At 48.1% G+C, this 72,089-nt stretch overlaps 1 protein-coding gene and 2 non-coding genes across 3 annotated transcripts in view; 2 read left to right on the forward strand and 1 right to left on the reverse strand.

The window, feature by feature from the left end:
* Nucleotides 1-20,947: 20,947 nt before the first annotated feature.
* On the reverse strand, nucleotides 20,948-21,019 carry Trnar-ucu (transfer RNA arginine (anticodon UCU)). The gene has a single exon. It is a non-coding gene; the product is annotated as a tRNA-Arg (tRNA).
* Nucleotides 21,020-21,454: 435 nt separating this feature from the next.
* Nucleotides 21,455-21,526, forward strand: Trnar-ucu (transfer RNA arginine (anticodon UCU)). The gene has a single exon. It is a non-coding gene; the product is annotated as a tRNA-Arg (tRNA).
* Nucleotides 21,527-71,404: 49,878 nt separating this feature from the next.
* LOC144155405 (uncharacterized) overlaps nucleotides 71,405-72,089 on the forward strand; it is a 1,499-nt gene continuing 814 nt past the window's right edge. The window contains exons 1-2 of the mRNA XM_077686809.1: nucleotides 71,405-71,622; nucleotides 71,655-72,089. The exon at nucleotides 71,655-72,089 is cut by the window's right edge and continues 814 nt beyond it. Coding sequence (XP_077542935.1) covers nucleotides 71,405-71,622; nucleotides 71,655-72,089 — 653 coding nt within the window. The remainder of the gene's footprint in view (nucleotides 71,623-71,654) is intronic.

Genomic DNA, 72,089 nt, shown 5'->3' on the forward strand with positions numbered 1-72,089 from the left:
CTATAGACAACGGGTACGATACAATGGAACCCTAATTCGAATGCATTGGTAAGGTGACCAAAAATCCACTACCCGCTAAGGCAAGAAGCTGAGCGCCCCCAAAAGATCATGAAAAGCTGATTCTAAATCTGTAGCAGGGTGGCGAGTTGGGCTAGTTGGTGTACTTGCATCTTGGGGAACAGTACGAACTAACAGGGCAGCGCTTGTTCTTTTCACTTCTTTCTTATTTGTGTCCCTGTTAGTTCGCGCTGCTCCCCAAGATGATTCTAAATCCTCGTATATTTCTGATTCCTGGGCGGAATTTCTACCTTCATTGTAACCACTGCTTGTCTATGCGTCTCCAAAAGTGGTGTCATAATGTCTATATACGTACGCTGCACGTTGACTTCGCTCGGAAAAGAAGGTGCACGAGCGCTAACGCCCTCTCGAATAACAAAGCCCGTCTTGTCTGCTATACCTTCGCAGAAGAATAAAGAAGGTGCTTCCTCTGAGGGAGAAAAAAAAACGCTTAACAAGGTTGTCGACTTCTTGATTTAATTAACAGCGCCTTTCACTATACGCATTCACGGTATCTCCTTAACCAATACAATAAAATCTTTCAAAGGGTCACACGCGTTTTTCTGTTGGAGAGAAAGCGTTAAAGCGCTCTGCCAGAATGCGCAAGACAAGTGGATTAGCGCGGACTTACACTGACAAGCTCTGTTAAGGATACAGATATCCTGCTTAAATTGGTTTGCGCCCTCTTCACACCAGCGCTGCTTCTTGTTTGAAATGTGGTCATTACTTCTTCTGCGGCAGGGCAGTGACGAGGCTGCTGAGGTTGCCTTTAAACAATGGTTTACTGACACTTGAAGCACCTTCCCCACGATAAGTATTTTTGTCTGCTGCGATCTGAAATTGGAAGACGAGAGATCGACTGGAAGCCCCTGAAGCATCAATTAAAGCTTTTACAACCCAACCGTCTGCTATTATATATACAGTCACGCGACACAGAATTATGGGCTCATGGTCGCCTTGTAAATAATGAAAATGGATGGCGCGTCATTCCCCGCCATGGTTCGCGTCGCCTCCGTCCTAAACACCGCCATGCAACAATATAGTGAACTGACGCTACTGCGGGGCACCTAACAGCGTCGTCTCCTCCTGTCCTCAGCACGGGCATCTGACGGGCATCTGAGGTGATGCATAAAAACAAGCGAGATTGCATGGGAACTCTGTTTGCATTGTCACCTGTCCAATTCGTTGGGAAAACTCACACAGTGTTCCGAAAAGGTGCGCTGCAGTACGCGCATGCATCCCTATTCCTTCCTCTATCAAGCTTTTTAGAGCTCCTGTGGTTTCGCGGCGTCCCTCGCCGTCGTTCCTCGTTTTAACCGAGAGAATGAGGAGAACACCGAAGATAAACAGAGGAGGGACGAGGATTAAGAGAGAACGGCGAAAGTGTGAGGAGGAAGCCGGTATGCCGCGGGTGTCGGGAGAGACGTGCTATGCGGCGGCGACCCGCTACGAGATAACGCCAGAGTACCGCGAGGCGTCCTGCGTTCGCCGATGGCGCGATCACTTCCTGAGACGAAGCAAGTGCTTCGTGTGGCGCTGCAGCTGAACGAGCTGCCCGAGCAGAGGCTCAGCGCAGCCGACGCCAAAATCCAGAGGAAGCGCCGCCGAAGCAGCAGCTATGCGCCGTCTCCGAGAAGGATCTGCAGTTCACGCTGCGCTTCAATTCTGCATTAGGGAGTATCGTAATCGTCAGCCATTTTTTTACAGCGAAGCTGTGTATGGCTAAGGCTTCATGTATTTTCTCGTTTGTCAACTTAAATTTTGGCTGACGACTACGGTACTCTTAAATTTGAAATTTGAGCGCAGCGCGAACTGTAGTTGCTGCGTCTCAGGAAGTGATCGCGTCATCATCGAACGCACGACGGCACGCGCGTCGCCAACGCCGAGCATGTTGTCAATCGTGTTTGAACCTCCCGCGGAAATGTCACATGGTTGTGATGAGCCACGCAGCGAAGAGGACGCCGAAGGACCGATGTACGTGCAGCACAGAGTGCGTGCTGGGTCTTTGAGCTTTTTGTGAACTTGAAAGAAAAAGCTTCTTGCTTTCATTAATGCCTGGTTTGGAGCCTCGGGCGCCAATAGACACTGAGGTGCGGTTTCCCCCACACGTGTCTAGCGCGGCCTCGGCATACCGCCCTCCCCCTTCCACTTTCGCCATACTTACCTCCTATGCTTTCCTGCTCGCTCTATCTCGACTGTTATCGGTGTGCTCTTCATTCGCACGGTTACAACGAGTACGAAGGGGATGCGAAACCACAGGAGCGAACGCTTAAGAGCTGCGCTCTAAAGAAAGCGCCCTCTCTTTGAGGACCAAGACGCCATTATTATTAGACACCCCTGGCTCCCTCGCTTCTTCGGGGCTGTAGGGGTTCAGTTTAATGTTCCAAGTGATAAATGGTTTTGATGGTACCCGCGGAGCTATAGCATGCACCAGGATTTTCGTTTTCCTTACGGAAGCAGCTCCGGACTTCGGATCGAGCGCGGCCCACTTCCCGGCCACTAGTGGCGAGCAGCTGATGACTCTAGCCTCTGCGGGAGTATCAGGAGCGTTAAAATAAACGATTTCTCGCACTTATGAAACTACACGAACATGATGAGGTAATCCTAGTTAGGGGCGGACGCAGGCGAGAGTTCCGTGGATTTTTGTTGCGCTTGTGGAAAAACGTTTTGCGATAAAGCCAACTTTATCGCGAACGATCAGCAGAAAATGGCTGGAAGTCTTGTTTTTTTTTTTCAAAGCTTTCCCAGAAATAATTGTAAAGTAATTGGTCACTGAGACGACATACGATATCATTAAGGTGGGCTGCACTTCCTAATGGAAATGAGGTAGTTCGCAGTAAAGTCGCAAACATTGTGTAAATCTCGTCAGCTGTCAACCCTTGGGCTTCTTCGAGTGGGAAACGGACAGCCCCATATTTGTCTGCAATATGGTACAGTTGTCTTCTAAGTGCCATTACGTAATCACAAAGCCACAATCTCTTGCGTTACCAAGTGATGAGAAAATAAATACGTGTACATTATCTAACCATGTGTGGGATGTGTATTTTATACAACCTCTCTGGTCGTACCCATTCACAGAGTGGAAAGGTTCCTTATTTTTAGGGTGGCCCATGTTCATAAAACAAGCACGAGTGACTGTGATGGGCCATTGCATCCCTACTGCAGGGATATTCGTTCTACGCTTATGTTGTAAATGAAGCCGCAATTGTTACGACTAGAAACGGGTTTGTGCTGCAAGGATAAACTATATTTACGCTAAACCGGTACCCACATGCAATACTGAAGTCTAAAAATGCGAAAATATGATGTATGCGCGTCTCTGCCGCGGATCGAGGTGATCAGCTGTTTTCGTTCCTGCCACACGTTACGGCGAGGCAAGCAGAACCGCGTTCCTCAAGACCTTTTTACTGCGAAGCATTATACACGGTGGTACGACGATAATTGGAACACATTAAAATTTTTTCCTGAGCGAATCACTGCTCGATTGGCGCTCAAACTTCGCATGAAGGTCGCATTTTGGGGTCTATTTTGTTTGACACCGGGAATAACGACGGTACGTACCTGTTTACTCCGAAAATAAATGGAATAGATTTTCGCCCATCAGAAAATGGTGGCCTATTTCGGACGTGCGAGCCAGTGCAAGCTGATCGTGGAACGACGGCGCCAACATATGCAGAGCGAAATGGACGATGAGGATTCATGGTAGAAAGGAGCCAGATGAAGCAGACGATCAGAAAATCTTTTTAGACCCTAAAGTTTATGATGATCACAAATAGTTATATAACAGCTGCTGCCAATCATAATAAAATATCCCCACGGTTTATCGTTGCCAATAAACGTTGGATTTTGTTTCCTCACCTGCTCTCACATTTTCTGATCGTCTGCTACCTCATTTGGCTCGTTCCTACCGTGGAAGTTTGAGCGAAATGAGGTAGCAGACGATCAGAAAACTTCTTTCACATTTTCTGATCGTCTGCTGCCCCATTTGGCTCCTTCCTGCCGTGGAAGGAGCGTGAATCCCCATCGTCCGTTTCACTCTGCATACCCCTGGTGGCGCCGTTGTTCCACGATCAGCTTCCACTGGCTCACGCGTTCAAATCGGCCGTCATTTTCCAATAGGCGGAAATTGTTTTTATTTCTTTTCAGAATAAACACGTAAGTACCATCTTTGTTCCCGGTGTCAAACAACACAGACCACCAAATGAGACCTTCGTGGGAAGTTTGAGCGCGAACAGAGCGGCTGTTCGCGCTCATTATCATCGTATCATCGTAACACCCTGTATGTCTAACCCACCAGTTTTCACTCTGGGCCGCTCCGGGGCTCCTCTTTGACACCGGCGACCCTTCTTTCACAACTTTTATCCCCCCTCACCACCACAGATGCCTTTTTCACAAGTTGCAGAAGCGGGTAAAAAGGGCGGTAGCGCCGTTAGCAGATGACTGCGGAGAATCAACTCAAGCGCGAATGAGGGTAAAAAACGACCGAAAGCCGCCACCGAACATATAGCCGCCGCCGTTGCCGCCTCAAATTCCTCCTCGTCGAGTAGCTGCCAAGATCAACTTGCCCGGTTGGGAAGCAGGCGTGGGCCCATGAAAGGCTTTCTAGCTACATTTTTACCCGTGTATTTCACGCCTAAATACGCTCCCATCACCAGGTACTGGTCTTATGTGTGCACGGGTTGAGGGTTAAAGGATGGGGCGTACCTGCACACTGGGCTTCACGCCGCTCCCGATGACATGCCTGTTGTGCTGTTCAGAGATTTAAACGTGGACGTCCCGTGGCTCAATGCGCCCTGTGAGCTATCCTCCGTAATTGAGCTGTTTGGGTCTTAGTTGGTGCGTTACACATGCGGTATGATGACTACGACGGAGAAGGGAAACGGACAGCCACATGTTTCTCCGCTGGATTGAAGCTCGAGGCCTTCCTGGTTTTAACTCCCTATGAAACGGTAGTGTGTTGTTCACTTGGAGGAAGAAGACCGGGAATTGAAGAAGCCTCGGCCCGAACAGGAGAGCGAATGGGCGCGAAAATATCGGATATCAGCTGCCGCCGCTTTTGCCGCTTCAAGTTCCAGCTCGTCGAGTATCTGCGAATCCTTCCTGATGAAGAGCAATTTGCCCACTTGGAACGGCCGACGGAAGGTAACACTACTTGTTCAGCTTAAATTGTTTTCAGAGCGACATTTTCGACGGTCTTTCACTTCTAGGCACCCGCACATAACCGGTTGCCGGTTCATGCGTGCATGGTTTGGGAGTAGAGAGAGGGGCGGAGGGGGGGGGGGTACACGCGCAGCTATGGGTGTGATGCCCTCACTGATGGCATGTCCTTTGGGTTAAAGGGAGGCTTTAACAAGGACGTCATGACGGCCCACTGCGACCTGTCCGGTGTACTCAGTGGTCGAGCGGATCGGCTTGGTGTGTTACACAAATCTTAAGGTACGTAGGATGCGGGAGGGAAATCGACACCTCTTTGTTTGTCCGCTAGAATAAAGCTCGGGTCCTTCCAAGTTTCATTCAGCTAATTGGCTAGGAAGTAAGTTCAAACACAAATCACAAGCAAGCGTATATTGTTTCATGCACTCCGCGGACTCCGTTCAGCTTTTTCAGAGTGGAAGGGCAATGATTTTTGCTTTGGTGTTCGAACTCCCACCGGGAATCGAGCCCACGACCGGCTTCCGATCACGGAAATTTTTTTCTCGACTTGGATTTATGTATTTCTGTATCACACAAAAATAGCAACTGCCTCATTCGTCGCTATAAAGCACCTTCAAGTAGACGAATAGCACTAGCAATCAAGACTGCATCTTTGATGTGTGTTCTTACGGAATCCCTCCATCCATATATATCTGTTGAGCAGAATACCTTACGAGGGTTCCGGCTCCAGCAGTCCGGAAATGCCATTGGCTTATCCCGACGTCCGACCCCGTTTTATGTGGCAAGCCACTGGGAAAGGAAAGGCGCTCTGCGTAGCCCGCGGCTGTCGAGTGGAGGCGCTAGTTGACCGCCTGTGACTTTCTCGAATACAAACCCCCGCTGAAGTAGAGAGAAAATTCGCTCCCAGGATTGCTCAGTTGTGAGTGGCACCGGTGCGCACATGTTATGCGGAGGTCGTGGGATCGCTTCCCGCTTACGATCAGGGCGATTTTTTCTCGATATTCATTTATGTGTTCCTGTGTCACACACAAAAAAAAACAACTGCCTCATTCGGCGCTATGAAACACCTTCAACTAGCCGAATAGCACTGGCAATCAGAACTGCATCTTTGATGTATGTTCTTGCGGAATCCCTTGTTCCATATATTGCTGTACAGCATATATATATAAATATATATATATATATATATATATATATATATATATATATATATATATATATATATATATATATATATATATATATATATATATATATATATATATATATGTGTGTGTGTGTGTGTGTGTGTCGCGTAGAGCCTACGTTTTGCTTGATACATCTTCTTGCCCCGCCCACACCTGACATGTATTTAAACCCAACTGATCTGCACTATTTGTATTTTTGAAAAAGACCGGCCCTGGTCGAAACGTTATAATTAATATTGTTATGTTTTTCAATGTGACTTAACATTAACCGTATAGCCAGGAACCTTTTCTCTTATTTATATATATATATATATATACAGTCGAACACGGATATATCGAACTCCAAAGGGATCGCGAAATAGTTCGATATATGAAAAATTCGATATAAAAAATACGGGCTCTGAGACCTCACCTGTGGCGGACGACCACTTACCGATGACAAGAATGACAACTAATTCCGCAGTAACGACGCAACAGGATGCTTTATTTGCGTGAAAAGAAATCGCTGACCTTGGCCTGCTTCTTCGTCGTGTACATGAAATTATGGTCTAGATATTCTCGAGGCTATCCAGGTGTGACAGCCCAGTTCCTCCCATGTCGCCGCAACTACGTAGAATCAAGCTGAACGCAGCCGCCAGTTCACCGGCGGAGTACGATCGTGTAGCCGCATCCTCGTCCGGGCGATCTGCGACGCTCGAGCTATCAGCCTGGGTTCCTGCAACCGCAGCTACGATATCCTCGTCACCGACGCTCGCAACAGCCTAAACATTGCTGTCAGCGTTCACGAAGTCGCAGGCAGACAGTCCGGCTGGAAGAGCAGCCGGGAAAAGGGACGACAGCTCGCGAAACGGGTCGACCATGTCCTATTCGTCGTCGTAGCCGTCTTCGCAAGCTTCCGAATGTTCGGCCGTCACGAAGCCTGCCTTCCGGAAGCAGTTGGCCACGCTCTGCTTTACGCTGTTCCAGGAACCCGTAATCATGTGTATGGCCCCCAGCTGGTCAACTTTAAGCTCGGTGCCCACGCGGAGGTTCATGAAAAGCCTATCGAGGAGTCGCCTCCTGTACCCAACCTTGAACGACGCTCGAGCGGCTGCAGCCTGGCTGTTGTGTTCGGAGGCAGAAACTTGAGCTCGATGTTGTCGAGCTCGCAGGTGGTTTGGTTGGCCGAGCAGTTATCCATGAGAAGGCAAGCGTGACGCTCCGACGCCCCGGCTTCTGTCCCTGTTGGGTTTCGGTGAAGGTACTAAAGGCACTAAGCGACCGCGGAAATCGGGGATGCAGCGACTGCCGAAGAGCACCTTCCAGCTCGTGCGGTGTTCGATATACCCTATGTCGGGAAAAATACCGTTCGATATAAACGTACGAATTCCTATATCTTTACACAGAATTTTCAAGGGGATAATTCTTGAGTTTGATATAGACAATAATTCGATATACCCGTGTTCGATATATCCGTGTTCGACTGTATACATATATATATATTTTGATATAAATATTTTGATATATATATATTTTGATATATATATGTTGTGACTTCCTCGCTGCTAGCAGACGACACTGATCATCATCATTTCATGGTGCTTTTCACGAGCTGTCGCATGCTCGCGTGGCTGCGCCGGCTCGCGTTCTTCTTCTTCTAGTTTTTCTAGTCTTCTTCTAGTCGCTCCCCTTCCTGAGCATCGCGCCGCAGCTGGAGGATCCAAAGGTCCAACATATATATATATATATATATATATATATATATATATATATATACCGGTCTTTTTCAATGATACCTATTTTGAAGGTATCTTTGAAAAAGACCGGTCCCCGGTCGAAACGTTACCATAAATGTTATGTTTTTTCAGTTTGACTTCTCTATCGCGTATACATACATACATACATACATTTATATATATATATATATATATATATATATATATATATATATATATATATATATATATATATATATTCCCATTCCGATTCACTACATGCATAGCGAGGGCCTCTGTCCTGGCAGTCTTCGTGCCATAGGTAGCTTAATTTCTATAGGTGGAAAATGTCAGCTGACATTTTCCATAGGTGGAAAACGTCAGCATTTACAAGTGCTTGGGAGTCACTTTAAGCAACGATTTAACATGGCGCGTGCATATTTCCAACATCATTCCATCAGAAAACAGATCTCTTGGTTTCTTAAAACGACACCTACGACACCTCTTTGAGCAGTGGAAGTAAACCTGCACGACGTTTGCATGCCAGGAATGCCTGCATGCCAGGCCTGCATGCCAGGAATGCCTGAGCCAAATATTAAACGTGCACGTGAAGCGGTAGGCGCGCAAATCGCTATGAAAAAGACGGCAAAACCAACGGCGCTCCGTTCAATTTTCCTCATTATGCACCCCTGGCATGGCCTAAACGACGTCATTGAGGCCATGGCTGCCTATTGGCTGTCTTTGGTGAGCTTCGCGGCTTATTTCTCGCATTTCCTGTGACGATCTGCCGTTGTTGGCGCTGTGTACCAACCTCTTCTATGCCTGAGGCTGTACGCACAGTTTTTACGTTTCTTTTGTGTTTTGAGTGTGCGTGGAGTTTGAGTGACGAACTTAATACTCCCCTTTCAGCCAGATCACATGACAACAAATGTTTATTGCTTCAAAAACGCCCTACAAGCCTGAGCGCTTGCTTGCGAGCAGGCAGCCGTGCCGGCTTTTTTGCGGCACCAAACCGGAACTTGAACCCTCCACGTTTCGGAGAAAAGGTAAAAACTTGCCTGCCTGTCATATATCGAAGGCCGCCGGAGAGGACCCCGCGAGCCGCCCCCTTCTCCAGGAGAGAGCGCGCAGCTTTCGTGGCGTTGCCCACGGTCGAGTTTAGGGGAACAATTATGCGCGATTTCTCATGGAGCGTAGTTTCTGTGATAGTGAACGCATTTTCATAATTCTTGATGGAGGAGACTGCTCGGACAATAGAATTTACCTTAAAATACATTCTGAGCTGGCGATGGTAAGTGTTGCAGGGTCCATTGAAGATGTTTCAACGCTTGTCGACCCCTCTTGACATGTTGTAGACACTCCAGTCACGGCCCGGGGGTTAAAAAGAAGGTCCCCTTCACCCCGAGTAGTCCGAGGGGCGCTGGCTACCACCCCCAAGCACAGGAAACAAAATTCCTTAACATAAATACCCGAGAAAGTGGAGGGGAAAATAGCCCCGCCTGTAGCGTAGTGGTCATCGCACCAGACGCGTAGTCTGGGGGTGGTTGGTTCGGATCGCACCTGGCAGGCATTTTTTCTCCACTTTCTTTCTGTCTTTCCAAATTCTTCATCTGTTCCAATAACCTACCACGTTCCCCCTTTGCTTTTCGAGGTTTTCTTTACTGCCAACCCTTATTTCTGTATGTATGTTAATATATATATGTATATATACGATAGAGAAGTCAATCGTACAGCTAACCTCATAGCCAGGAACCTTTTCTCTTAACTATATATATATATATATATATATATCAGGGTGTCGAACCGAAAAAAATACCGGTTCGGTTACGGTTCGGGTTCGGGTGAAATAATTTCGTTCCGGTTCAGTTCCGGTTCGACAAAATCACGTACCGAACCGGTTCACGAACCGGTTCGGGAGCTTGAACCGGTTCGCGAACCGGTTCGACGAGTTGAATTATCACTGAAATTAGAAAAAAACATTTACTAGTTTAAAACGACCGTCAAGTCAAAACACAAACAAAAATTCAAAATTCTGCTGTTCCCCAAGGGCAGTGGCGCAATTGCAAAGCAAACTTTAAACAATCACGAGATATTAGAAAAACAAATGAAGTGGCGACGATTTACCACCTTCTTTCTCGCTCACATTATGTTGTCCCAGCGACTATTCATAAAGCCACCGCCAAGACATATGACGGTGGGATATATTTTCTGTCCTTTCCTTTTTTGTTGAAATCGCAATCGTCGCTATGCAATCACCCATCACGCTAACCTTGAAGCTTGAAATTTAGTCCTGCGTACTGGCGCGTTCAAATACCAGCGCTTAATACCAATAGCGCACATTTTTTTTATATTTGTAACAAAACAGAAAAATCCTACAACAGGCACATAAATACTACCAATGAATTAGAATATTTGGTCACCCTGAATAATTTGTTAGCTGTCACCTTATCGAATGTGTTAGCCACACTTTTGTTAAAAGTAAGCTTTAGTTAATGCTCAGTCACTGCATTATTGCTCTGACCACTGCAATTCCTTTTGCGATACCGAAAGTGTGCATTACAATCAGTATGTCATCGTACCGCCTGAACCCCTACCATCGTTCCGTGTGCTACATTGCGGAATCTTACAACAGATAATGCGGTTACAAAATGAAAGGGAAATTTGTCACGCGGAGCATGAGATGGGACTTTTTGGGTAGACGCTCTTTAATTCGTCCACAGCAGTACTCCCCTCCGGAACGAGTCGCAGTAGAAGCAATGTAGCGAGTTGGGCAAACGGCTTAGCAAACGGATTAGCCACTGAGCAGCTCCTGCGGTCACACTTGTCAAGTATTAATAATTTGCAGGTGTCGGACCTTTTAAACAAATTATGAAATGCAAAAAGTTTGCACACATCGGGTGTGAGCTTTCGCTGTTGCGCAGTGGAGCACTCCTGCAGCCTGATTGCTCCAATGAAGTCGCAACTAGGGAAGGGCAAAGTCGTTTTATATCCCCTGCAAGCTGCCGAGAATGACATTTCGTTTGGTCAGCTTGCACTACGCTCGCGCCTCCAGCAGCAACAGACCATTGCTACAATGGTGCTAATTCATTTCCCCTGTTGTTACATAGAGCGTGATAGTGTTCAATTGTCGGGAGGGGAAAGTACCCGAGCAAGTACGAAGTTGATGGTACGTGAAAGAAAAAAAGGCCTGAATTACATTTACTGTGCAATATCAACAACAGAGGGTCGAACCATTTCGGCATGAACCGGTAACCGTTATTTTTTTTTCGGTTCAGTTCCGGTTCGGGTTCAGCGCGCTCAAAAAATAACGGTTCGGGTTCGGGTTCAGTTCCGGCAAAAATATCGGTTCAGTTCCGGTTTACGGTTCGGTTCGGTTCCGGTTCGACACCCTGATATATATATATATCTATATATATTTGAGAAAATAGTAGACGCACGATTAAAAACAAAAACAGTGGTTTACTGACGTTTCGACTGCGGGACCAGTCTTCATCTTGAGTAACCCTGTGTCACACACAAAATGAAGACTGGTTACTCAAGATGAAGACTGGTCACGCAGTCGAAACGTCAGTAAACCACTGTTTTTGTTTTTAATCGTGCGTCTACCATTTTCTCAAGTATTTTGTCTGGCTCCTCGAGAAGTTTTCTTTTACTCCTTGCTATATATATATATATATTACCCCCTCCCGTTTTCTGCGTATTTGTGCTTGTCATTGCTGGATTTTTATACTGCATGGGTCAGGCCCACCATTATGTTGTATTTTATCAAATGGAGTGCCGCACGAATATTTTTATTTGAATATGTTACTTGATTTTGATCGTTTCTGCCGTCACGTGATCTTGCAACAGACGCCTTTTATGATTCCTGACCACGACCGCCAATGTTATTCAGAGGAAGGCTGGTCCCTCGGCCGAAACGTTATACTACTCCTTTTCGACGTGTGTCTGCCGGCGTCCAAGAAACATTTATTCTTGCAATTGTTTGTATATATATATATATATATATATATATATATATATATATATATATATATATATATATATATATATATATATATATATATATATATATATATATATATAGTGGAAGAAGTCGGCTGACACGTTTCCCGTTTTTTGTTGCCAACAGTTTCGGCGTTAGCAACTACTTCTTCAGGGCTATATATATATTATCAGAAAACATTTGACTCGGTCGAAACCTCAGCAGTCATTCAGGCATTACGGAACCAGGGTGTAGACGAGCATTATGTAAGAATATTAGAGGATATTTACAATGGGTCCACAGCTACTATCGTCCTCCATAAGGAGAGCAGTAAAATACCTATACGGAAGGGCGTCAGACAAGGAGACACCATCTCTCCAATGTTATTCACAGCATGTTTACAAGACCCAGCTTCATTTCTCCCGAGAGGACAGCAACGCCCTTATCCTCGCAAGTGGATGGGCTGCACAAATGTCGGAGTGGCAGGACCCTCACCGTAGGCATCCACCACTGCAGGGTATTGACCCGCACTGTAACCTCCCCTTTCCACGCGGCATCAATAAGCGGTGTGAAGGAGTGTTGCACCGACTGCGTCTCAATGTAGCATTTACTCGGAGTTTTAAGTTCAAGATAGGTTGGGATGATTCCCCCCTGTGCCGGACTTGCGCTGTGCGTGAGATAAATCACTTGCTGTGCGTCGGCCCTCGATTTGCTGCTGCGCGAAAAACTGCAGCGAGCTCCCTCTCTCGTGTACGCCATGGAGGCAGTCTGGAACTTCGTCATTTTTTTGAGCCCTGGGCCAATAGTTCTGACCGTACCTTAGGTACAAAATTTCTACTCCAGTTCCTACGAGACACGGAACTAGACAAATTTCCCTAGATCACAGACACAGCAAGTGTGCCAGGATATCTACTCTTTCGCACTGTGGCGTTCATCTATTTATTTTTCTTGTGGTGGTCTCACTGTGGCGTTCATCTATTTATTTTTCTTGGGCTGGTGTTGTTACTCTTTTTTTCGCGTCGTTTACTTTTCCTTTTGTTTCATCGTTTCCATTAACGATTTTCTTTTCAATTGTATTTTTATGCCCAACTCTGCTGGCAGCATTCCCTTGTTATTTTTATTTGTTTAATGTTTCTTGTTTGTCTTCTTCCTGATGTACCCCTAATGTATAATATTCACCACTTATCAACGTAGTCACCCCCCATCTAGTGTAGCAAGCCTTGTCGCTTCCAGGGCTGACCTCACCAGTTCACATTAAAGAGCATTCTCTCTCTCTCTCTCTCTAGAAGTATTCAGAACATTGGATTGGGAACAGGTGGGAGTAAGGGAATGGAGAATACTTCAGTAACCTCACATTTGCTGATGACGTTGCCTTTCTAAGTAACTCGGGGGATGAATTGCAAAGCATGCTTACCGCACTGGATAAACAGAGGAGAACCGTGGGCGTGAAAATTAACATGCAGAAAAACTACAGTAATGATGAATAACCTCGGGGCAGCACAGCGGTCTGAGATGGGTGGCGAGGCAGTGGAAGTGGTACGCGAATACATCTACATACGCCGAGTTGGGGCCCTGGATCCCGACCATGAGGCAGAGATAATTAGAAGGATAAGAATGGTGTGGAGTGCATTCGCCAGGCATTCTCAGATAATGAATGGCAGCCTACCACTGTCCCTGAAGAAAAAAGTGTATGACAGCTGCATCTTACCTGTACTCACGTGCGGGGCAGAAACTTGGAGGCTCATTAAGAGGGTTCAACTTCAATTGAGGATGACTCAGCGAGCAATGGAACGGAAGATGATAGGTGTAACATTAAGGGACAAGAAGAGAGCGGAGTGGGTCAGGGAACAAACGCGTGTTAAGGACATCCTAATAGAAATTAGGACATCTTAACGATGGTGGGGGGGGGTGGTGAAACGTTTATTCAAGTGAAATACGTTCGCACTTGAGCGCCGAGAAGCCCTCAGTCTAGGGCTCCTGCGGCGGCTGCGGTCCTGCGTGACCGGTTTACCAACTGTCGCTGGTCCTCAGGGTCCGAACTACAAAGCGCGGTCTCCCACTTCTCAGGGTGGGGGTGCGAATAATGGGGGCTGCTGGTGTGTTTTGGCAAGCCCACGTGGTGTGGTACAGTGTTGTATGCTCGCTGCAGTGTGGACATGTTGGTGGGTATATTGTAGGGTGTATGATGTGCAGCAAGCTAAGTGGGGGGGGGGGGGGGGTATGTGTTTGTCTGTAGTTGCCGCCAGGCTACAGCCTCCTCTCGGGTGAGCTTCTGGTGCGGTGGTGGGTAGGCACATCTGGCAACGCGGTGGTTTTGCAGAAGTGCACGGTACTGCTGCTGGATAGGCTCTGGGTCACGGAGCGACTGGTGCGGTGCCCGGAGGGTGCATGCTCGGGCTGTAGCCTGTGCTCGCTCGTTTCCGTGGAGCCCTGTGTGACCTGGCGTCCATATTCGTACAGTTCGGTTTAGGGTGTCCTTGTGCTTTTTTAGTAGTCGGAGGGCGCATATTGAGATCCGACCATTGTCGTAGTTTCTGCATGCCTGCTGGCAGTCTGTAATTATGGGAAGTGGTTTATTCGAAGTTGGAGACGTCATCGCCAGGACGTCTCCAATAGAAATGGACGTGGGCAGGGCATGTAATGCGAAGGCAAGATAACCGTTGGTCTTTAAGGGTAACAGAGTGGATCCCTAGATGAGGAAAGCGTGGCAGGGGGCGGCAGAAAGTTAGATGGTCGGATGAGATCAAGAAGTTTGCGGGGATAAATTGGTCGCAGTTAGCACAGGATCCGGATAATTGGAGATTAGTAGGAGAAGCATTTGCCCTGCAGTGGGCGTAGATAGGCTGGTGAAGATATATATATATATATATATATATATATATATATATATATATATATTGTGAGCGCTGTCTTCCCATTGATTGCTTGAGTGGTTATTCTCCCTATTGTGTCCAACACACTATCATCAGCATCGTCTCGCCCACGCATCGTTTGGTGTCATCATCGTATCGCTGGGCTCACGCGATCGTAATCATCATCGGAGTTCGCTGGTTCGGCTGGCTGCTGAGTAACGACCGTCGGAATAAACACCGCCCTGCATTAGGCCTGCTTTTCTGCTTCCCTCTCTCAAGTGGTGGAGTTGCTTGTCGGCCCCGTCCTCTGCCACTCCCAGCTACACCCCAGGAGCTCCGTTCGGGTCGACGTCTCCCGCTCCACGAGCCAACGATGCAACGAGAAAGCGCGTCGGAACACAGCCCTCCACCGCCCTCGGCATGGGTGATCACAGGCCACCAGCGCGACCCTCCCTCCTTCGCTGGTCTTCGGGGTGAAGACGTTGAAGATTGGCTCGACCAGTATAATCACGTCAGCCAATTTAACCGGTGGGATGATGCTTTTAAACTGTGCGATGTTCCATTCCACCTAGACCTGGTCGCAAAGACATGGTACTTCAACAACGAGGCAACCTTCGAGAACTGGACCGATTTTACTCAGCGTCTACGCAAAGCATTTGGCACCCCGTCAGCTCGCGTCGATGGCGCCAAGAAAGATCTGGGTTCTCGCGTCCAACGTCCCGACGAAACATATGCGGCTTACATCGAGGACGTCCTCGCCCTCTGCCGCCGGGTGGACGAAAGCATGCCAGAGGCTGACAAGGTGCGGCACATCTTGAAGGGCATTGCTTCATTTGCCTTTAACGCCCTCGCTATCCAGAATCCAGCGATGTGCGGGAGACCTGCCAACGCCTCGATCAGTTGCAGTCACTTCGCCTTCAGCCTGAGCCGGCTCCTCTGGATGGGAACACAGATTTGCGTACTCTGATACGCGCAATCATTCGTGAGGAGCTAGGCACCCGTACCTCACCATGTCTCCAACGCAATCACTGCCACCATAGCCCATCTCCGCTGCGGGATTTGATCAAGGAAGAACTGGCATCCATGACAGCGTACCCACCGGCAAATTCGACTCCTCCTGCCCCTTACATGACGACATACGCAGAGGCCGCTTCAAAACACCCCTTGTTCGTGGAATCGCCTCCGCTTTCGACTGCTCCCGGACATTTGACGGCCATTGCCCCCTCTCGGGGTGCCCAGGCGTACTACGCGCACGTGCGCCCCGACCGCCAGCTTTTCCCTCGGGACCGCCCGGTTTGCTACTACTGTGGAATTCGGGGCCACATTTCCCGTTTTTTCCGAAGACGCCAGCAGGATGAACGCAGAGGGTACGCTCCTGATGAGCGGGATAACGCCCGCTTTGCTTATGGTAGCGGTAGAAGCACATACGTCCCTCCTAATCGCCGTTCTTCCCCGCCTCGCGATTCTCCTGAGTTTTCTCAGCGTAATACGCCAACCCGACGTAGATCGCCTTCGCCCTACCGTCGCTCGCTGTCCCCTCTTCGTCCTGCCTCACTTCCCAATAACGACCCTTCGGAAAACTAGCACCTGCAGTTTTTTGGGGGGAACCTGCATTGCTCGAAGGCGCCACAACTCCTCCTGAACGTCCGTGGAACTTATTATTGGTGGAAGTGGAAGGTTTGCGTATTGAGGCACTTGTTGATACGGGGGCTAGTGTGTCAGTTATTAGTGCACAGTTATGTTCACGTCTGAGGAAGGTGAGAACTCCTTACTCCGGGCCATCCTTGTGTGGGGCAAATGGTGATGCGATTCGGCCTTCTGGATATTGTACAGTGCGGGTTACCATAGACGGGCTCCTACATTACATTCAGTGTGCGGTGCTGACTCTGTGTTCTCATGAAATTATTTTGGGCTGGGACTTTTTATCAGCATCGTCTGCAGTAATTTCCTGCCACGAGCCTCCGATTCACCTCACTGAGACAGGAATGGACTGTGTATCTGATCCTTCCGTACCGCGGTTGGTCTCTGCCGAAGATTGTGTCTTGTGTCCCGGCCAAGAAACGGTGTTTTCCGTAACGTGTGACAGTATCGCCGATGGAGATTTGTTTGCCATACCAGCTGGCAACTTCGCTCGCAAAGGAGTTATAATACCGCCTTGTGTCGTTCGCTTTTCACAGGGATCAGCTTTCATCGCCGCACTAAACATTGCCTTTGAGCCGATTCTGCTTCCTAAAGGCACTAAGGTTGCTTCTATTCTAAACGAGGAAGTTGGCCGTCTTGCGCTTTGCCCTATAAGCATCACTCCAGCATACCTGCGGACAAGCGATTACGTCTTCGAGCCTTACATCCACCATCAGCACTGAACTAAGCGAGGAAAATCAAAAATCACTACTCGCCCTCCTTACCAAGCACAAGGCGTTGTTTGACAGCCACTCCCTCACTCTTGGACGAAAATCAGCAGCGACTCATCGCATAGAAACCGATAGTTCTTGTATCGTCGGCCGTCGTCCCTATCGCGTTTCATCCGCAGAACGCAAAATCATTCAAGAAAATGTGGACGACATGCTTCAGCGGGACATTGTTCGCCCTTCGGGCAGTTCCTGGTCTTCGCCGGTTGTCCTGGTCCGGAAGAAAGATGGCTCAGTGCGCTTTTGCGTGGACTACAGAGCGCTTAACAAAATAACCCGGAAAGACGTCTATCCTATGCCCCGAATTGACGACGCTCTCGACACGTTACACGGCGCAGAATACTTCTCGAGTCTCGATCTTCGGACAGGGTATTGGCAGATTCCCATGGCCGAAGCCGATAAAGAAAAAACAGCCTTCGCCACACCAGACGGCCTCTACGAATTCAACGTGATGCCGTTTGGACTTTGCAACGCTCCGGCCACCTTTGAGCGTATGATCGATACTGTACTTCGTGGCTTGAAGTGGAAGACTTGCCTATGCTACCTAGATGATATCGTCATTTTTTCGTCCACTTTCGCTGAACACCTTCAACGTGTGGATGAAGTCCTCACCTGCCTTGGCAATGCTGGTTTGCAGCTGAACACCAAGAAATGTCGCTTTGCCAGTACCTCAATCAAAGTTTTGGGCCACGTTGTAAGCAAGGAAGGTATACGCCCAGATCCAGACAAGATCAATGCGGTCCTCAATTTTTCCCGGCCTCTTCGCCAGAAAGAGCTACGAAGTTTTCTGGGCTTGGCTTCCTATTTCCGTCGCTTCATCCGAAATTTTGCAGCAATAGCCTCGCCCCTTCACAAATTACTCACATCCGGAATTCCATTCATCTGGACCCAAGACTGTGAAAAAGCTTTCCAAACCCTGAAACAAGCTTTAACTTCTGGACCGGTCCTCTGCCACTTCGATGAGTCGGCACCCACTATTCTTCACACCGATGCAAGTGGTCACGGTCTTGGTGCTGTCCTTCTTCAGCGTACGGATTCCTCCTCGGAGCGAGTAGTTGCCTATGCAAGCCGCACTTTGACTCCCGCTGAAAAGAACTACACCATAACTGAAAAAGAGTGCCTCGCCGTTGTTTGGGCAGTGCAAAAATTTCGTCCTTACTTGTATGGCCGCCATTTCTCAGTGGTAACAGACCACCACGCCCTGTGTTGGTTATCCTCCCTCAAGAACCTCTCGGGGCGCTTTGGCCGCTGGGTACTCCGCCTACAGGAATATGACTTCACTGTGACTTACAAGTCGGGGAGAAAGCACAGTGATGCCGACGCTCTTTCCCGTTGCCCACAGCCGACCACCCACTGCCCACAGCCATCGTCTCAAAGTAACTCATCGCCTTCAACAACTCTGCTCGCGTTGGCCATGGCCCCTTTGCAAACCGCCGGTCCAGATATATTACGAAACCTTGTTTCTCTCCAACGAGCCGACCCGTACTGCAGACGATTACTGGATCTTCTCGACGGTTCAACATCCCCACCTAACAGCCGAACGCGCCGCCAACTAAGTAAATTTCGCCTTTCCATTGGTGGAGCCCTTTACCGCCACAATTACCACCATACCGGAGACAGATGGGTTCCAGTCGTCCCTCGCTGTCTTCGAGCCAACATCTTGGAAGTTTTCCACGATGACGCCACAGCTGGCCATCTTGCTTTCTACAAGACCTGCGACCGCATCAAAAGGAGATTCTTTTGGCCAGGCCTTTCCTCAAGTGTCGCTAAATATGTTGCGTCCTGCCCTTCGTGCCAGCGTCGTAAACGCTCGACCTCAGCCCCTGCCGGTATGCTACAGCCGCTGCCATGTCCTTCTGCCCCATTCGAAGTTGTGGGCATCGATTTGTATGGACCAATGCCTCTCACTTCGACTGGTCATCGATGGATTGTGACCGCTGTCGATCACTTGACACGGTATGCAGAAACTGCCCCTCTACGTACCGGCTGCGCTTCTGAGGTCGCAGATTTCTTTCTGCAACCCATCTGCTTACGGCATGGACCACCTCGTACTCTTTAAGTGATCGTGGCCGAACCTTTCTGTCAGCAGTCCTTGAGGAAGTTCTCCAAGCTGCTGGTACTGCCCACAAAACCACGTCGAGCTATCATCCGCAGACAAATGGGCTAACAGAACGGTTCCACCATACACTTTCGGATATGATTTCTCTCTATATCAACCCCGACCACAGGAACTGGAACGTCATACTTCCCTTTGTCACATACGCCTATAATACCGCCGTTCAAAGCACCACCGGATTTTCACCGTTCTTTCTCGTCTACGGCCGCCACCCACCGTCCATTCTAGACGCATCTTTCTTTTCCTGTCCCGTGGATACCACAACCAACATCACCGACCAATTTGTTTCTCGACTAGCGCAGTGCCGAAACCTCGCACGATTGAACACCGAGTCCTGCCAAATGACCGCAAGTCGCGCTATGACGCAGACCGACGGGAAGTTATATTCAACCCTGGGGATGAGGTACTGCTTTCGACGCCGCTCCGTACGCCAGGACTCTGTGAAAAGTTTATGCCGCGCTTCATTGGTCCGTACACCGTACTACAGAGAACATCTCCAGTCAACTACGTCGTTGCTCCCACTTGTGGAGTCGCTGACCGACGGTGCCGTGGCATCGAAACTGTCCATGTTTCGCGCCTAAAGCCCTTTCGGCGCAGATCATCCTCCCTTTGACGGCCAGGATGGCCGCTTCAGCCGCCGGAGAAACTAGTGTGAGCGCTGTCTTCACATTGATTGCTTGAGTGGTCATTCTCCCTATTGTGTCCAAACACACTATCATCAGCATCGTCTTGCCCACGCATCGTTTGGTGTCATCATCGTATCGCTGGGCTTACGCGATCGTAATCATCATCGGAGTTCGCTGGTTCGGCTGGCTGCTGAGTAACGACCGTAGGAATAAACACCGCCCTGCATTAGGCCTGCTTTCCTGCTTCCCTCTCTCAATATATATATATATATATATATATATATATATATATATATATATATATATATATATATATATATATATATATATATATATATATATATAATAAGGGTGGGCAGTCAAGAAAACCTCGGAAAGCAAAGGGGGGAATGCGTTACGTCATAGAAAGAAATTAAGAATTTTTTGAGTCAGAAAGAAAGTGGTGAAAAAATGCCCGCCTGGTGGATGCCCGCCGGGTAGGATCCCATCCGGCAGGCATTGGTTTACCACTTTCTTTCTGACTCAAAAAATTCTTCTTTTCTTTCTATAACGTAACGCATTCCCCCTTTGCTCTCCGAGGTTTTCTTGACTGCCAACCCTTATTCTGTCTTAATTCACTGAGCCCCTCATTTCCCATTTCTGATTCGCTATACATATATATATATATATATATATACATATATATATATATATTTATATATATATATATATATATATATATATATATATATATATATACAGAAAGAAATGCCGGCAGTCTACAACGCCAAAGAAGGCATAGGGGAAGGTTAGACTATTTTTTTACCGTTAGTGACGTTACATTATTATTAACTTTTATTAATTACGTGAGAAAGAAAGAAAGAAAAACACGCGCCCAGAGTGGGGACCGAACCCACGCCTTTCGATTAGATCTCGAATGCCTTACCAACTCGGCTATCTGGGCGACTGTGTTCCGCTTCACTTTCTGGGGTATTTATATTTACACTGTATCTGACGCTTGAGGGTGGTAGCCAGCGCCACTTCAGACTACACGGGGAGAAGGGGACCTTCTTTTTCAACCCCCTGGGCGTGACGCGAACGTCTACAGCCTGTCATGAGCGGTCAACTGGCGGGAAACCCTCTTATGCTACCTTGGCATCAAGGCTGCCAGAACCGAGGCCCTCGCTAAGCTTTCGCGCGATAATAGGGTTTGGAAATGAGGGGCTCGTTAGGAAATACAGAAAGAAATGCCGGCAGTCTACAACGCCAAAGAAGGCATAGGGGAAGGTTAGACTATTTTTTTACCGTTAGTGACGTTACATTATTATTAACTTTTATTAATTACGTGAGAAAGAAAGAAAGAAAAACACGCGGAACACACGCGGCGCGGAACACAGTCGCCCAGATAGCCGAGTTGGTAAGGCATTCGAGATCTAATCGAAAGGCGTGGGTTCGGTCCCCACTCTGGGCGCGTGTTTTTCTTTCTTTCTTTCTCACGTAATTAATAAAAGTTAATAATAATGTAACGTCACTAACGGTAAAAAAATAGTCTAACCTTCCCCTATGCCATCTTTGGCGTTGTAGACTGCCGGCATTTCTTTCTGTATTTCCTAACGAGCCCCTCATTTCCAAACCCTATTATCGCGCGAAAGCTTAGCGAGGGCCTCGGTTCTGGCAGCCTTGATGCCAAGGTAGCATAAGAGGGTTTCCCGCCAGTTGACCGCTCATGACAGGCTGTAGACGTTCGCGTCACGCCCAGGGGGTTGAAAAAGAAGGTCCCCTTCTCCCCGTGTAGTCTGAAGTGGCGCTGGCTACCACCCTCAAGCGTCAGATACAGTGTAAATATAAATACCCCAGAAAGTGAAGCGGAACACAGTCACCCAGATAGCCGAGTTGTTAAGGCATTCGAGATCTAATCGAAAGGCGTGGGTTCGGTCCCCACTCTGGGCGCGTGTTTTTCTTTCTTTCTTTCTCACGTAATTAATAAAAGTTAATAATAATGTAACGTCACTAACGGTAAAAAAATAGTCTAACCTTCCCCTATGCCTTCTTTGGCGTTGTAGACTGCCGGCATTTCTTTCTGTATTTCCTAACGAGCCCCTCATTTCCAAACCCTATATATATATATATATATATATATATATATATATATATATATATATATATATATATATATATATATATATATATATATAGGCAGTGAAAGAAACTTCTCGAGGAGCCAGAAGAAATAGTTGAGAAAATGGTAGACGCACGATTAAAATCAAAAACAGTGGTTTACTGACGTTTCGTCTGGAGGACCAGTCTTTATCTTGAGTAAACAAGTTTCTCAAGAGTTACCAACTTGAGTAACCAAGTTACTCAAGATGAAGACTGGTCCTCCAGTCGAAACGTCAGTAAACCACTGTTTTTGTTTTTAATCGTGCGTCTACTATTGTCTCAACTATATATATATATATATATATATATATATATATATATGTATATATATTTATATATATATACATTCAGAATGACTTTGAAGGACCGGTGCTGCACGACTTTTATTAGGCGTAGCGGCCGTCCCGGAACACACACCCAGCCGAAGTTGAAGAGAAGGACCACGAACCGATGAGATGGGCGATGATGATCAAGACAACTATCAGAGGAAGATGAGGTATGGGATAGTGACCGCTGGGTAACTCTAGTGGCAATCAATATCCCAAAGGGAAGCGCAAGACTAACTGCTCACTCTCTTTCCCCCTCCGGACGAGGTGGCCGCCCGGGCGCAAGTGTTGGAGAAGGGAGGTTTCTTGAAGCACTTTATAGAGACATGTGAAGCGGGGCAAAAATTCCTCTGATAATCCTGGCCTACGTATGGGAGTCCAAAGTAGTACCTCGTCGCCAGGCCGGAACCCAACAGCACGGCGAGTGGCGTCGTAGCGATCCTTTCGATCCTGTTGGCTGGTTTCTGCATTCAGACGGGCAACTCGGCGGCAGTGGTTGAGGCGTGAGACAAACTGCTCAGAGAGCGTGCACGCTTGAGCCTGGTATAGGAGCTGATAAAAATGAAGCGTCGAGCATGAATGGTGGGTCGCGGCTGTAGACAAGGAAAAACGGAGAATAGCCGGTTGTTCTTTGAAGTGAAATAGGCGAATGTAACGAACGGGAGAATCGCGACCCAGTTGATGTGATTAGGTTTTATATACAATGAAATCATACCGGAGAGAGTCCGATGAAATCGTTCCGTCAACCAGTTCGTCTGTGGGTGATAGGAGGATGTAGTTTTATGAACAGTGTTCGACGTACGCAGAACTTCAACAACAGAACTTCAAGAGGACACGAAGGGCACCATGACGCAGTAGTATGGAACACAAGAAGAAATGTGTGACCTCTGAAGCACATCGAGCACCTCAACCACTTCTAAGGACCTTGAAGGACCTTAGAAGTGGTGCTGCAGGACGTTTAATAGGCGTAGCGGCCGTCACGGAACACACACTCAGCCGAAGGTGAAGAGAAGGTCCACGAGCCGATGAGATGGAAGATGAGGTATGGTATTAGTGACCACAAGGTAACTCTGGTATCAGTCAATGTCCCAAAGGGGGTAGCGCACGAATAACGGCTCACAATATATATATATATATATATATATATATATATATATATATATATATATATATATATATATATATATATATATATATATATATATATTGTAGCGTTGATTATAGACGCGATATCAGCAATTGGCACAGTTGTCTATGCAAGGACAATTCCCCGTTGGGGATATTCGGTGTGGTACACGCCCGACGACGAGAAGGCAGAAGAAGCGCTTGGCGCACGGGCCGATCCTGTATCGCGTCGGACCTTGCTTGCTTAGCACGTAGAACCTCGGCTTCTCCGCAGCTCTAACTGCTCGTTAGTGGTCCAATAAACCACGCTTCAATATATATATATATATATATATATATATATATAGGAAATGAGGGGCTCGTTGAAAGTAAGACAGCAATAAGACTTGGCAGCCAAGAAAACCTCGGAAAGCAAAGGGGAGGATGTGGTAGGTCATTGAAACAGATAAAGAATTTGGAAAGAAAGGAAGTGCAGAAAAAATGCCTGCCAGGTGGGATACGAACCCACGACCCCCAGAATACCGGTCTGGTGCGATAACCACTACGCTACCGGCGGGGCTGTTTCCCCACCACTTTCTTGGGTATTTATGTCAAGGTATTTTTTTTGTTTCCTGCACTTGAGGGTGGTAGGCAGCGCCCCACAGACTACTCGGGGTGAAGGTGACCTTCTTTTTAACCGCCGGGCCGTGACTCGAGTGTCTGCGACATCTCGAGAGTGGTCGACCAGCGTTGAACCCTCTTAAGCTACTTTTGGCACCAAGACTGCCAGGACAGAGTCCTTCGCTATGCATGTAGCGAATCAGAAATGGGGAATTGGGGTCTCGGTGAATTAAGACAGACTAAGGGTTGGCTAATGAAGAATTTTTTTAGCCAGAATATATATATATATATATATATATATATATATATATATATATATATATATATATATATACGTACCGGGTAGTCGGAGTGGCGCTGGTTACCACCCACCCCAAAGCGCAGAAGGCAATTACCTTAACATAAATACCCGAGAAAGTGGAGGGGAGCACAGCACCACCGGTACCGTAGTGGTCATCGTAACAGACGCTATTCTGGAGCTTGTGGGTTCGGATCCCACCCGGTGGGCATGTTTTCCTCGTACTTTCTTTCTTCACCTTCACTCCGAGTAGCTGGAGTAGCGCGGGCTAGCACCCTCAAACACAGGAAAGAATCACCTTAACATAAATAGCTGAGAAAGGGAGGGGAGCACAGCCCCGCCGGTAGTGTAGTGGTCATCGCACCAGACGCGTATTCTGGAGGTCTTAGGATCGAATACCACCCGGCGGACACGTACTTCTTCACTTTCTTTCTTTATTCATTTCTTTCTTCATTGTTTTCTTTCTTTCTTTCAAGGAACTGTATCTTTTTCAGTGATAATTAAATGACCTATACCATTTTCCCCTTTGCTTTCCTAGACTTTCTTTACTGCCTACCTTTATTTCTGTGTTAATTTAACGAGCCCCTCATTTCCCATTCTAATTATATACAAAATGCCTATACATGTTGAATATTTTTCCTCAACGGGATTGGGCTACAACCTAGCTGCCAAGCCGCTGCTTTTTAAAAATGCCAGCAACTGCCTTGAAGGCCTTGTTTGAACACTGCGAGTATGGCCAGGGTCCCAGCAGGACGTCCTCAGACAACGCCCGATTGTCTAAGCGGACCAACGACGTGTCTATCGTTCCACGGTGTTGCTCGTAGCTGGGGCAGTCACAGTACATGTTCAATTGTCTCTGGTATGTGACACGATTCAAAGTCAGGGTCACTCGCACCACCGATGAGGTGTTGGTAGCGATGAGTAAAAGCTACGCCGAGTCCCAGTCGATAGAACAGTGACGAGTAGCTTCGCTGAGTCCCTGGGGACATCCGTAATCTGCAATCCTGTTCCTGTGGAAGGAGCCTTCTGTCCGGTGGTCAGGGTGGGTCCAGTAATTCGTCATGGCATCGCGGAGAATAGCGGTGAGGAGAGCGGTCGTGTCTGGTCTTGCGAAGCGAAGGTGCCCTCGAACCCACAGTGGCCTGGAGCCCACTGAATCGTTATAACATGGCGTTGCTGCGGCGCAAAAATAGCACAGCTCCACCACCTCTACAGGAAGCCATAAGGTCCCTGCCTCATAACCCCATTGAGGACCTGGAGTGCTGGCTTGGCGTCACAAAACAGTGTACAGGCTTGAGGTTGTTCCCAATAGACTGAACGAATTGCCTCCCGGATGGCTACCAATTCTGTAGCAGTAGAGGTTGCCGTGTGGTCGAGTGTGAAGTGTCGGGTTACTCACAGGCTTGGAATCACCACAGCTGCTAGGTGTAGAAATGTGTAGTTCTGGCATATGTGCTTGTCAACAACGCTAAAGTCTACTTTTTGAGAGCCATTGAGCGCAAACAAGGCTGTATGAGAATTCCCGGGATGGAGAGGCAAATTGACGGCCTTGATAGCCCGCACAGAGGATTCTATGAAACCACAATTGGGCCGTAAGCAGAGGGAATTATGCGTTGATGACACGAAACTGCTGCTGCAAAAATGCTTCTTAAACACGTGGCGGGAAGAATCGACTATGCATGGCGTGCATGCCTCGTCAGACAGCGGAGGTAGGCACGGAGTGGTTCGCACGAAAGGAGTGCATCCATCGTTTAGACACGTGACTCGGCAATCGTACCCAGAGTAGAAGTACATCGCGGTGGGCACAGGCCCACCGCGATGTACTCGTGCTTTCATGCTCGTGCTTCCAAGCATGGAAGCTCGTGCTTCCATGCTTTCCAATGTGCGTAGGCATGAAGTGGGCCACTTGGAGATGAGTTGCAAACTATAACGATCGCAACCCCCCCTACCCCCTCCCCACCCCCCTAAAAAAAACTAGTGCCCTTCCACTCTGTGAAGAAGGGTGGCATGCGAAGCTGGACGCACTCCACGGACTGAATGAAACAAAAACACGTTTTTTTGTAATTTGCTATTGAGCATACTTCTAAGGCAGTTAGCTGAATGCAACTTGACCTGCCGCGTAGGCTCAGTGGCTAAGGTGTTGCGCAGCTGAGCACGAGGTGACGGCTTCGATTCCCGGCCACGTCGGCCGCTTTTCTGATGCAGGCGAAAAGCAAAAATGCCCATGCGTACGAGATTTCGGCTCACGTTAAAGATCCCCAGGTGGTCAAAATTAATCCGAAGCCCTCCACTACGGCGTGCCTCATCGTCTGCGTTGCGTCGGCGCGTTAACCCCACAATCAATCAATCAATGCAACTTGAAAGCACAACCTTTATTCTAGAGGACAAACATGGGGCTGTCTGGTTCCCTCTCGCGTCTTATAGGCATCTTAAATTTGTGTAATACACCACCCCAGTCAACTCGACCACTGAGGACATCGTACAGGTCACATTAGGCCATTTGAAGTCCTAGTTTGAACCTCCCGCCAGCACAACAGGCATGTCATTAGTAAGGGCCTGAAACCTATAGCTGCGTGTGCGAGCCCACTCTCTCCTCTTTCGACTCCCAACCCATGCACTCCGGACTTGACCACTCCGGACATGCAAGTCGGTTTGTGTATGAGTCGGGGCTTGATGTGAACTCCCACCGCGCTGTTGTGTGATATATTATGAGGGAGGGACTGCAGGGTTCCTTGCACATCGATGGGAACGTTCACTATATGGCCTGAGATGCTGCACTGACCCCGGCCGTGCGAGAGACGCCTTATTCACATAAACGGCAAATGGGATGCGATCAGGCACTCCTCTACCGCGTTCCGGCGAGGGAGATGAGACGGGCGCGGCGGGTACACGTAGCCGAAGGTGGTCGAGTACTTGGGCATGACACTCTTTGGCAGTTGCTCCTTGAACGTTCCGCACACCATGAACTCTTTAAAATTGGAAGCTCTCGGCGGGATGTTTGCGGGAAGAACGCCAAGTTCGGTCTTCTTTCCGCCCGAATCTTTAACGTTTCCGATTTTTCGGACGTCGCTGTCGAACCAGAGTGTATCGCAAAGTTCGAAACTGACGCGGAAATCGCAATCAAAAAATTGCGTTTGAATTTTGAATGGACACCTTTCAAGGCGTTGCCTTGTCTGGCGGTGTGGTAACGGCGCATTCTTGCGGCATCGTCGGTGTTGTGTCTTTGTGCGTCGCCTTGACGGTTCAACATTCGGCACTTTGCAATGATTTCCCGTTCCTGGGCAGTTTGTGATTCTCTGCGACGACGCTGATTCTCCCTTCGGCGTCCGATGCCTAGTTCATGCAATGAACTCTGTTCCTCCAGTGAGCGAACAACTCATGGCCATCCCATGCGCGCAGGTTCTGAACACCATCAACTATTCAACGGTGGAAGTCCATTGCGTGAATCGTTTGGCCAGAACCCGAAGCACTACCTCATTTCCATCACAATCTATAGCGCTTCCGTTTTTGATTACGTCGTTATTGAACCAGAGTGTGTCGCACACTTAGAAACTGGCGCTCAAATGGCGTGTTGTCTAAATCGTGTTTTAAATCAAGTAAATCGCGCTGCAGGTTCTGGGGTAGCGGTTTTGTGGTGTTTTTGCGTCCGTTCGCGTTAGCGGGTCTGCCGATGCTCCTAGCGCAGTTATCAGCCGTTCGGGAAACTCGTGAAAGACGCATAGGTGGTGGAGAGGGGAATAACAGTTGGGAAATACGGGTCGGCGGTGGCGAGGAGGAACATGGGGGAGGCTCCGAGTAAATCCGCTTCACCGTAATGTAAACGGGGGGGGGGGGGGGGGGTACACATATACTACTTCGCAGTAAAAAAAGTTCGGTATAACTGCAGAAGGGCGCTCTCGGATGGGCCCCATCTCATTCCTGCCACGAAACGGAGAACGTGTTGAAAGCTTGAAACTATTGTCTTTAGCTTCGGGATATGTCTTGGCCATGAGAGCCCGTGGTCCACAACAACGCCCAGAAATCTGTGGCGTGTAACGTACGGTATTAAAAGGGCATCACAAGTGATAGGGTATAGGACCACTGACTTTATGGTGAAGCGAAAAACAGCGCATTTTGCTGAAGACAAGCTCAGACCTTGTCGGCGCAAGTACCGAAACGTTATAGTTGCAGCTCGGTGTAGACACGCTCGCAACTGTGGTCAAGTTACTCCAGAAGCCCAGATGCACATATCGTCAGCGTACGCAGTTACCCTAACAGTTTCAGGCATTTCGTCCACGAGGCCGATGAGTGCAATATTAAACAGGGTAAGGCTCAGTACTCCACCATGCGGAACACCATGACTGATCTGGTGGCGCCCTGTCTCGCCAGAAGCCGTGAACATGAAGATTCTGCAGCCAGTGAGGTAACTCGAGATCCGCGTGTAGAGTGGACTGTCCACACCCATGGTTTCTGGAGCATCCATAATAGCATCGTAAGCAACATTGCCATACGGGCCATTGATGTAGAAAAACAATGCACCCACAGTTCGGCGACGGTTTCTTTCTTGCTCTACAGATGACACGAGACCGATGACACTGACTATGGAGGATCTACCCTTTCGAAAACCTGTCATAATATCTGGAAAATATTATTTTTCTCCAGAAGCCATTCCAGTCGAGCCAGCACCATTCTCTCCATCACCTTTCCGATGCAGCTGGCCAATGCAATAGATTTGTATGAAGGGAGCTCTAAAGTAGATTTTTATGGTTTCAGTAAGGCAACTAGCAGACGGCATTTGAGTGCCTTGGAACACAGACAGAGGTCCACGTTGCGTTGAACCATGGTAGGAGATCTTTTCGGCCTTCGCTGCCAAGGCTTCGCTAAACGCAGTACAGGAATCTATCAGGCCCTAGAGTAGATGAATGGCGGGAGAATGAAAGAGCGGCATCAAGCTCTTGCATCGTGAAAGGGACGTTGAGGCGGTTGACTGTTGTCTGCGGCGTGTGCCTTTCACTGGTGACCACGGCGTGGGATGCATCAACAAGCATTTTACGGTATGCCTCGGGTACTTCCACTTCACTTTGGCCAAGAGGGAGAGCCAAAGTTGCAAATGGGTTAAATTGTTCCGGGTGATACTGAAGACTTCGCACCACTACCCAGATCCTTGAAAGGGGCTTGCACGGATCTAACGACGAGCAAAAACGCCACCAACGCTCTCTTCCCAGTCTTTCTAAATGACGTCGTATTTTCCGCTCGGTGCAGCGACATTCTGATAGATCAGCTGCAGCTTGGATGATTCTGTACTTCCTCTCTGCGCGGCGTCGGATGGCACGTAGTCTTTCGTACAAGGCATCAACGGGTGTTTGATGGTTGGAAGTACAGACATGCTTGAGTGCTGGCTCCCATTGCAGGCAATATAATGTCTTCTACATTTGACGCCGGTGTAATATTTGCAGATGATTCCTCAACATTTAGCGTGAACTTCAGCCAGTCAGTACAACGGACCCTAGGGGCATCAGAAGGGCGGAACCATTGAAGTTGCATGTAAGTTGGTAATGGTATGTGGCCATTTCCATGTGATTCAACATCAGGGCACCAGCTGACAGATGGCGATAGACTCCTTGATGCCACTGCTAGGCCCAAACAGCTGCTGTATGAGAGTCTACGAAGAAAGGTAGGAGAACCCTCATTTATAAGAATTAAGTTTTTGTTGTGTATAGAATCCGCCAGATCAGTTCCTTTCTTGTTTATTATGGCACTGCCCCACTGGGGGTAGTGGGCATTGAAATCACCGACTATGATGGTGGACAAGGGCAAGTGTGCGCAACAATAATCCAGGTGCGTGCAGTCAATGTACGCGCTGGGAGGAATGTGAGCGTCAATGAACGAAACGACCTGACGCTTGTGCGTTAGAGGCACACATATATATTCATTGGAGGCGTGCGCGGAAATCGTATATCTGACGTAGGGTATGTCCCGACGTACGCACATTAGTACTTTGCTGGGTATACCATGCGTATGCCAACGAAACGGAGAAGAAATATTTAGCTCACATATCACAACAGGAAATTGGTACTTAAACATACGCCGCCAAAAATCAGGCATCTTCCCTCGTAGTCCTCTTGCGTTACACTGCATCACAAAAGAATTGCGAAGTCTCTTTTCAAATAATTGCTTGTTTGTTGCTCCATGAGACCTCTCTGAAGTATCTCAATGAGAGGCTCCAATGCATCGAGCACCTGCACAACGATTCTGACGGGTTGGCTTTGCAGACCAGAGATCAATCTCCGCATATTATTTAGTAGTGGTTCAAGCATGCGTAAAACCTCGTCATTCGAGCCTCCCTTATTTATTTATTTATTTATTTATTTATTTATTTATTTATTTATTTATTTATTTATTTATTTATTTATTTATTTATTTATTTATTTATTTATTTATTTATTTATTTATTTATTTATTTATTTATTTATTTATTTATTTATTTATTTAAAGCCTCCCTTCACCGCTATGCGGGCCATGTGGTCCTCTCGTATTACTGGCCGAAAAGTATTTGTGGTTCTTATGGTCTGAAAGGCAGCAATTTTGACTCCAGTACTAATCCTTAAATGATTATATACTCTTCCTGACAACCGAACAGCCTGGCCGATAGCAGATCACTCCCCTGTGCCAGGGTGTATGCACGAAGGGGGCGTACCACTGAAAATCGGTTTGTTCGGCTTTCTCCAAGATGTTAGTAAATGTGTTTGCCGACCGGGTCGAGAGCTTATTTACTGAATGCTTCAGTAAAGCCGCGCTGCAAAAAGAGAGCCTTCTTAGTGTGCTGAAAATAATCAGGGCCAGGCTGCATGATGAAGCTGCCTGCCCTATGCAAACAGCAACCTTTACTACGGACATAGTTAAGTTTGCATTGTTTCAAAGGATTCACTTTTATTTAAAATGGTTGAACTCGAGTAGGTCGAGCAAATAGAGGCTCGAGTATACATTTATACCTGAGTTGGTGCTGATTATTTTTCCTGAATGCGGATTTGAGGAGTTTTAAAGGAGAGTTAATATAAAGTGGGAGTAAAGTTGGTTATGCAGCAAAGATTATTCTCTCTAGTACACCTACGACTACGACACACACGAAAAATCCCACCAAAATGTCGCCAACTTCGCTGTAAAATGCCAAATCTGAACATAAGAACTGAAACGAAGGGGCGTCTTTGTCTCAATTTTTTGTGTTTCATCGCCACTATTCAGCATAAAACGTTGAGGCAATGATGACAGTGTCTGCCTTGCCGGGTTATGCGAGTGTAGTTTTTGTTCTGCCGCTAACAGCGTCGTCAAGCAGCGCTGTGGTAAGACTTCACTCCTACTTTGGAGACCCGCGTTCAATTCCGGTGAAATAAAATGTTTTATTTATTCTTCAACATCTCTTCATCTCTTACTCGTCATCCTGGCATCAACAACTACTACAACAATGGCTTTTCGCACAATGGCGCACTTAAGGTTTTCGCCTTTAAACAATGGCCGCGCGTATCTCACTGCTTCGCTGGAAATGTCGCCGAAAGACGATAGCCTCTTGCTACCCCCGCCAAGTAACTCCCTCTCCTCTCTCCTCCTCCCGCCCTTCACGCTCCTCTCTTCGCTTGCACTGCTTCCATAATGAAGGTAATAGATGTTTGTTCAATTCGTTTTCACACCTTCGCGCTGCTCGCGCCCCATCTGTTGGGAGAGGGCACGTCTCTTTTTTGTCTGTTTTAGAGGCGAATCTCCTCTTGCTCGGGCCCTGTCCCGTCCCTCGTAGCTGCTCGTTGCTGCACGGCACCACGATGATGATTGCGGCAGGATCCCCCTAGGGATTGGCCAAACAAAGATTGGCCGAAGAGGTCAAAACGTTCAACGCGTTCGTTGCTACCCAACAAGGAGGAGAGGAAGTAGAAGAGGTTGTCGTTCGTCGCCTGCGAGCTCAAGACACGTACCGGGGGTACGCGACACAAGACGCTCTGCAGAAGGCGACGGCCAAGGTGGCTAAAATGTCACACACCGAATTCGCCAACTTACCCATGGAGATTCTCATCGTCCCAAACAAGCCCTACATAATCACCACAAACATCGACATCGTCGACGGGCATGTCAACGGAGAGGTGGGAAGTCTCAAGCTTTGCGAGCGAGGAGTGGTGTCTTGGCGCGGCGGCGCCAAGTTTCGATCCCACGACTCTCTGGCCGCGACGAGAGGTACGTGGCGCAATTCCCACTGCGCTACAAAGCGAGACGCGAGCATGGCTACGAACGCGCCTGATGTCCTTCACTCATTCAGATGATGCGCGCCGTCAAGAAGACCTATACAAATGTTTCACGGTTTTACCGATAAGCATTTTAGCTTCGCCCCTCTCATCATCATTCACTTCGTGGAGATGGCGGGATTTTTTTGTTTTGCTGGTTGTCCTTGTCGATCGACAAGTGCCGACATTTCGACATGTTTTGTTTCATTATTTCCTTTTATACCGCCTCTATCGTTTTTTTAGCGCGTTGTGGTTTATTGGCTTTTGTTAAAAAAAATTCTATTCAACGTGAATTCTTAATTAAAGGAATGCTACTACTATCGGTTATCACTACAAAACCAACCCTGTGTTACCAAAAGAATGAAAAGAACACAGGAATCATTACTCTTCCGCATCTGGATGAATTCATCGGGACACCAGCGTGGCTTCATAAGCTAAACCTTATCTCATTCCCTCTGGGTACAACGTCTGCAGCGACAGGTGACATCGGACATTTTTTTTTCGTAGGCTGTCGAGAGCATGCGACGGAGCGGTCAGATTTATTTAAAGAACATCGTAGGAGAGCCCCCCCCCGCATGCCTCTTTGGACGACGCCACATTCCGAAACGGGCATTATATTACAAGCAGAGACATTTTACGCCTGGTACTTCAGCTTTTGAAGGACACAAACATGCGTCACTGTTGGTGATTTCGCGCGCACAGTGTTAAAAAAAGGCTTATCGCAACTGCCGGCACATGATGAAACTCTTGACCGCCCGTTAATTAACAACAGGAAAGGACTAACCGAAGTTATTCTAGGTAATAAAGAAATAAAATCTACCGAAGCTTTTATCATAAACAGCAAAACCATGGTACGAGAAGTACTTTTTCGCAGGGTGAACTAGCGGTCTGCAGGGCGACCAGACATTTGCGATCGCTTTTTCTCCCAGGACACGGAAGGCAACTAGCAAGTTGGGCTCAGACGAACGTTAAACTGCCCCGAAGCCCTCTCAGTGGTTATTCGGCGGGGAAAGATGCCTTATTGGCCGAGAAATTACCAATCGAAAAACGCATTTCATTCGTCGCGCCATTTCATGGGCCGCGGCCCCCGGCCCCGAAATTTTTTGGGATGGGGGTAATTTTTTAAGGCTGGATCCTCATTATATAAACCTTCATTATACAAACGTATTCTCCATTTTGAAGTTGGCTTCCCTCCTCTCGTCGTTGTTCATGTCTTTTATATTTATTCTGTGACACAAAAACTGTGACGTTTACGTGTGTCTTGTGCTAAAAAGCTTCTCTGCGCATCCACCTTCACAGAGTCGAATAGCTCGTCATTTTTATGCACTAGCTCATGCCCTTCTTTCTTTCCCTTTTGTTTCGGCTGTTCCGGCGCAGAAACAGCCACGCATCATGCGGCGCCGGAGGAACCACTGCAAACTAAATTTTGCTCATTTTGTTCACCGGCAACGCCTCATTTCACAGCGCTTCCCATCCACAGAAATCCGTTTAGCCGCACGTGTTGAGGAGGATTTCGCGGCCTGAGATCTCTTGTCACTTCCGCGCTCGTACTTTCGACGAAAGGAATGGGGATGTGTGATAATGAATGCAGCAGCCTAAGGGCAACAAATCTGGACTCCTTTACTTCGGTCCATTTGGCTCGCAGCTCGCTTTCCTGAGTGGAGAGACCCGCGGTTCAATGGGGTTCGGTTTCACCGTCCACGGGGCAGGGGCATGCTGGCGGGTGCCGAGCTCACACCTGTGCGCTGTAGCTGAGCCATTTGTTTTGTTTGGTGGTGACTTTAAACCAGCGCGCCGACACCGCGGGTCTTCCAGCAACCGTTCCAGACAAAGGGAAGCCGCGGGCCGCGCGTCTCTCCATGGAACCTCTGTTAGATGGACCCCGGCGACGGATTTGTTAACAGCCTCCGGCCTCCAAGCTGCGTTTGTGTTGCTTGGTGAATGACTGTTTTTGCTAGCATCTTTCTCCTCTCTCGTGCCTATTTAACCAGCCCCCATCCTGCACTTAAGAGTGTATTGCGAGTGGAAAGGTCGACGTTCGACCTCTCCACGTTTGACCACTCGCAGTAAGGGGCTGTACTTCGTTCATCTGAGTCTCCCGATTCGTGTAGACGCCCCGGCGCATGAATAGCCCTGTGTTAAGATCGCCGTGGGGTGTTGCAAAATTCCGTCCTCGATATTATCGGATTCGACCACCCAAGCCTTCCGTCGTCCTGGTGTCCATCCTCATCGACGGGATACGACCCGGCGTATACACAATTACGCGGCGGCGACCCATGCTGCTATTGGACATAAACCGCTTTCGGCGACTTCGCGGCCACCCAAGCGCCCACATAAGAAGGCTGCCGTAATGACCGATAACGTTTAGCGGAGGTGGAGACGAAGGCGTCGCGGGGTGTGTCCCTATCAGTGGCAGGGTAAGGGTTCCTGTCTCCTTAGGTGGTGTGCCGCTCATTGTGGGAACCTTTGCGGGGTGTCCGAGACGGCGCTCTTCGATGAGCCGCCCAACTACGGATTACCAGAGGGGGTCCCAGGCATCCTCCTGACGCTTCAGCCTCGGTGGTCCGAAGGGTTTCGACCTTACGCAGATTTCCTGTCCGTAGCCAACATGATGTCCACGTGTGTGAGAGGGAAACCTGCCCGCTGTCTTTGAGTGTGGGACAATTTCAGCGCAATGGATTTTTTTGATTGGAGTGTTTCGGAACACAGCGGAGAAAAAGGGTGAAAGGGGGCGGATCCAACTTGCTTATTCAATCTCTCGCGCGCAGAAGCGCGCTGCTCTGTTCACTCAGTCTCAAACTATGTAAATTTCTGTACATAATGTCTCTTCCTTCGCTCCCCTTTTCTCCAACTCAGGACCAACGACGCCGTCAAGAGACAGGCTAGAAGGTGCTCAACAGCGGCCACACGACTTGGCATAGGAGCCACTGTTAAGAGATCGCAACACAGCCAGAGATAGCTGTGGCAATTGGCTACCGTGTCAAGCAAAATAACATTTTTCAGTGTGTGGTTGCGGCGGGGAACGGAGAGAAAGAAGTCGGCTTCTAAAGCGGAAAAGGCAGCTGCTGACAAGGAAAAGTTGTCGGAAGTGCTGGAAAGCAGAGGGAAAGCATCAGTGGATCACCCCAAACTGGTGGGAACAGAAACCCACACGGATCCGGTAGGCATTTCTGTCTTTTTCTCTTATATTGTCTTGGCGCAAGGAGAGAAAAATATTTTATAATCTTGTGCGGCGTGCATTGTAAACTGGCAATCAGAACTATGATTTATTGCGTTCGTCGGTGAAATCCGTCTTTCCTTTGATTAGTTTTCGTTGTACAAATGTCTTGTTCAATGGTGGTGGCTTGGTTTCGCAACCAAGCACATGAAAACTTTACAAAAGACAGCGTATTACGCAAAGTAAACGACTGTCGATTTGTTTCTTGAAGAGCTTTTTTATTTCGTTAGACTACAAAATGCAGCTGGTAGTATTTCTCTGTGAAATACTTGTATTTCGGTATCCGAACGTTTCAACTTCGTAGGGTTTTAAACTTCGTTTAGAATTCCTCGTGCATACGCAGAGTTATTCAACACTTTATTTGGTAGCATTTCGTCCATATCGGTCGATACAGCATGTTCGTCTTTTCGGGAGGAAACTGGTGTTAGGAAAAAGAAATTATGGGAGCGTTATGTACCCGCATATGCTGCAGCCCCGCTCCTGCGTACCGACACTCCGCTCGCGTTAGTTCCACAGTCGCGGCGACGTCACGTCTCGTGTATATATAGAGCCATCCACGCCGCTGGCACGTTTGGGTCTTTGCCGGCTTTGTTTCTCCTTCCCTCTCTCCTCTCTAGACCCCCTCACTTACTACCTACCTTTTATGCTTCGCTCCAACAATGTTTTGCCTTGGACTCCGACTAGCAGTCACCGAAATGAGCTGGGAATATTTCTGCGCATTTTTCACTACAGCAACTGTACTCAACCTTTGACGTAACGGCGTGAACTGTTCCTTCATTTTATAACGATTACGTCGGATCGGGGCAAAAAATGATGCAGTAATGAAAAAAAAAAGAATCATGCAGTTATCGCGCCGTGGGGGAACAGGTGTTTGAGCGAAGGTAATATCTGCGTTTACGCTCATTATTGCTGCGTTTGACTCCATGTATTGACGTCGTTCATGTGCAACGCAACACTATACTCGGAAACAAGTTAAGAACGGCAATAGTTGATGTACGGTATCACTTCGCATAAGCGACGGACCCGGATGTCAACGGGCACACGCGTAAAGGAGATTGCTATGAATGCGTGATGTCGTCTGCCCTTTCTCATGTAGTTTTTTTCGTCGCCGGAGTATTTTATAGGCATATTAAGTCAAACTATGTTCAAAATCTTTTCAGTTCGCCGCGCGGAGTAATTGCGCCGCGAGGAGTAACATCCGGCTGCGGTGATGAAGCACAGCGGCAACGGATCCGTTTCCGTTCTTAAGTTGTACCTGAGTATAGTGATGTTTCGGCGCAGTCCAGTGCCGCGATTGTTCACTACCGCATCGTTCAGAAATTTCTCCACTTCGGTATTGCGATCAGATAAATACTCGCCTTCAAAGCTATCCTTTGTGACGTATCGAATCTGTTCCGCTTTATGTTAACCAGAGTGGAATTGATAATGATAATGGCTCTGCTCTGTGTCATCAACTAAAGATTACCTGTCCTCCATCTTCCGTCACAGGGAATGCGTCGTGGGTACGCGACTTCGACGTATGCCTCCATCCCGATAAGGAATTTCAAATTATCAATGCCACTGCGTAAACACACAAAAAGAAAATAACCAGAGGGTTATGTCGAAGGCGGCTACTATGCGAAGAGAAGTGCGTCTGAATCGCGATATAATTTTTAATTTTCACGTTTCCAAATTTCTGTTTATTATTATTTTTATTTTTTTTCTGTGCCCGGTCCGCCCCCCCCCCCCCCCCCTTTCCGAACCTAAATCCTGCGTACGCCACTGACATTGACTCCAGAGCAAGTGTGTAAGCATAAACTTTGAAAGTTTAGCAATCGCCCATGACATCGCAATGAAAGTTCGCGTTATTTACGTTGAATTACTGTGATTTATCCGCATTGCGTGATTTACCGGGATTCACGTGAAATCCTAGATACCCAACGGGCTACACTAGAAAGGCTCAACCACGCCAGGAAGGCTCCTAGGGACATAAACAGCACTTCCTCACCAGAGAAGGATCTGGCCACCCTGGTGTAGTAGTTGACCGCCACCTCCTATGACTAACCAACTCAACTCTCGGCCCTCACTCCCCAAGGCTGCTGAGCACCTGACCACGGCCGCGGTCAGAACAGCGATACAGCAGAGGGTGCTAACTATCTCTGGGTCCGGGCAGGTGGCCTCTGGAAATTGACTCTGGTAACGTTCGACGTACTCACCTTGTCTCTTGTGTAGTGAGAGAAGCTTAGCTGTACTACTAGAGGAGTTACCGGACATTAAGTGGGGTATTATAGGGTTAAGAGAAGTTAGAAGGACAGGAGAAGGCTTCATGGATCTCACTAGCGGGCACATTCTGTGCTACAGTGGACTCCAAGAGAAGAAAGAACCCGGGGTGGGATATTTAATCCACAGAGAAATAGCAGGAAATGTGGAGGAGTTTTTCAGAATTAACGAGAGAGTCGTGGCAGTCGTGACCACGCTAAACAAGCGATATAGGTTAAAGATGGTACACGCCTATGCGCCAAAAACCAGCTACCATGATGAAGCCGTAGACAGCTTCTACGAGGATGCCGAATCAGCAATGAAGAAGGCCACAACGCAGTTCACGATTGTGATAGGCGACTTTAACGCAAGGGTCGGTAAAAAGCAAATGGGGGAAAGGTTAGTTGGAAACTTCGGAATAGACAACCGCAACAGTCGAGGAGATACACTGGTGGTATTTGCAGAGAGAAATAACCTGAAGTTGATTAGCACATTTTTCTAGAAGCGAAAGAATATGAAATGGACATGAAAAAGTCCGGATGGTACAACCAAAAACGAAATTGACTTCATTTTAAGTGACAACGCGGGTATCGTGCAAGGCGTAGAGGTGCTAAGTAACATTCGGAGCAGTGATCACAGGATGGCCAGAAGCAAGCTTAGCCTGAATCGCAGAAGCGAAAGAAGAAAACTCGTGAAAAGTAAGATACCCCGCGTGGAGTCAGTCAGAGCCAGATCGCAGATTGATTGATTGATTGAATAAACTTTATTCAAAACAGCAAGCGCGATGTTAGGGCGCCCGCCCGGTGAGAGGCGTTCTCAGTCCAGGATGCCTTGGAGGTGACCTGCTCGCGTTGCCCTCTCTACCAGCATGCGCTGGGTAGAGGGGTCGGAGCTGGCCAGCAACTCCACCCACTGCTGTGTGGTGATGTTGGGGAGTGGCGGTTGGGTAGGGGTGTTGGGGCATTCTACGGTAATGTGGTAGAGAGTTCCCATGTTTGGACAAAAGTGACACGTGGCTGGGTATTGGGTAGGGAACATGGCGTGGTACAGTGTATTGTGGGGGAAGGTGTTTGTCTGCAGCTTGCGTAGTGTAACTGCGTCGGTCCTGGAGAGAGTATGGTGAGGAGGTGGGTATTTCTGTCGTTGTAGCCTATAGTGGGCAGATCGCAGAAGTTTAAAATAACTCTTCACAAAAAATTCTCTCGTCTGAACGAGGAGAACGAGCTTAGTGTCGACAGGCTAAATGACAACCTAACATCGGCACTCAGTGAATCAGCAGCAGCTGTGGGAGAGGCAATATGTGGGGAAAAAACTTGAAAACTAACTAAGGAAACGAAGACCCGGCCCGCGGGCCGGGCCGGGCCGCCCGAAGTCGATTATTGGCGGGCCCGGGCCGGGCCCGGGCTCAGTGCCACGAGCCCGGGCCGGGCTCGGGCTCGGCGCCATGGGCCCGGGCTGGGCTCGGGCTTGAATTCATAGACCCGGCTATTAATAGTTCCGACGTGAAGTGTAGAAAAGAGCATAAAATTGAATATTCTGAGTTTACTTTTACGGGCTTCTTGATGTAAGTTGTACACATTGTTTTAAAAACATGTTTTGATAGGTCTGATAATCACTATACTGTAATTTTATACACATTTCATGTACTGCATACACGTTTTATATTTGGGTGTATAACGTATCAAAGATAAGGTTACAAGGAATGCCCTAGCGGGGAAGGAATTAAGACACCCTGGAGCTGTACACCTATGTCTATGTACGTATGTTTTACGATGTCGAACCAATCTAAGTGCGGCTGCCATGGCTGGAAATCAAACTCGCGTGCCAGAGGAGCGCCACCGCTTAACAACCGCTGCAGAGAAAATATTTCAACGCACGCACGTACTCGTGGATTCAAATGGGGAGCAAGAAATCTCAGCAATACCAACTTGTGACCTTGACAATCACGTGAAATTGCCAAGAGTCTGGTCATTAAAGGTGATGGTGCCTCTCGTTTAAGAATACGAGCTATTATTACGCCGATGTGGCGTGAACTGCAGACGGTGTAAGCTAAACTACGTACACTTTTAAACCCTTATTTTTTGCGTTTCAATTCAGTACGTGCTTGTACAGACTAGATGCTCCGTCTGATTTCCCACTACGAAAACACTGGTCCAAATATAATAAACAAATTTTCTTCAGCGTCTAAGACCGGGCCTGGTCACACACACGCGGGCCCTTCCTAGGCTCAAAAATAAATGACCGGGCCCGGGCCGGGCCTGGGCTTGAGACGGCGGGCCCGGGCCGGGCCCGGGCTAGGTTCACTTATGAAGGCCCGGGCCCGGGCCGGGCCCGGGCTCGCTGTCACGGGTCCGGGCCGGGCTCGGGCTTCACAAAGCGGGCCGGGGCGCGTATTCCCAAGCCATATCCCGTAGGGGCCCAGGCCGACCACACCCCCTTCAAACAGCGACGTCACAGCATGACGTCACTTTCTCTTCGAGCACGCCTTCATGCGCCGTGGATTTTTTTTTCTTTTTTTTTTTTCTCGTTTTGGGCGGCGGCCAATGGCTTCGCTCCATGCGCGAAGCTGGGGCTGCGGCGCTGGGGAGCTGACGCACATTTAGTAGAAGTTAAAGGCCCAACCACATGCAGCGTACTTTCGGCCTTTTCTCGTGTGGCGACGCGAGCTGACGAGCGAGCAACGCCGAATGTCTACGCTAGCCATATATCGTCTTCGACGCGCGCGAGGAAGCAGCGGAAAGCTGGCAGCAGCGGTCGGGTTTCACGTCCTTCTCGTGCTTTGGGGTCATTCCTTTCAGCAGAAGAGAATCAATTTCTTTTTAACTTGCGGTTATCGGCTTCCTTGAGACAAATTGCAAGCTATTTCTGTTCGAAAGCGCTCATTCATTTGTGGCTTGTTTGGTTTTCATCGGGGAGAACGGGTATTTGCGTTAGCTTTTTTTTAGTTAAATAAGGGAGCTCTGGCTACGTCGCTTGTAGTATTAGCATGATGGGGCTTGGCTGCAAGATTGGTGCGTGACGACCAAGCCTTATCAACGCCAGAATGCTAGTGGCGCATGCCATTCCATTCGTTGCTACCGTGGCTTGCGTAGGGAAGACCGAGGTTTTGCGATGGCTTATCTTGACTCAAATAAGGGGGCTGTGGTTACATCGCTTGTGGTAATAGCATAACTTCCCTCGGATCCAAGATGGGTGCGTGAGAAACAAGCGTTACCACGGCTCAAATCTCTCAAACATGACCAAAGCAAATCACTCGACAATATTCGTTGGCAGCCTCTGTTAGGGTACCAAATTCTTGGCGCCCGCCTGTTCTCCTGGCGTGGTCGAGCGGTTGCGCGCTTGTGTGCTGGCGTTTTGTTTTGAAAGTCCATGGTTCGAATCTTGGCGAAACCTCGTTTTTTTTTTGTTTCACCGGCTTTTCTTTCCTTTTTCCAGCTAAACAAAGGGGTCCAGTGTGCCTTGCCGTTTAACCTACACGTGACGTTCAACGGTATCAATTAAGGCAGCCCCTCAATTTGATTTGCTCAGACTTTGAATACCTATGAAGCTGCAGTCGGTACATATCAAGGTTAAATCAAGTAGCAAGTAAAGTTGTGCTAAGTGCGTCTTCGTTCATCATCCTATCTTACTCTGTTTATATTTGACGGTAATGACACAATTATAAAAACGGATCAACACGCTCGCTGATGTTAACAGCAGATGAGTGACCGACGTATGTGCTTTCGACCGATTGGGAGCAAACGTTCTGCGCTTCGGTACGGAATCCAAAAGACCACCCAAGATCAAAAAAACATTTTCGTCTTCACTGTAATGATCGAGTGTTCGCTTTCAGAAACGTAAACAATGACCACATGTACGTGAAAAAGCGTCCGCCTGCACGCACACTTGAGCAACGCGCCCAGCGCTAGCTTAACTAGGAACAGGATGGAAGACGAGCGTCTGCAGGCTCGCAAGAGAGTGCGGAGAGTGAGAAGCGAGAACAGGTATGCAAAGGTAAACTTCGTGCTTGAAGCTTCCCAGCGCGTACGTCATGCTCCCGCACGGAGCGAAACCATCGACCGCCACGAAGCAGCGCGACCACAAAAGACCAAAACAAATTTTGTCTTTACTTTAATGAGAGTGCTTTTCGGAACGTATAGGTACGAAAAGGTTAAAGTCCTAACCACATGGACGCGAAATCACGCGTCGCGCGAGCGTCGGCGTCGTTCGGCGGCAACGCGCCGACACGGGCACTTTCAATCGCAATTGGAAGTGAATCGCGATCGAGGTTTCGAACGCGCTCGACGCACTGCTGTTGCTACACGGCACTATAGTGCCTAGAATATATTCTATAGTTGATGACCACAAGCGTTGTGTGGCCGCTACCTGACTCTGCGCGGTTAGAAAAAATAGTTCGTTATATTGCACCTGTTTATACCCATTATTACTAATATGAGCGGCTGACAGTATAACCATCTGATTATGAAGTCGTTTATACATGTTTCATTCCGAAGAATGAATGATTTTCACGGGAAAAAGAAAAGACCGTCCTCATTGAAAACTGAAAAATTATCAACATAATGGTCGTCGTTATATTTAGTCGGGCTCCTCACAGTGCGAATATTTCTTCACTTTGCGTGTGCACTCATTGTCAAGAAATGTAGTTGGTACAATAACTTCCACAGCCATCATCACCGTTAAATCAATCGTCGTAAACGCAGGGTGGAAGAAAGGGGCGGTTCGTCGCCGCAATGGCTGGATGCAGTGCACGGACTGTGTAAGCCCAGGGTGAAAAGGAAACCAGCGGCGAAAATTCATCGGTGTCTCTCAGAAATCGGCCGCGATATCAACGGGCCACGTATTGTTCTATGCGACCGTTTCGAACGTAATGACGCCCTGCAAACACCTATCGCGGCGACGCACGCAACGATGGAGGTTGCGATGCCGCATAAGGTGTCCTGCCTTGCAAAATCAGCTGTACGTGCGAAGAAACAAGCGTTATTTTATTCCGCTTAAACGAGACGACAACACCGCGCGAGATGGGAAAACCGCGGGAGGTGAAACGTTACAAGTCTAATCATTGCTACTTCACGAGACACGCAAGTGGCAAGACGCTCTACGTCAGTTGGTTAGATTGACAGTATACGGTGTCATGCTTTCAATCCAGGGGACGATCTCCGAGGTGTTTCACGCCGATGTAATAAAACAGCTGCTGCCGTTTCTTTAGTGTCATATCACCACCCCGCAGTTTACAGTGGAATGATGCGGCAGAGAACCCTGACTGGCGGTGAAAATTGATAGAAAAACACCATTAAACACTAGCAGCCGCCTAAAAAATTACTGTTGCGAGCTTTTATCGAAAAAATGAATAGTGACCTACAAACGCATCCTTCCGAAGTTATACTTTCCAAGTTGTGCTACATTGATCTTTCATTGGCTTTACACTGATGCAGCAGCCTACCGTGAAGATACTTTTATTGCTGATGAGGCTATTCGGTTCAACGAAAATATTCAAGTTGAATCGAATATTTTCGGTTCAAGAAAATATTCGGTTCAACGTGTTGTTCCTTTGCAGTCATTTCGAGCTTTTGTGGAAGCATTTTTGCTTCTGATAATCTTCCCGAAGCCAATAATCTTCCCCTATGTACACCAAATAGTGACTTTGAACACTGACTGCCCCATACGAAACTTGAATGAACGGCTATACAAGTGTATTCAATTCTTACTGCACCTATTTAGACAACTACACTCAACAGGCCCAATAATATGAGTATGAACATGAGATCTAAGTGACTTATTTAAAAATGTGCCGACATCTCCATGCAAGCATTTGTCCACTTCTGCAACCAATCAGAGCACCGAACTGGATCAGGGAGAAGAAATATTTAATTCTCACTGCCTCTTGTCAAGGTGTCATGGGCTGCTGCAAAAGCACTTTCTATTCTTACCACACTTTCCAGCCAGCAGCGGCAAAGTGGCACCCTGGAAGACTGACGAATCCATTTTGATTTGCTGCAGCAGTGTTTTCAATGCCTAATGCAGCTTTAAATCCAAAAAGCAACAGTGTGCGTACGTGAAAAGCAGTGACTTCACAGCATGAAGGTGTGGCATGAATTCATTCTAACGTATTACATAAGCATCTTCAACTCTCACCACAACTTCATGGCCAGAAACTACAATGTGTGTCTGAAAGAAGCAGCGACTTCATAGCCTGAAAGTGTGGCATGAATTTATTCTAACGTACTATGTAAGTGTTTTCAACTCTCACCGCAACTTCATGGCTAGAAGCTACAATGTGTGCGTAAAAAGCAGCGACATCACAGCTTGAAGGCCTGACATAAACACATTCCAACGTATTTCATTAGAGTTTTCACTTCTTACCATAGCTTTCTAGTCAGAAGCAACAGTTCAACCTTGCAAAGGAGTTACATATCATATTGAAGAAGTGACGTAAAATCATTGCGACCTGCTGAGCAAGTTTTTCCAATTTTTACTGCGTCTGAAACAGCCGGAAGCAACACTGTGCTCAAAAAGCAGCGACATGACACTCTGGAGGCCTGAAGTTAAACCATTTTGATATTACGCATCGCTGTTTTCTATTATTGTTGCAGCTGTATAACTAGAAGCAACAGTGCATGCTTGAAAAGTATGAACATAGCATTCTGAAGGGGTGATATACCCCATTTCTCCCAGATACACAAGTGTTAGCAATTATTACTGCAGCTTTTCAACCTGAACCAGCTTGAGACACTGTTTGAAGGCTCTCCAACTTTTGTCACAGTTGCTGGAACAATAAAAACATCTAAATGTGGGAAGCGGTGTTGAATGTAAATTAAAATATGCTCCATGGGAAAACGTTCAAACATGTCCTCCACTCTGTATAATAACAACAGTCTATCATGACAGAGACACTGGAAATCTGAATGTCTGTCAATACACTATGTAACTCCTTTGTTGAAACTTAAACTGCACAAGTACCAGAATGCAATCATTAAACTACAGCCATCACTATGAAACACAGCTGCAATCGACAAATTTTTATAACTCATAAAGCCCATCACAAAAACTTTGCATGAAGATAAAGGGAAGATAAACTGTAGGTTCATTCCTACGAAACGCATTCAGCTATTCCAAAACAACTTTAACAGTTCACGACACTTCTGGGAAATTCCACACTGCACGCAATATACGCAGCCTCATTTCAGGCATAAGCAGTTTCTCTGATGCCACTTTGTGTAGCGATAAGAACATACGCACCATAAGCTTAGCAGGCTTAATAAAAAGCTGCGCGCATGTGTATTTTTGGCAATGTGTAAAAAAATACGTGGCCATGTCGCGCGGCCACAGACTTCCATCCGGCTTCCTTAACGGCGTGGTTCAAAATCCAGCAATCATACAGTTTCGGTGTTTATGACAGTCAAATAATGAAACGCCACCACATTTGATTACCTCAACAATACTCGCACTCGTTCATACTTTTGAATGTGCGATAATGTGCCCATTGGTATAAACAGAACGCCATAGGCACCCGTCTCTCGCAGGAAGGCAGGTTGATACAGATTTTTGTAAAGCTACCCAGTCTCGGATAATTGTGCACGAACGTTTAATTCTTCGCGAGTCTCTGCAATAATTCTTGATACCTATTTATGCCACGAAAAAAAAAAACGCCACGCCGCTGCTTCGTTCGTACCGCGGCAAGCTAAATCAATGCGCGAATTAGAAAGGAAAGATACCTTACATTGTAAGATTTTTCAATCGTCTTAATAACGTGTAAGGCTGTACGAGCGGCCGTATTCGGCCAAAAAACACGCCACACACGTTTGGTCAATCCGCGTCGGGCCAGACGGACACGACGTAGGCCTGCGCTCAACATCGGGCGCAGCCTACACTCACATCAACGAACGAAAACGCTTGCAACTTGTCACCGCTACTGCCGTAGACGAAAGCAAATCGTATTATTTCTTCACACAGGTTGCGTTACACCGACACAATTTCCACAATCACACCAGCAACAGATGCAGCTTCGACGCTTCGCCCTTCTCAGATCGAGTTCGGTGACGACGTTCCGCGTAAAAACAGCCACCACGATTTCCTCACGTATGTACAGTCGGGGACTTAATTTTGCAGACCACGCGAGCGCGTGGCAAAAGCCACCGATGCGCGCTCTGGAGGCCCGGCGCCTGTTGTCGAGACCGGCGCGGCGCGCATGCGCGTCCTGTTTTACTCGCAGGCACGCCGATTTTCTCGCTTCCTGCAGGGGTGCTGCAACGGTCACTCAAGCACCGCATAGCGACGCCTTTGTAGCATTCCTTTCTTCCAGATGGGGACTGACGTGACAATTGCGAGGGCTTTGGCGCAAGTGCGGCTGGCGTCCTGATAAACACTTGCGTGTGATGTTTTATTTGTTTGTTTTGTGCTTTATCGTTTATAGACGATGATACTAGCGGCTTGCGAACGGCGGCCCGAATGAAGCTCGCACGAAGCACAGTCTCACGGTATCGCGCTACCGACGACGAAATGCCAGCTATATGAATAGCGAACCTTTATATTCACCTTGTTTATTGTGTAATTTGACCTCTGAACATATATTCCAGCTCGATGTCCGCTGCCCATAAAGTAGGCGATTTGCATGTTTGATAAAAAAACCCTCTGTTTTATTTTAATGTCCACTTCCTTACTAAAAAATGATTGTAAGACATACCCATATGTATTGTCTGTTCGTTCGGCGCGTCGGCATTCTTCAAAACGGCACCTCGGGTTCCCGTCGACGCTACTTTTTGCCGTTATATTAATTGCTACTTAGGGCCTTTGGAATGTTTTGTCGCTAATGAACGGGTGCTTAACCACTGAAAAACAATCAACAATCAGCTTGTCCTCCTGTTTTCTTGCTGACCTTGTCCTTCCGCTCCGCTGGGCATCTGCAAGGTGGCTCTTTTCTGATGGAGGCGAAAAGAGAAAATGCTCAAGTGTGTTCGGGATTTCGGCGCATGTTACACATTCCAGCTAATCAAAATTAATCCGGAGCTTTCAACTACGATGCACCTTATCGGCTTTGTAGCATCGGAGCGTTAAAACCTCATAATCAATCAATGCAAGCCGACCTTGAAGAATTGCTCCCGCCTTGAAGCAATTCACCCCCTTAGGAATGAATTCCTCGGCTAACAGCATCTCTTGGTCTATTAGTAAGCCGGCAAAGGTGCCTTGGAAAAACAGCTTCTCAAAAGTAGCGAGTAATTGTACGGCATTCAATGTGAGCCCGAGGTGCCATTTTTACAGATGCGACGGGCAGAGCGAACAGACAATTTATGTGAGTACGTATTTCTATCATTTTTAAGTAATGAAGTAGGAAGCAAAAACATCAAAATAATTTCTTTTATGAAATTGCAAATCACCTACTTTATGGGCAGCGGAGAGCTAGCTGGAATATATGTTCAGTGGCCAAATTACGCAATAAGCAAGGTGAATAAAGGTTCGCTATTCATATAGCTGGCATTTCGTCGTCGGTAGCGCGGTACCGTGAGACTGTGCTTCGTACGAGCTTCATTCGTGAACGCCGTTCGCAAGCCGCTAGTATCATCGTCTATAAACGATAAAGCACAAAACAAACAAATAAAACATCACACGCAAGTGTTTATCAGGACGCCAGCCGCACTTGCGCCAAAGCCCTCGCAATTGTCACGTCAGGCCCCATCTGGAAGAAAGGAATGCTACAAAGGCGTCGCTATGCGGTGCTTGAGTGACCGTTGCAGCACCCCTGCAGGAAGCGAGAAAATCGGCGTGCCTGCGAGTAAAACAGGACGCGCATGCGCGCCGCGCCGGTCTCGACAACAGGCGCCGGGCCTCCAGAGCGCGCATCGGTGGCTTTTGCCATGCGCTCGCGTGGTCTGCAAAATTAAGTCCCCGACTGTACCAACCACGACGCGGCAAGACACACACGGGACAGATGACGATAAGCGGCATCTTGATGCACTACAGCACATTCGTAACACAAATCGCATACAGAGCTTTTGGTTCTCGGCAACCTCGTTGTCGCTCGACGGCGTAGGAGCGGTCGGCAAGCGAGCACGGCCATATTGGAAGTAGTTCTCGAAGCTCGAAGAGAAAGGGACGTCACGCTGTGACGTCGCTGTTTGAAGGGGGTGTGGTCGGCCTGGGCCCCTACGGGATATGGCTTGGGAATACGCGGAAAGATTAAAAGCGACTAAGAGAAAGATAGCCATCGGCAAAGACTAGATGTACGCACTCAGATATGAGCAGGGTAACATTACGCGCAACTTGAACGAGATAATAAAGGTAGCCGAACGATTCTACACCAAGATGTACGTCAGTGACGTTAGACCAGGGGAAACTGCTTAGAGTACAAACTTAAACTGTGATGCCCCACTAGTAACTAAAGAGGGAGTTGGAAAAGGCTCAAGAAGGCATGAAAATAGGAAAAGCTGCAGGAGACGACGGCACAACCGTATCCCTTTTGAAGGGGGGAGAAGAAATTGTACTGAAAACACTTGCCATGCTTATTTTGGAATACTTGAAGACTCAAAACGTGCCCATAGCATGTGAAAACTCCAACATTATTCTCATTCATCAGAAGGCAGATCCCAAAGACCTCCAGAATTACAGACCCAACAGCCTATGGTCACTTGTTTACAAGCTGTTTACAAAAGTTCAGTTAGCCGCATAGGTGACACCCTGGATTTGCCACAACCCAGAGAGCAGGCAGCGTTTAGGAAAGGGTACTCAACCATGAATCACATCCACGTTGTCAATCAAGTGATACAAAAATCCGCAGAACACCTAAACCCATTTACATGGCATTTGGAGACTATGAGAAAGCGTTTTATTCCGTACTCACCGCAGCCGTGCTAGAAGGACTAAAAGACCAACGAGTAGAGGAGACCTACATAAGACTTCTAAAAGACGTGTATAAAAAATGCACGGGCACGATAACCCTCCAAAAGCAAAGGGGAAAATTCCTGCTTCGGAAGGGAGTAAGACAGGGAAATACCATCCCTCCAAAACTATCCACAGCATTTCTGGAGGGGGTATTTAGAAAGGTGGAACGGGAAAACATATGATTGAGGATAAACGGGGAACACTTGCGCCATTTGAGGTTTCTGGACTACATAGCCTTGCTGAGTGAGACTGCAGAACACCTGCAAACAATGCTTGAGGAACTACAATCAGAAAGCACGTCCGTGAGGCTAAAAATAAATACGAATCAATCTAAAGTAATGAGGAATAAGCATGCCAAGAACGTCTTCTTCAGCATAGGAAACGAAACGCTAGAAGTAACAGAATAAAACTACCCCGGACAGATGCTTAGTGCTGACCACAACCACGCGAGAGAAATCCGGCGCAGAATAGGTATGGGCTGGGGAGCACTCGGCAAACACTCCCAAATAATGAAAAGTATGCTACCTCGGTCACTCAAAGAAAAAAATCTACAACCAGTGCATGCTACCAGTGATGACATATGGAGCTGAGACTCGGCGCCTTACTAAACCACTAGAAAGCAAACTTAGGTCAGCTTAATAACGGGCAATGGAACGAATGATGTTAGGAATAACACTCCGGGACAGGAAACAAGCTACCTGGATCATAGAACAAACTAGAGTTGACGGTATCATAGTTTAAAGAAAAAAGAAATAGACTTGGGGTGGTCATGTGGTGAGACGAACCTACAACCTGTGGACAATTAGGGCAACAGAGTGGATACTTAGAAATGGACCTAAGGAAGGAGACGGACAAAAACCCGATGGAGGGATGAAATATGGAAATTCGGGGGTACACTGCGAACTCAAACAGCGCAGGACAGGAGTGATTGGAGGTCAATGGGAGAGGCCTTCCCCCAGCAGTGAACCTGAGTTGGCTCATGATGATTATTTACCCTCACTGCTGTTGTTGCGGCCGCCGCAGACTTCGCGTGGTATTATTTTTTTTAAGTTTTATGAATAAAATAATATCAGACAAACAAGAACAGTTTATTTTGAGCCCGTCTATACAATGCAGACACCAACAGAAATTTGACAAATACCCTTCCGTGTCACTTTACTTTTGTTGGGTATTGTAAAACGGCCATTTGTTTTTCTCGCTGGAACACTATCACATACCATTTTACCTGGGAAGGGGGAGGGGGGGGGGGGCGTTTGCGACGGCAGGATGTCACCAAAGCTTGCTTTGCGCAAAGCATGAGGCACCTTTTGTGGCTTAGGTGACAGGGGGAAGTGACTTTCAGAGAACAAAAAAAAAAAAAACACGTGAATTTAAGGTTTCTAGTTTCGTTAGGATCCACACTTTTGGCTTCCTTTTTCATTGCGTCTTAAAATTGTTCTTTCCATTCCTCCGTAAGCTAGATAATATCCCGCCGATTCTGAAGTCCACATTGTGTCACTTTTTACGATAAGATTCCCAAAACCAGACCCGGGGCGCCGTACTTCCTACGGGACGCTAAGAAGCGCGTGCTGGTATCCACTCAGGGATTTTCTTGGTGGCTTCCTTGTTTTCGTTGACATCCATGACGGCTATCTTTTCATTGACTGAATTTGCCAGGATCAAGATGCCACTTCAGCGACTAAAACAGAACACGTTCTCCGAGAGAGGGAGATCACTGAAATTGCCGGACAGCCCCTCCCGGACAGCAATATTTATGCCGCTTCAAGCACTTTCGTATGCGCTCGGAGCTGTGAGTAGTGGGCCTCAGCAGTCTGTCGTTCGTCGGCATAAAACCGAGAGCTGTTGCGCGTAAGCAAGCGTAAATAAAACACAGCCTCCACAATCGCAACATATTTCCCTCCAAGATCCTGTATGCTTTACTTCAGCGGTAAAAGCTGGGGGAATCATGGGGCCGCTCGAGGCGGGAAAATACAAACAGGCTTTGTGAACCAACCTTCCGAGCCTCATCTTGCGCATATAATATACGCTCTGAGTTCATCTATCGCAGTGAGGTCAATGCGGCGTCTATGGGCCAGAAGTAATCATCTTTCGGTAGGAAAGGGAGTTCGCGTAGGGTGCAGTCACATTATACGCCTCCTGGCGGCAGCGGGGGCTGTTCATCGAGTGTTATTGCTGGGCCTTATATGGAGTGTATGTATATGAGTGCGTTAACGTCCGCTGCCTTTTCCTTATTATGCTCCTCTCCCCCATTTTATCTCTTCTGCGTGCACCTCCCGCTTCGAGGGCGCAAAGGAGAAGACGCGCGCTCTAGTGAGCGGCTGAAGAGTGGGGAGACGTGGACGGGAGCCAGCAAGAGCTTTTTTTTCCCCCCGTGCATGGGGGACGGGAGGGCCGCAATAACTGGCCCGCGCTACGGGCTGCTGTGCGTTTCGTGTGGTGGTGCGAGGGCCCACGTAGCGGGAGACATCAGGCGTGTGCGCAGAGACCGACGAAGAGACGTCATCATTTATGAACGCATCGTTTGGCCGCTCCCCGCGGTGGTGCTTTGTCTTTCCCGCGAGGCGTTTATCGAAAGCAGCAGTTTCTCTTACGCTGCGCTGCCGTACCCCCTGGTCCGTCTCTATACGCCGGCATTACGTCGCCGTAGGCGCATGCGCGAAGCCTGGGCTAGTAGGCAGTATTCTACTATCCGGTGTAAAATGGTTCAGTACAGGCAAGCTGACTGACATACAGCTTGTCGTATGCGAGAGGCTGGCTATGACTATCGCATAAGTTGGACACGCTTTGCTTCAGTGCTTTCCCCATTTTAAGCGAAGCATAAGCGGCTTAGGTTGCATATATTTTTTCTTGTCTGTTGACGAAAAGTCCTGAGGCTCCACGTGTCGTTGAAGTTCGAAGGATTCTATAGGGTTAGGCCTTGGAAAGCGACCGTCCTGGTGTGTGTGGCGTGCGCGCTACTAGCACGCTGTCACCACCAAAGTCGCACGCCGTCGAAAACATGATTTTGACCTCAAACTTACTCATCCCATCACTTGAATATGCATCGTGAATAGATTAGATAATAACAGGCACATTTTGCAATATCCAAACGTGAGTTGGACCTCAAGCTTGTACGTCTCATCTGTTGTACATGCATTCCGAGCATAATCGTTTTAAATAGGCAGCATTTGAAAGATCAGTAGAGTCAAACTAAAAATTCCCCGCATTTCCCCGAGGGGAAGAATGTGAAAGTGCGAATGCACGAGTTGAATTTGCGCGGTTCGGTAATGTTCGCGAAAGAGAGATCACACACACACACACACAACTACAAAGAAAGAAAGATGCATTTATTCACAGACACCTATTTGTGTTGTCGTTGTACTTGATTGCTAGAGCGGATCTCAGCTTTGAAATTTCGTGTCAGTACTCCTTTAAGCAGGTGCATTAGCCCTTCTCACGCCCGATTCTTGGCCAATCCCCCACGTGGGTATGTGCCATGTCAGCGGCCAGGCAGCGCGCGCCCATCTCCCCCCGTTGCCAAGGGAGACGAGGAGATTCCTGGCCACGTGGGTATGTGCCATGTCAGCGGCCAGGCTGCGCGCGCCCATCTCCACGTGCGCGGACATCGCCGGTGGACGCAGGTTCAGGGTCGCTTAAGAAGTGCATTGCACTTAAAAGCGTGTGCATGTGCCTTACTTAGCGATGGCCATCGCCGACGCTAAAAAACAATAAAATGTGACCTCTATGTCGTGTGCAAAGGGTTTTGCTGTTCATCCACTTGGAGTGTAATGGCTCATGATTTTTTGGTCTAGGTTGTTTTTCGTTCGCACATATGCGGTGTATTTTGATCAGTCTGTTCGCTTACAGGTTCCTCTACAGGACGCCTTTTTGGGCCTAACATGTAAACAGAATACTCCAAGCATGTCATGGCTCTAGTTAGTTTCTCAATATTCTAAAGAATAACTTCTTAAAAATTGTATTTCTGTCTTTCAATTTGTCTCTCCCGTCCCTATAATTGCTACAAAGGCGGTGGAGTTCAGTTGAAAAAAATATTTCGCAGATAATTACCATGAAACTATGCGGCCTACAGCGACACCTGCTTACGTATGGATATTCGGGTGCAATGATTCTCTAGGGGCAATATTTCGAGTGGTAAGTTCGCTACATGTTCACTTTAAAACGAGAGAAAAATTGTAAGACTGTTGGCGCTTCTTATGATGTAGAAAATGCAAAAACATGAGGTTGAATTGTGGAGCGGATATGCCGGTAGTTCGTGTGCCGCTGTGTTTCATATCTGCTGTTGATGTAGATGGTTCAGAGTCCATTGCCATGTACACAGCTCCGAAGAAATCGTAAAGACAAGTCTCTCGTGCAAGCAGCCCGTACATTCACTGCGTGAAAATGATGTGGTGCAATTAGTGGCATGTGTCCAATGCCGCGCATGTGTCCTCTCATTATTATCATCATCCTTTGGCGACGTGTTTGTCTCTTTGAGTAACTAAGATTCAGAGGCTTGGCAATCGCCCTTGCTAGCCCCACATATAGGCTATTACCGGGAACGTGCCTCGCTACTGTTACGATTCAGCGCACTGCTACCCTGTGCGCGCGTGCTAAAAGTTGGTGTAGTGCAGTGAAGTTATCCTGTGCTTTGCTGGAAAGCCCACCTTCCTTGAACATGTTACTACATGAGCCTGTCGCGCAGGGCCCGCTGGTAGTTACTCATGCTGCGGCAGCTGGAAAAATACAGAAGTGTTCTAGCGGAGTCATGTAGAGACGCACATCAGGAAGCGGACGCTGCTCGCGAGATTTCCGCTCCTACCTCTCTAAGACTCAACGTGTGCCGCTAGCGCCGGCTCTCACGAACCCGAGAAAGAGGGTTCGTGTGTGTCTGTACTTTGTTCGGTCCGCGTGCAAAGCACTAAGAAAGCTGTTTGACCGTTAGCCCTTAGGGTTATATGTACGCGATTCCTCCGAGCGCATTATTGATTCGATCGGCAGCATCGTATCCTGCTGCGGCTCTGTTCGGGCATAGAGTTTCATACTAATCCATACTAGAGGGAAATCTGGCGCTGCATTCCCTGGCCGCCGTGGGTGGCGCTATTTCAGCTTGCGACGTTCCTCGCCTACTTGGCTTCGTTAGGCGCATGGATTCTTTTTTGTCTCGAAGCCAAAACCAACAAAAACGGGTAAATTGTTTTCATGTTCATCTTGCATAAAGCTTCTAAATAATCGCTGACAAATAAATCTTTCTGGAGCTTTAATTTTATAAAAACAAAAGAAACTTTATTATCTTCTGCAGTAATATTGTTGCTTTTTTGTAGCCAGAGGCAACTTTCCTGCCTGTTCATGAGCCATGCCAAGGACAAGTGGAACGTGCCTGCCCGGTACATGACGGAACGCTAGATGAAGCGCGGCTTCCCTAGACAGTGGCGCCAGATTTCCCTCTAGTGTATATTAGTATGAAACTCAATGTGTTCGGGTCATGCTGTAAAGTAGAGGGTTTGACGGAAGCCCGTCTGGTCGGGCGACATGTTTCAGTAAAAACGAAGACACGGACCAAAAGAAACGGTTAAAAACTATAAAACTTTTAAAAACAACAAACAAGAGACGTTTCGCTTTCGTACGAAAGCCTTGTTCACAAGGGGTAAAAAGAAAGTTCATGGGCGCTTATGAATTGTCTTCAGCACGTCACGTAAGCAGCGCGTTTACGACCAGGGGAGGGATCCTTCATTCCGATTGAGCGTGTGACGTGTCCCCTGTATCTCTAAAGAGTCAAGATAAAGCGGCGACTTCAAGTTCCTTTCTTGGACGAAGATTCTTGAATTATCTCAATCAATCTCATGGCCCTTTGCATCCACGAGCTCGGCAAGAGCATTCTAAGCTATTCGCTTCTTTTCCACATCGTTCCGATCCTGCCTCAATCTCTGTGTAAAGCTGCCACATTCACCGATGTCTGCGTAGTCGCAACCTGCACAGGAAATCTTGCAGACAACGCTAGAAAACAATTCTCTGGGAAGCCTGTCCTCACCGCCCACGAGTGCGTGAATAAGCTTACACACGGGCACGTGTGCTACCTCACCGTCGTAACCGCGCAGAACGCGAGAAGGTTTGGCTTACACTAGGGACGTAGGGTATGGAAGCACGCCTTTTTGGTCGGGGATCAGCCGGTCGGACGCAACTGGACTGGTGGCGTTCCCCTCCATTCAAGAAAGCCGTGGGATAGCCGCTTGCCGAGATATTGTTTCGCACCCGGTCAAGGTCGGTGAAAAAGACTTCTTCTTTGGAATCAATGCGGTTCGCACGGTTGAACAGGGAGGCAGCAACAAACCTTTTGTGGGCGTCAGGATAAACGGACCGAACGTTTAGCTAGCGCCAGTGTGCGTGTCCTTTCGGTGCACGTTAAACGAAAGTGATCCAGCGTCTCTTCTGGCAAGAACGCCCAAAAATGGAAGCCTATTGTCGACCTCCGTTACTAGGGGGAATTGGGTGACGTCTTGCTGACTCTTCTGGTTCGCAGTGAACGAAGCTACAGCGCTGCGCCGAATTATGCAAAAACAGTCGTTCACATAGCGCAGAAAAATTCTTGGCCTTGGACTGAAGGAAGCGAGTTCACTATTTTCCAACCATTCCATCGTAAGATTGGCAGCAGTAACAAAGAAGGAGGCACCCATTGCCGTACCGTGGACTTTCCCGTAGAACACTTTGTACAAGAAGAAGTACGTGTTTTTAACGCAAAAGCAGAGGAGCCTCTCGAGATCAGGAACGCCAATAGGCGACCTGTCTGGCAAAATGCGGTCGCATTCTACAGCAGAAGTGCATGCTTCCACAGCCATAGGGGCACGACGCTGCAACAGGAATGCAACGCTCATTGCACCGTTTTTTCCAGGCCGCGCTCCTGTGTGGTTGCTTCACCTGGCTCCCCGCTTGGTGTCCTCCAGTTCCTGTCAGTTCCCTTCAGAATTCGTCGGCAGCATTTGTTGCCTCGCCAAGTTTGGGGTCAACTGGATCAAACATCTGGCAACCTGGACCTTCACACGGAACTTCAGTTATCTGCGTTGCAAGCGGACTACTTAAACGCCCACCGGTCGCCTGCGCATTCGGGCACGACGCTGCAACAGGAATGCAACGCTCATTGCACCGTTTTTTCCAGGTTAGTTACCTAGGCCATGCTACCTGCGTGAAAAGCAGCAATTACTGTTTAGTTGCGGTGTCGTGCCCCTTTGATCCCTTTGATCTGTACGTTAAGTTCAAACGATTTGTGCTGCAGTCATGTGCCTGTGTTCAGTTGTGCAGTCTACTGTTGTTACTTTCTGGTGACGTTGAGATGAATCCGGGTCCTGGTGACGATATCATGTCTTCTATGCTTGAATCAATGCGTAGACTTGAGTCTGGGCAGGCGACAATTTTGAGTGAGTTGAAAGGTGTAAAAGAAAAACAGGAAGCTACTGACCGCGAAATCCAAGGCTTGACTACAAGGGTCGTGAAATTGGAAACAACCGTTGCGTCACTCGGTGGCACCGACTCTGCTAAAACACTTCCATCATCTAACCCAGTTCGTGACGTAGATGATCAATTACGGAATTTATCGGCCAGGTGCGAGGATGCTGAAAACAGGCTGAGGTGGTCGAATATTCTGTTCTTTGGCTTAGAGGACGACGATAAGGAAGATTGGGCGGCGTCTGAACAAAAGGTGATTAACTTCTGCTCTGCGCACCTTGATGTCTCCTTTAAAAGCGATCAGTTTGAGCGGGTGCATCGCCTCGGCAGGTTCTCTGCCAACAAAACCAGGCCCATAATAGCGAAACTCACTACATTCAAAGACAAACAGGCAATTTTGTCGGCTGCGCCAAAGCTGAAGGATACGGATTATTCTATCGGGGAAGATTTTTCGCTCGGTACGCGGCAAGCCAGGAAAAAGCTTCTTGAGTTTGCGAGACCACTCAAAAAGTCGTTCAAACTTTCTGTCGATAAGCTGCACATTGGAAAGGCAACCTATATCTATGTGCGTGAAACCGATTCTGTCATGGAATTGCAAAGATAGCCAAGAAAGAAGTGTCAGCAAGGTTGCACTAAACCCTTTCCCGCTACATCAGCTTCACGCCTCTCGGTAACCCTTACTAACATACGTAGTTTATTGCCAAAACGCGAATACCTTTGTTCTTTACTAGAAGATAACGACACGGATGTTGTGGTTCTAACTGAAACTTGGCTGCACCCAGATGTGCGCGATAGTGAAATTTTTCCTGACTTCAATAACTACAACCTCTATCGGCGAGATCGTGTGGGACGACGGGGAGGCGGTGGGCTGATAGGCATTAAGAAATATCTGTCTTCGTTTTCTATTCCTACAAACTCGTCCCTTGAGATAGCCTGGGCAGGATGCACGACTGCAACAAAAAAAATACTGTTTGGTGCTTGTTACCGCCCACCAGCGGCCGATCCAAAATTTGCTGACAACCTTCGTCAGAGCCTTGAAATGGCAACCCACAGTTTTCCTTCAGATTATGTATACCTTCTCGGCGACTTCAACTTTCCTCAAATTGACTGGCTTACATTGTCTTCATCATGTCAAAACTCAACTAATTTTCTTAACTTTTCGTTAGATCTCAATTTGTTCCAGGTAGTGAATGAACCCACTCGGGAATCTAATACACTCGACCTCATCTTAACCACTGCACTCGAAACGGTTGATACGATATCTTGCCTGTATGGCTTCTCTGATCACAAATTACTCCAGCTATCACTTCGCATCCCACTAGCTCACGCCGGCACCGTTACGAAAAAAATTCGCGACTTCAGCAGGGCCAATTACGTTGAAATGAACTCGAATCTAGAACATTTTTTTCATGAGAAATTTCTGCCCAATTTCACTGACCGCACAATCGAAGCAAATTGGGTACTGTACAGGAATTATATGGCTACTTTGATCGATCTTTATGTTCCATTAATAACCATTTCAAACGACAAGACTAATCCCTGGTTTAATCGATCACTACATAGACTTCGAAACACGAAAAAGCGCTTGTATAGGGCAACAAAACGTGGCTCCAATCCTTCGGCTTTCATAAAATACAAAGAATTCCTAAAAACGTACGCCAGTTCGATATGTGACGCAAAAAAAAGTACTACTCTAGCGACTTGCCCTCTCTTCTTCAGCACAATCCTAAAAAGTTTTGGCGGACTATTGCACCTGAGCAGGATTATCATCACATCACATTACACGATGATAACCAAGCACCAGTGTCTGCTGGCGAGTGTGCAGCTCTGTTTAACAATTTTTTTTCTTCTGTGTTTACGCGTTGTACCAGTTGTACCGGAACTGGACTGGCGCTATATGGAACCCATTACCATTACTGTTGATGGCATTTCACGTCTCATTGCTAACCCAAAGGTCTCTACCTCCGCCGGTATTGACAACATCAATTCAAAAATACTGCAAAACACTTCATCAATTTCTAGTCAGATATTATGCTATTTGTTTAATCAATCCTTAGAGTCAGGGAACCTACCAGCCGATTGGAAGGTTGCTAAAGTCGTCCCCGTTTTTAAAAGCGGAAACAAGCACTCACCACATAATTATCGTCCAATAGCCCTCACATGCATTTGTTGTAAGATGCTCGAACACATCATTGCGTCGCATGTTTTCAGTCATCTAGAAGGTAATAACTTTTTCTTCCCCAACCAGCATGGATTCCGGAAATACTTTTCTTGTGACACGCAATTACTAGAATTTACTACCGACTTACACTTTAACATGGACGCAAATCAGCAAACCGACTGCATTTTCCTGGACTTCTCAAAAGCCTTCGATCGCGTAGCCCACTGTCGACTAATATCAAAATTATCAGCCCTTAAACTAGACTCACTATCTTTAACTTGGATGCGTAACTTCCTGTCTCTCCGTCAACAATTTACAGTAGTTAATAATTTTTCCTCCTCCCGTTGCCATGTAACTTCCGGTGTTCCTCAGGGTAGTGTTCTCGGACCCCTTTTGTTTTTTATTTATATTAATGACTTACCACGTAATATATCATCCAGAATGCGTTTATTTGCAGATGACTGTATTGTATACCGCGCCATCACTAACGCCGCTGACCACATAGCTCTTCAAAACGACCTTAACGCTATTTCCCATTGGTGTGAAATCTGGCTTATGTCCCTTAACCTGTCCAAATGCAAGTTTGTATCATTCAGTCGCAAGCGTAACACTTCCACCTTTAAATATGTCCTAAACAACTTACCTGTCTCCCAAGCTTCCTCATACAAGTATCTGGGCGTGAATCTAACTCACAATCTTTCCTGGTCCCTGCATATAACTACTGTTTGTGCCAAAGCCTCCAGAACCTTGGGATACTTACGTCGTAATTTAAAACACTGCCCTACGAATGTCCGTAAACTGGCATATTTAACGTACGTCCGTCCTCAACTTGAGTTCGCTTCATCTGTTTGGTCCCCTTATCAAAAATACTTAATCTCTATGATCGAAGCAATTCAAAACCGTGCTGCACGTTTCATCTCTCAGAAATATAGCCGTTATTTTAGTGCAACTCAAATAAAGATTGATAACTCTCTCGAACCCTTGGAAACACGTCGCGCTGTTGCCATCGTTTGCTTACTTCACAAATATGTAAACTACTCTTATCTACCCCCCCTTCCCCTAGAAGCTCCCGTGCGCATGTCTAATAGACTAAACAACCAGCGAAGTTTCAAACGCATTTACGGCCACACCCAAGCATTTAACTTATCAGCACTGCCCACAGCCGTAAGATTATGGAACGATCTTCCTAACACAATAGTTTCAATCACTGACCACACATTATTCCGCAACCAAGTATACCGGCATTACTTACCATAAAAATGTAGCTCTGTATATCTGTACATATCTGTATATGTGTACTGAATTTGTACCTAGTGCTCATGTTTTTGGCACCATTTATTTGTTTGAGTACCTGTCGTATTCTACACCTTTGCATTAGACACCATCATTGTAACTACATTATGTTTTTTTCATGCCCTTCCTCTTTAAGTTATGTTATATTACCACATTGTAATATTTTGTACTCTGTTTGCTTCTCTTATATTTTGTGTTTTTGCTTTTCTCGCCCCCCTTACTCAATGTTCCTACGGGAACCTGTAAGGTAACGTGAATAAATAAATAAATAAATCAGTCAGAACTGAGATCAACAGCGACACCACGTCGAAAGAAACCATCACCTCGTCGTCGTATATTGCCACGTCAGGAACGTTTTCAATAAAATCGCAGGAGTTGCTGACTTCCATGGAGCCCTTTCCACAGGGCAGAGACAGAATTTTGTACAGGTATCCGGATACCTTGTAGAGAGCGGACCGGGTGCAGTCAACGATTGGACGCAGGGGGGCATTACGCTTGTGAACCTTCGGTAAGCCATAAAGCGCAGGTGCAGCGCCATTATGACATAGAAGCTTATAATAAAGAGACTTGTGCTCGGAAGGCACGAAGCGAAACACGTCCGCCAGGACTGCCTGTAAGTCCCTCTGTACCTTCAAAGTCGAGTCCAGAAAGAGCCGGACGTAAGTGTCCCGGTCGACAAACAGAGCGAGCATCCTGCTTTTGTAGACAGCCGTGTCAATTGATATCGTCGCATTACCCTTGTCAGCCAGACGAATCACGATTTCGCTGCTCGCCTGAAGTCGCTTGACAGCCTTCCGTTCCTCAGTAGAAAGGGGCGAGATGAACTTTCACTGGTGCAGCCCACAAATGACACCAATAGTACAGGTGCGAGCCTCATCACCACGGGATGGATCAACGTTGTTAACCGCACACTCCACCGCACACACAACATTTATGAAGTCTGGGGCAGGGGTAAAACTGAAGTTCATCCCTGTCTCAAGGATGGAGGCGTCGGGAGAGTCTACGTTGTGCGAGGAAAGGTTGTACATTGTAGTTTTGCTTTGCGGCCGATGTGGCATGGCTGTTTTCGAAAGTCTACCAAGCTTGACATTGTGAACGGACTCGGACCGACGAGCGTACACGTTGGCTTGAAAGTTGGCGTGTAGCTGGATGCTTCCAAAATGCTGTGGGCAGTGGTCCTCCGGATGGTGTCGTGCAAAAAACGTTTTTTTTCAGCTTGCGTCACGGCAGTCCAGTATTCTCGCCTGTCGCGACATTCTCTCTGCCTTTGCGACGACGCTGTAAGGAAACCTGGAAGGTACAGGCCTGTTTAAGTGCAATGAGCGCGGAATGAGCCCCCTTGCTTTGTTTGCTGTTTTTAAAGTTTTTAACACTTTCCTTATGTCGTTGTCTCCGCTTTTACTGCATAAGGCATGCTGTAAGCTCTGCCGGAAAGGTGCTGTTCTTGTATCATCGCTGTTCATCTCTTGCCATGCAGTAAACCAGTTAAGTTTTGCCTTCGGCTTTTCGTCGTCAACATTAAGGCCGCTGCTTCTGCTCCCCGCTCGACCACCACGCTACCACTACATGACGGAGGCGACGGAGCCCGGTTCAGGGACGCCTTCGCCAACGTAACACTACTCACTAATTATGTCTTACGTAATTAGCATGCTCTAATTTCTCCTGTAGTACAGAGTTAATGTCTCAAACACACATTATCAAGTCAAAGGCCACAACCCATTCAGTTAGTTTTCTATTAGTCAACCACAATCATATGGCAGTGGTGGTGCATTAGTTCTGCACAGTTCTCGAATTCCGGAGGAGCAAATTTTAAGTAATTTCTTTTCCAACTCAATTAGTTAATAGGATCTTTCCTGAGAATTTCGATCATTCATTGACCTGCTTTTTGTCTTTTCACCACTAGGTTAGTTATTTTGTGTGACCCCTGTCGGCCATTTTGAGTGACACGGACGCCGCATTTTCGACCCACATATTTCACTGTTCCTATTTAGAATAGCGGACAAACCCACAAGGTGTGATTAATACCCTTCTGCCTCATTTCAGGCCACGAAACCTGAATACGAAACCCGTAATTAAAACCGCTGTCCGCGTGCATTCGTCGCCAAGCTCATGTCCCCACTTTTACTGCAAATCAGTATACCTCTACCCTCCAAGGGATATTTCGCGACCATTGCCGTGAACAGAAAACTCCTGCAAACAAATAAAAGAAATTACTGGAACCGCCAAGAATCGAACTTGGACCGCAATAGAGTAACGGTGCAACAGCCCGTCTTACCGACTAAGCTACGCCCACTTTTTTTTTCTTTAATGCCGGTCTTCGACACAACACAGAAACACAAAACAAACTTATTCACATGAGCAACTCGAGCGACAAGCCACCAACCTATGAAGGCTGATGTCTCTCTAAAATTCCCTAAGCGTAGTCAAGGGTTCTATCCTTGACAGCCACTCAGGAGTGCATGCCTTGCGCTTCTGGACTTCTACGTACTGGGATATGGACTCACGAAAACATTGCCGCGTAGGGCGGGCGTCCACATCACCGTGGAGCCAGGTCATGCGCGAGCGCCATATGCTATGCAAGGCCACCAACATAACGAGGTCCAAGGGCGCCCCCTCCGCGTTTTCCACCGCTAGATAGCGTATGCCCTGGGGGCTCAGCGGGAAATCTTTATGAAGAGTCCTCTGGAGGACATCCCACAAAAACACCGCAGCCCAACAACGCAGAAAAACGTGCTCTATCGTTTCTGGTTGTTTACAAATTGAACACTGGGTTCCCCATGGCACAGATATCCCTATATCCTGCTTCCAGGTTCCAACAGACAAGGTGCCTGTGTCTAATTTGAAGAAAAAGGTTTTCACACCAGGGTGAACCGCCATTCTTTTGACGCGCTTTAGCACATTTTGGCCTGGCCCAGCATGGTAATTATATCTATATATAGGGACGGGGAAAACAACATCGCAAATGTCCTTATACAGTTTTTTGCATGTCACAGAGGACAGGTACTCGCCAGAAAAACGTGCGAATAGAAAACGGGCCGTCATAACTATTTAGTTAAAATACCCATACCCTTAAAATACCCTTAAAATACCCTGGGCACTTTGCCCAGTTCACAAAACTACCCGTCACCATGCCAAACTTTTTGACAGTGTCAACTACCAACTGAACGCTTTCTTCGTTCATACAAAAAACGGCCACGTCGTCTGCGTAAGCCAAAAGTTTAACTTCTGACTCATGCAGTCGGAAACCTTCGATGGCACTATTTCTGATTATACTACGCCCACACGAGAAGGCAAGGAGACAGATGGTGCACTCAACGAGCACAGCGGCGGGTTTACAACCTGTGCTCATACAGAGCCCTCTTGTAAAGTTCGCGATATAGATCAACAAAGGATCGGCAGGAATAATGAAGACCGCCGCCAACAGGGCGCCACCGTAGTTCAGGCCTATGCAAAAGGTTGCGGACTAACCTGCACCCCCTCCCCCCCAAAAAAAATCCGAGCTCTTACTCGCGCAAAAGACGCGACGCGACACAACCAAGGACACAAAGATATCATTGGACGGACATAGTATCCTTCCTTCTTCAGCAATTAAGATATTGGGCATGACGCATCAAGAAAACTGCAAAAACATCCAGCTAATCCAAAAAATAGACTTAACCAGAGTGCAAATAATTAGGATGCTCCGGAGGATTGCGAATCAGAACTATGGCATAAAAAAGCAAGACATGCCACGTTTGATCGAAGCGTTCATTGTTTCTCGAAGCACTTGTGTCGCCCCCTACACCATATTTGAGGTGGGAGAAAAGCAGAAGATAAACACAATTATCCGCAAAGAGTACAAACAAGCCCTAGCTTTGGCCACAAGTACATCAACAACTCGACTGCAAGCACTTGGACTACATAACAGTCTAGAACTGACTGAAAGCCCACCGCCTGGACGCCACTTACTCCAACGCCCAGGCTACACACTTCCACAAACCATCGAAACGATGTCGGACATCCCACTGGACATTCGGTCAATGCTCCGAGTACACCCTTTTCCACGGAACATGAACCCTCAGCACCATGAAGGGAGAAGACGATCCAGATCTTAAGCCCTCAAAAAAACTGTACGGAGAGTCTACCACAACGGTGCACACGGATGCAGCGGACTAAGCGCGCGCGAACACCAAAACTGCAGTTATCGCAGCCCCCACTGTCCTCATCACGAGCATAAGGCTAAAGGAGTACATAACCTCCAAGTGGAAGAGACAGCGATCGCAAAAGCCATTGCGCAGACTCAAGCCAGTATCATCATCACTTACTCCCAAGCAGCTTGTCGTACGCACATGGTGGGAAGAATTTCCAAAAAAGCAATGCAGGTTCTAGGCCAGAATCCCCCCAAAAGAAACCTATCAATAATTTGGGCGCCTCCCCATTTGTTCCTCCCGGCGATCAAGCAGCCCATGCGTTCGCGGGAGGTTTCTAAATCCGGACACCGTTGGAGGATGACGACGGGGAAGGTCACCCTCTCACAACTTTCAGCAACACAACGCAACACTACATGCTATCCCGATGCACTTACCCGTCATGAGCTGACTCGCTGTCCAAACAAACATGTTCCCACACCCCACGAGACTACATGCCGTTCACCCCACACCTTATACCCTCTGTGCAATTACTGCGGCCAACGCGTTCTTCTATATCATATGGTCTGGTAATTTCAGAATAACCCACACTTGAAACCAATTCCCAGTCCCTACGGGCAGTGGGAGAGTGAATTTGCCAGGTCGCACTCGAATAGGTAGTTATGGCTGACCGAAAGGGCGAAGACGGCGGGTAGAACCAATGAAGTCCTGGACTAAGGAGCTTGCCGACCTACCAGCGCTTCAGTCGAATAAAGTTGTTTCTCCCGCTCCACCTCCTCGTTTGAAATGCAAACCGCATAATGTATGATAACGGCGTTTAGGTGGTTTGGATTAGCAGCGAATTGAATAGCGTATGGAGAGGGGGAGGGCGGATGAGGGCGCTCCTTGGCGGTGACGCATGAAACAAGACAGAGGGGGAGGCAGTGTGAGAGATGAAATACGGAAAGAACAGTGGAGAATCCAAAACAGCCAAGGTAACCAAAAAAGAGGCAAGGCAGATTGAAACGAATAAATGGAGGGAAAAAATGGAAGCTAAAACGTCGTTAGAGCTGTTTCAGGGCTGAGAAATTGAACATCAGAAAGGAAAATTTCTACGATAATTCCCAGGGCAGTGCTTTGCTTTTTGAGGCTAGAGCAGGTTGCCTGCGAACTACGAGTTTTGTGGGGAAGTATTCACAAAATGATGGGGTATGCGTGGTCTGCGGAAAAGAAACAGAAAATATGCGGCACATAGTGTTAGAATGTGAGGGTATCCATCCAAATCTACATGAAGGGAATATTGGGCTTCCAGAAGCCCTAGGATTTAAGGGTATCGCACGGGAAGTTAACTTCAAGGCTGTCGAGGGGACGAAAAGAAGATTAGAATGCTGGTGGACGAGAAGCAGAGAGGGGAATATTGCCTAGGACAGTTACCACCTGTAACAGGAAAAAAAAGTATTTCGTGCATAATACGCTTTAGTGCCGGCCCTAAGCAGCGCTAGTATTAAACCAAGAGTGTAAAACATGGTTATATTAGTCCTTTTTGGTAAGATGACATGTCATCACCCCGCTTCAAAGGGGAAACCAATAGCAATCATCATCATCATGACTCTATATCCGCACGTGCCGCCCTCTTCACATTTCCCCAGACGCTCCTCTCCGCTTTCTTTCTGTCGTCATTGCTGCGTTCGGCACGTTTCATGAGTAATAGTTGTGGGTGCCGTTTACAGCTTTGCAGTCAACCACCTTCACATCGTGGAGTGGAGCCATTTTTTTATAAAAAATTCGGCATCTTACGCGCCGAAGTTACACCTGGGCTTTGAGGCACGGCGTACATAGTGGAGGGATCGGACTTAATTCAACCACCTCGGGATGTGTCAGGGGCGCCGAAATTTCAACACACACACATGAATTTCTGTATTTCTCCTCAATCAGAAAAACAGCCACCGTGGCCGGGATCGTACCCGCATGGTTGTGCTAAGCAGCCGCTGTGGTACCTTTGCCATTGTGCCACAGCGGTGGCTACTCCCTGACTGCATTTGTCGGCTTTTCCAATCTGCTTGGTTGACTTAGTTGTGGCTTCGTGCACCGTTACGCTGTAGGTTGTCTGGTTAACGAGTGTTTACCCTGATACTCTTATGCTGCGGGCCTTACTTAGGTTCAATAAAGCGAAAAAAGTTCAGCTTAAGGAAACGAGGCTCCTTAAGGAAAATTCCAGCTGAAAGAAACCAGGATCCTTGTTTCGACTGTGACCGTCCCCCATGCTAGCCTCGTCGAGTAGATCAACAGACACCAGCGAGTCAGGCAGCTTTGCTTGGGGCAGAACTATCAGCACTGTCTTCCCAATGATTCCGGTGAACGCTGGCCACACTAACACCGGAACGAAAAAATAGCCCCTACCAAATGATTCGCAACAGACAGCGGAATTCCATAAAAATTAATGCTTTCGCATTCCCAAATGATAACAAGGGAGTACGGGTTCCTCGATTTTTTATCATGGTAGGCAAGAAAATCAGAGAAAGGTTGTCAAGCACATATTAGTTCTTGTCAGCTTAAATGCAGGCTGAATTGAATTGAATTCAATTCTTTGACGAAAAGTAGTAGGTAACTCGGATACGGGCCCAAACATCCGCGTCCTCAGCGCGAACGTAGTGCCGATCCATGCAGTTAAATACACACATATCCGCAGTCGAAGGGCATATGCAAACAAAAATATAAATAACAGTAGAGTCAAGCTATTTTATAGGAATTTGAAGGAGGCAAAAAATTGTATTAAAACCACCTAACAAAATAAATGTGAAATATTTGTGGTGTAAAAGAATATGATCGTTTTATTTGTGTTAAATGTGCATTCCGCCCGTATTATGTCTTTTGTTACTTGGTCAGTCCGCTTAAAAAGGGCAGTTTGATGAACAGGGCTAAAAATGCGCCCCCCCCCCCCCCTGTGGGTTCATGGGAAGCTGGGAACACAGCCGGCAAAGTAAAAAAATCGTGACTACTGGTATCACCAACCATGTACCCCTAGAATGCCCATCTTGTAAAACCCCCAACACCACAGACCACCTATACTGGGCTTGGCCCTAGCACCCGAACCCCATCTTTCCCCCTCGTAGGAGCAGTGGTAGGTTGAGCTGAACAGCTCCCTGCTAAGGACGCATATTAGCCTTGCGTCTCGGGCAAGAGCAGCTGTCATAACTCGTGGCTATTCCGACTAGGAAGACCAACCACAACGGCATTTTCCGCTCCAATAAACGTTTCCCTCCTTCTCCTCCCACCCGCCGGTCCTACTTACACTTTTGCACGAAAAACTGTCATCAAACGTTCCGGTTGTGCAGAATTGTTTATTAAGTTTATATAGTTTATATAGTTGTTGAAACTGCCGCGCTAAAGCGGGATGCATACGGTCATATTATTGTGTATTTTCTGCTTTTAAATGGCTAGTTTAGGGCATCGTCCTGTGATTACTATTTGCTACTTCATTACATAATTTTGCGTCGCTTCACATCGTGAACTATCCTGACCTAGTAACTTTTCCGTCTCGACGAAGAGATGGGTAGATGCATGCATGGATGGATATACGGATTGACTATTAGATGGATTTATGTACGTCTGTATGGATGGATGGATGGATGGATGGATGGATGGATGGATGGATGGATGGATGGATGGATGGATGGATGGATGGATGGATGGATGGATGGATGGATGGATGGATGGACGGATGATGGATGGATGGATGGATGGATGGATGGATGGATGGATGGATGGATGGATGGATGGATGGATGGATGGATGGATGGATGGATGGATGGATAGAAGGATGGATGGATGGATAGAAGGACGGACGGATGGATGGATGGATGGATGGATGGATGGATGGATGGATGGATGGATGGATGGATGGATGGATGGATGGATGGATGGATGGATGGATGGATGTACGGACGAACGGATCGATGGATGAATGAATGAATGAATGAATGAATGAATGAATGAATGGACAGATTGATGGATCGATGTATTGATGGATAGATAGATGAAAGGAAGTATGGGATGATGCGAAGATAGAAGGATGCACGAGCGATAGGACGGATGTTGGATGGATGGATGGATGGATGGATGGATGGATGGATGGATGGATGGATGGATGGATGGATGGATGGATGGATGGATGGATGGATGGACACAGACAGCGGGATGGATGAATTGAAGGAAGGACAGATGGACGGACGGACGGACGGACGGACAGACGGACGCATGGATGGATCAATGGATCGATGTATGTATGGATGGATGAATGGACGGATGGATAGACGGGTATGCGGATGAATAGATGGGCGGATGGATAGATCGATAGATCAATGGACGGATGGACTTATGGATGGACAAACTAATAGGTGGATGGATGGATGGATGGATGGATGGATGGATGGATGGATGGATGGATGGATGGATGGATGGATGGATGGATGGATGGATGGATGGATGGATGGACGGAAGAGCACTTAGACGGATCGATGGATGTATAGATGGATTGGCGGATCAATGGAAGGATGTGATTGATTGATTGATTGATTGATTGATTGATTGATTGATTGATTGATTGATTGATTGATTGATTGATTGATTGTAGGGTTTAACGCACCGACGCAACGCAGGCGATGAGGCGCGCCGTAGTGGAGGGCTCCGGATTAATTTTGACCACCTGGGGATCTTTAACGCGCGCCGAAATCTGTTACACACGGCCGCCGCGGCCGGTAAACGAACCCGCGACCTCGTGCTCAGCAGCGCAACGCCTTAGCCACTGAACCACCACGGCGGGTGAATGGAAGCATGTATGGATGGTTCAAGAGATCGGTGGATGGATGGATGGATGGATGGATGGATGGATGGATGGATGGATGGATGGATGGATGGATGGATGGATGGATGGATGGATGGATGGATGGACGGATGATGGATGGATGGATGGATGGATGGATGGATGGATGGATGGATGGATGGATGGATGGATGGATGGATGGATGGATGGATGGATGGATGGATGGACGGATATATGCTTAGAGACAGATGGATGGTTCGATGGATGGATTCATATGGCTGGCGAGAAATCCGAGCTACCGTCTGTTAAATATATGCGTCACTACTATTTTTCTTTAGTACAAGGTTCTGTTGTTTGAAATAGTCATTACGGTTCTTTAGGTTTCTTTACGGGATTGGCTACTATACGCTATAGGAGCTTGGAATTTTCAGCCCACGTACGTGCCTGCACTTTGTGGGGATCTTAATTGGGGCTACTCCCAATTACGCGAGCACGTAGCCCGCGATCCCCTCTCCCCGAGGGGCGAGGATAGCCCCTCGCGCCCTCTCCCTGCAAGGGGGTACGGGCTGACCAATGCGCGCCGGTCCGTGGGCCACGTGGGGCGTGACGTAGTGGCCCCGCCGAGGGGCTCGCGGCGGCGGGCGCGCGCTTCGGTCGGACCCAGGAGAGATTGGCTGGGGGGCCGACTCCGACAGGTACTTCGTGCTTGCACGCTGCTCGCCTCGCTTCGGCCTGAGCGACCGCCGTTCTCTCACTTCTGTGAGGTCGGCGAACGTACCGGGAGTTGGATTTCTCAGTCAGTCTGGTGGTCGGTTCCGGTCATTGCCGGGCCCATCACCCGCAGCGTTTCGGTGGCTTACGCCACTGGAACAACAGCTGCCGAGTACCCCCCCCTGCGCCTCGGGCTCTGTGGCTTGAAGCGTACGGTCGGCGGGTACCCCCCTCTCTGCCCCAGGGCTAGGAGTGTAATACCAGGGCTGGTTGCTGTACCGTGGATTACCCGGAATAAAACCACGTTCTGAGGAGCTACTTCGTCTTCGCGGAGTGACTGTGCACGCGTGGCGAGGGCCGCCGCGGCCGTTTACGGTTTGGCTTGCTCGAACCCATGGTGGGCACCTTGGCAGGCTGCACTGCATTACAGAGGTGAGGCCCACATATCTGGCGCCCAACGTGGGGCAGCCTTTGTTCTTACAATCGTTGCCTCCCTTTAGCGAGCTTGCAGAGCTTTGCTCATGCAATAGGCCGCTCGCGCCATGGACGCTAGCCTTGAGGAGACGCTTACGCGGGCGTCGCTAGCGAACATCGCATCCTTCCGCGCTTCACCGAGCGTGGACGCCGACCAAAGCGATGTACGAGTTTCGGGAATTCCCGAGTTCGCCGTTCCTCCGTCGCCTGAGGCCACATGTGTTGGGTCGACGCCGCTCCTAGCCGGGAGAGCTCTCTGTGCCCCGGCCCCTCCGGCCTCTGCCGGTATAGTAGAGCGAGGTGAGAGGCCGCACTCAGCTTATGCGGGGAGTGTGCCGAGTAGTACGCCGCGTCTGGTTCAGCCAGGACTCCGGCGAGTGTGCTCACTACATAATAGTCGGTACGGTTTGTGCGATAGTGATATTTGTGCATGGCAATCCGGGTGTGCTCCCGTAGCCCTGGATGGAGGTGCGCGCGATGGCGAGCGCATAGGCGTATTGAACGCATTCGGGTGTGCTTCCGAAGCCCCGCTTGCTAGTGATGTTGATACATGTGCACGGCAATCCGGGTGTGCTCCTGTAGCCCTGGACGGAGGCGCGCGTGCTGGCGAGCGCATAGGCGTATTGAATGCATTCGGGTGTGCTTCCGTAGCCCCGATTGCTAGTGATGTTGATATATGTGCACGGCAATCCGGGTGTGCTCACGTAGCCCTGGATGGAGGCGCGCGTGCTGGCGAGCGCATAGGCGTATTGAATGCATTCGGGTGTGCTTCCGTAGCCCCGATTGCTAGTGATGTTGATATATGTGCACGGCAATCCGGGTGTGCTCCCGTAGCCCTGGATGGAGGCGCGCGTGCTGGCGAGCGCATAGGCGTATTGAATGCATTCGGGTGTGCTTCCGTAGCCCCGATTGCTAGTGATGTTGATATATGTGCACGGCAATCCGGGTGTGCTCCCGTAGCCCTGGATAGAGGCGCGCGCGATGGCGAGCGCATAGGCGTATTGAACGCATTCGGGAGTGCTTCCGTAGCCCCGCTTGCTAGTGATGTTGATATATGTGCATGGCAATCCGGGTGTGCTCCAGTAGCCCTGGACGGAGGCGCGCGTGCTGGCGAGCGCATAGGCGTATTGAATGCATTCGGGTGTGCTTCCGTAGCCCCGGATGCTAGTGATTTTGATATGTATGCACGGCGACCCGGGCGTGCTTCAGTAGCCCCGGAATGTGGCGCGCGCGCTAGCGAGGCTGCGACTGCGCGCGAGCGCTTAGGCTTTTTGGGCGCCTCTCATGCCGGGCGAGCTGCATTGCAAGCCCCGGCCGGTACTTTCATCGACGGTCCGAGAGCCGCAAGTGCCAGGCCGCTCCCAGTTAGTACTGGGGGCCAGCCATGTATCCAGCCAGCCACAGGATTACCTGGGCTTCGGCAAACCGCCCCCGTCGCCACTCTCGGGGCGCGCGGTATCCCCGCGCCGTTTCACACCGGCTGCGTCGCCGCTGAAAGCCTGGTTCGTGCCAGAGAGGCTTTCTTGCCGCACAGGCCACCCGTTTTCGGGAGCAACGCGGCAGTAGACCCCGCTGTCGTCGCTTACGCGGAGGCAGCGGAGGCTCGGGAAGCACCACCCGCCAACACCAGCGGGCTGGGCACACGAATTCTCCCTCCGGCCGCCGAGCCGCCGAACGACCCGCGAGTATTTTCTCGCCCCGATGCGGACCCCTCCGCCGCACACGCAGTCGTTCATAACGGAGATGCTTCCCCAGATGCAACCTCGTTGTTGCAGCAAGCTACTCGCTTGATCCAGTCCCTTTCAGGCGCTCTCCAGGTTTCCCTGGGGGCACCGAAGCTGTCAAAGCCGCTGGTGAGGCTAGAAGTGCCAGTTTACCGCGGCTACGAGGATACCATCAGCGTGACCGACTTCATTGAGTCTCTCGCGCACTACCAGACAGCCATGGGGCTCAGCGACAGCGATATGCT

Source organism: Haemaphysalis longicornis, unplaced genomic scaffold (assembly GCF_048455015.1).
Source record: "Haemaphysalis longicornis isolate Haplotype H1 unplaced genomic scaffold, Haemaphysalis longicornis Haplotype H1 scaffold_1, whole genome shotgun sequence".
NCBI classification, from domain to species: Eukaryota; Metazoa; Arthropoda; class Arachnida; order Ixodida; family Ixodidae; genus Haemaphysalis; species Haemaphysalis longicornis.